General features: G+C 46.5%; 1 long non-coding RNA gene across 1 annotated transcript; it reads right to left on the bottom strand.

Annotated features, from left to right (window-relative positions):
• Nucleotides 1–33,447: 33,447 nt before the first annotated feature.
• On the bottom strand, nt 33,448–64,279 carry LOC125945387 (uncharacterized). Its single transcript, XR_007466868.1, has 3 exons — nt 64,232–64,279; nt 51,399–51,497; nt 33,448–33,629 (listed from the first exon to the last, which is right to left on the bottom strand). It is a non-coding gene; the product is annotated as an uncharacterized LOC125945387 (long non-coding RNA).
• Nucleotides 64,280–72,089: the final 7,810 nt, after the last annotated feature.

Raw genomic sequence — 72,089 nt, 5'->3', positions numbered from 1 at the left:
TAGGCAGAACCGTAGGCTGCTGTCTGTATTATTCTCGAATACAACAAATTACACCCACGTACTAGTGGAATGGTGTATGTGATTGTCTTCAAGTGATTCTTTGACTTGGCTACTAATGGCTTCTTGTTGATTTTAGGAAACAGTGTAAGCATGGTCCGGCATCTGTCTCACAGTCGCCATGCTTCATGTCATGCTGTCTTTTCGTGGTTTCGGACTTTATACCTAATGTTATACCAACAGGACCACACTACCAACATCCATGGGGGTACTTCATCTGAGCTATCAACTCGAACAGCAAGATTGAACAATGAGGCAGTTCGACGAAAGAGCCAATAAAAGCAGGATTCCAGGTTTTAAATCTCCCCGTACACCATTCTGTGAATGTGACACGGTGACTTCTAGCTGTGCACAGCAGTGGACCTTCTGAGGCAGCTTCCACAATGCAGCTGCGAGTGTGCCGCTTAAAAAAGGCTCATCCGCACCAGTATCAACGAGAGCCGGTAATTGATGACCATCTACGGGAACGGTGATGTCCGCGCAAACATTCGGAGAGCATGAGAAGTCGGCAATGACTCAGTTGCTGGTTCCCTGCTCATCCGTCACTTATCTTGTCGAGGGAGGAAATTGTGTGATAGAGTGACACAGCCTCACGTATTTCCTGAGTGAACTCGCAGGAGCGCGGACAACGCGATTCCGAGTGACTGCCCCTGGGACCCATTTGGTGGTACGTAGTCACGTATGTTAGCTACCCATCAATGACCCTACTGAACGGTAAACTTGAATACGTGAAAAAACTATTCTGTATTATAAACTCAATACGGTCACGCCATTGCTCCGGCGTGTTCTTTTTTCTCTTTCTTGGCTGTGACGTTGTCGTTGTTCATATTGGCCCCTAAAACATGCATTAGGCCAAACTATGTCAGCAGGGCACTTTTGTCAAATGACCTAGAATGTTAAGACTGCAGAAGTAAATTGCCTCAGCTGTAACTTTATGCTGTACACGCTCACATGGCGAATTTTTACAGCAACGTCTAAAGGTGTCCACGAAAATTTTCAATTTTGTCAGAGTGGGTGTTTACTGAAAGTTGGAAAGCAGGAAAATATTTCGACGTTGTGACATGGATGAGTCTAAACCCAAGTGCGCGGCTGTGGAATGCGCACTTGCTATTTGCACCACAAAGTAATTCCAGTGCAGTGGTGCAAACGGGAACGCAGTAACAAAAAGCTGCATATCCAGGAAAATCTCAGACCATCCACACCGACGACTTGGCGACCCGCGAAGCAGGATTCGTGAGAAACGATGACGCACGAACGTTTGTCCTCTAGTTAAGATGGAGTGCATTGACGATCTCAAGTACTTCGACGTTCAACCTCTGTAGGCAGTCGATGACGTTATCAATTGACGAGAAGCGGTTGAATCTGCTAAGCTCTTCCTTTGACCTTTATTCTGAACTTATCTGTTTGCACCGGAACTCTGCTGCAAACCACAGAATCTACAGTTCACCTAGTGCATGTTGTCATGCTTGCGGACTGGTATACCAGTCACAGTGCTATGACGCATTTTGTTTAATAAATGTACGATTTTCTTGCCTTTCACTCGAATTCTTATAGATCTTTGATGCGAGTGAAACCCCAGAAAGCGCCCAGGGTATGGCGAATGGGACCACGTGAAGCAGAGAATATAAATTTCAAGGTATGACTGTCACGAGAGGAAAGACGAGAAAGAGGCCACTGGCCACGCACGACCCGTTTGCTGAAGCGGCAAGAAAACCAATGTCACTGTCACCGTCTTCTATGTGCAGCCAGTCCGAAAATGGGCGGCGAATGTGATTTTTGGTGATTTTGTCTTTGTAATGTTTGCTCTTTGTTCCTTCGATTTATCTGGTTGGTTCATGATAAGAAGAGCCTCACTTTCCTTTTGTACATATGTCATTGTTTTCTATAATAAAGTTCAGGTGGAAGTCAGTACTCGTACGTGTATTATTTTCTTGTCTTTTTACGATTGTGCTGTACACCCTCGAAGATGCCTCACCAACTACACCTAATAAAACACTTAACCTTGTTGTACCTACACAAGAAGAACACCAATGCCAACGTTGCTCGCATCTGTGCGTATTTCTGTATAGCCCTTCGCGGTAAAGTGGCCCAGAATTTGAGACTGCAGACGAGTCTGGAGCTAGCGACAGGCGTCTTTCTAGTTTGCCCGCAAAACAAAGGAGTTATCTTCCTTCGTAATTGGTGTTAGTGGTTGAGTAAGGTGGGAAACATTATCAGTGAAGTTGCGGTAGTTAGGGTTGAACCTAACTATAACTATAGTCCACAACTTAGCCTCAACTGTAGCCACTGGCTACAGTTGAGGAAGAAAACCCAGAGCCCATGGAAGAAAAATGGCAGGAGTAGCGGATACGACCAAATGAGTAATTGTTGCGCGGCAACAGTTTCACATCTTTTTTATGGCATGGTTATGTTTTCTGTCATATACGCAGAACCGTTGGCTGCCGCCTCTCTTATTGTAGATTACAACAAATGACACCTACGGACTAGTGGAACGGTGTATATGGTTGTATTCGAGTGATTTTTTGACTTGGCTACTAATGGCTTCTTGTTCATTTTAGGAAACACTGTAGGCATGGTGCAGTATGTGTCTCACAGTCGCCATGTTTCATGTCATCCTGTCTTTTCGCGGTTTCGCACTTTATACCCAATGTTATACCAACCAGACCAAACTACCCACCTCCATGGTGGTACTTCACCTGAGCTATCAACTCGAACAACAAGATTGAACAATGAGTCAGTTCGACGAAAGAGCCAATAAAAGCAGGATTTCAGGTTTGAAATCTCCCCGTACACCATTCTGTGAATGTGACACGATGACTTTTGGCTGTGCACACCTTCCGAGGCAGCTTCCGCAATGCAGCTGCGAGTGTGCCGCCTAAAAATGGCTCATCCGCACCAGTATCGACGACAGCCGGTACTTTATGACCATCGACAGGAACGGTGATGTCCGCGAAAACATTCGCACAGCATGAGAAGTCGGGAATGACTCAGTTGCTGGTTGCGTGCTCATCCTTCACATATCTTGTCGAGGGAGGAAATTCTGGGATAGAGTGATAGAGCCTCAGGTATTTCCTGAGGTCACTCGCAGCAGCGCGGGCAACGCACTTGCGAGTGACAGCCCCTGGGACCCATTTGGCGGTACGTAGTAAAAAAAAAGTACAAATAAAAAAACGACTTCAAAATAAATTCTCGGGTTTGACGTGCCAAAACCACGATTCGATTATGAGGCACGGCGTAGTGAGTAACTTCGGATTAATGTTGACCCCCTGGAGTTCTTTAACGTGCACCCAATGCACGGTGGGGCGTTTTTGTATATCACCCCCAACCAAATGCGGCTGCCGCAGTCGGGATTCGATCCCCCCCCCCTCAGGCTTATAACGCCATAGCCACTACGCCACCCCGGTTTGTAAAGGAGAAGACTCACTGCAAAGTACACTATTGCCACTATCGCGCTCAGTATGAGCTACAACGCGAAAGCGCGTGGCAAAGCGGCCGCGCCTTGCACGGGAAACGCACTGCTAAAGGCGCGAGCCGCGGAGTTGTGAAACTGCGGGTAAGAGCCCCGGCTCAGCGGGTGACCGTGATTGGTCGCCCCCGGCTGACACGTGGCTCGCACGAATCCGGTGAAGTCCCCTTCCCCGCAAGCCTTGCCCGCGCCTCGTCGTTTCTCTCGTGGAAACGCAAAAAGAACTAACCGAGGGCGGCGCTTTTTGGTAGGCGGTGGTGCATTCCTGAGCCGCTGTGCTGGAACGCCGTCCGGCGGCGCCACGCGGCGGAACGCGGGCTCTTAGAAGCGGGGCTCCGGCCCCGAGTTGCACTAGGGACTAGCGATTGGGTTCGCTTTCTGTCTAAAGGTAATAACTCCTTGCAGTTCGAGAGTGCATTAGGGCAGGTATCGTTGTCTAGAGCAGATCTGCCTTTGTATACACGTTAACTGTTGCATGAAATAGACAATTCTTTCCTGTTGCCGAATGGCTCCCATTGCGACACCAATTTCATGGTCAAGCAGCAGCTGCTCGCTGCCCTCGACAATGACTCCCATGTGTGCAGCTATGTCTGCGCCAAAAAAAGAAATCATCATGCCAGCAAGAGGTGGTATAATGACTTCATCTTCAAGTACAATCAAGGCATGATGGCAGAAATACCTATCCCCGGCATCTTTTGGGCGGTGGACAGCGTTAACGACTTGGACATTGTCGATGACTGCACTGTGTTGGCACAAGAAGTTCTCTGAGTAAGCCTTGTTATGAACTGTAACTCATGCTCTGCAAAAACTGTTCGTGTAATCAGGTACCTAACTTCAAAATGTATGCATTTGCAAAGAGCTTTCTAGCGCATAGGAATAATTCTTTGTAGGTATGTGCCTCTCCTTCAGCCACCACACTTGGTGGTGCATTCCCTGGATAAAGCTTAGGTGGCAAATCCGGGTTACAATTGTACAGTAACACATTTCATGTCAGAATAAATTTGTGCAATGTGAGCAACACTTACATGTTATGGCAAGCCCACAGACATTTAGCGAAACAATACTGAAGATACGCAGCTTCATTTCTTTCGGCAGCCGAGGCTCGAGTGTCTTAGCTTTATCCCAATGAAGTCTGAGTGTGTTTCACACTATATTTATAGCAAATTCAATGTATCTTCGCGTATGTGATTCGCATTATAAAGAAAACATATTTCCACCTGGCTGTGAGTTGACACCCGGTTATTTACTATACTCGTGGACAACTTTCTGTGGCAATGAAGGGAAAGCTAACGGAGGCAAAGCGCGCACAAGTGACAGCGCTTCTGAAAAGAGTCTAGCGTTTTAATCCACATTGGTTTTAGGCTGGGGAAGAGAAAACATAAACAGCTTATTAGCAACAGTTACATAAGACAGAACACACCACTGAGTGTAAAAGTTTACTTATTTTGCGGTTTCTCCCTTCCGCGTCTGGGCAAACACGAATCCCTCGCACGTGAAAGCTGCGTCGATTCAGCGTCCGTTCTGAGCAACCTAAAGCACTGTCAAACGCTGCCGGAGTACTTGGCGCATGTGCAGCACCCACGCGCCCGTAGCTTTCCCTTCATTGCAACAGAAAGTTGTCCGCGAGTATAGGGTCGTTTGTGTTTTAGGGGCGAAGCTCCTTAGGGTGTGGGTCTGTCCCTCCTCTGTAGTATGTAGTAGTAGTAGTAGTAGTAGTAGTAGTAGTAGTAGTAGTAGTAGTAGTAGTAGTAGTAGAAGTCGTCGTCGTAGTAGGTAGCCACGTCTACTTTTATGAAAAAAAAACACCGCATATCCACGGGGTGAATGATGATGAGTGGGCGAAGCTCCGGAGGGAATCATCGGTAAACCGTGAATCTTCCGTGTAATTCGCCCAGTCTCGCCGCACTAAACCGAACGATTGACTTGCACCAGTGACACGCGCCATATGTGACGTCATTCCTATTTTATAACAGCGCCCTTCATTATAATTGCACCATCTCTCGCTTAAGGGGACGCTAGCACAAACGCGTTAGAAACGTGCAGTACTCTCTAGTAAGGGGGAGAGGCCACAGCGTCTTACGCAGCCGTTTACACATGCCGGAACGTGCACCGCGTTTGCCGACGCCATCACATGACTGCTGAGAGAGTATAACCCCCGTATTCATAAACGCTCCTCGACTTGAACTTGACTTGCCACCGCCTTCAACGCGTTTCGAACGCGCTGCCCAAGGCGGTGGCAAGTCAAGTTCAAGTCACGAAAAGTTTTTCATTTCGCTGCATAAAGAACTGCGATACCACAGGGAGGTTCAATGAATACGCGGTGCATTAAAGCAGTGCACATACCAAGCATGATAGGCGTTCCTCCATCGGCGACGCGGGGGGTGCGTGAGACAGAAGGTATGAGAACTTTATCCACTTTTCAAGGATATCTGCGTGCCAATGACAATGAGTGCTGGGACACCGACATCGTCGACTACAGCGCCAATCAAGTTCTGTTTGATCGGCAAAGGGATCAGAGGGCTTTGTGGTCGAGTCGTCAACGCAGCGTCCCATCTGGGAGCTGCATCTCTTAGTTTTCTGGAGACTGGCGTCGGAGCTGCATCCGGGATGGTGCCGGACGAGCCTGCGCTGATAGGGACGATGCTCAACGACCCGGTGGCGAACGGCACTGGTGACGTCGAAATGATGACGAGGGACTGTTCCAAGGGGCACGAGCGTCGTTGTTTGGCTGTTGCATTTCAAATGGAGGCTGGTAACGATGCTGGCTCTGTTCGAGGCGATAGTACCTGGTGGATGATTGTAACAGCGCGGCATATTTTCGAGAGTTTTCGAGTGGTTTTGACGCCAATTAACGGCCGCCAAAAACGCCGTGTCCTCACGGTGCGGCATATAGTCTCTCGAGACATCGACACGCCGATTAGCGGCCGCCAAAAACGTCGTGTCCTCACTTTATGGTATATAATTTCGAGAAGGCGACATGGCGATCAACGGGCGTCAAAAATGTCGTGGCCCCACGGGGTGGCATCTTGTTTCGAGAAAGCGCACGCCGATTAACGAACCCAGAGGTGTGCGTGTGCTTCCGTGTGGTGCAGTGCCGGGGCTAGACCTTGGAGAGAGGGAATCTACCATCCTTCCCTCCTGGTGAAAGGGGTGCGGCCAAGAATTCTGGAAGGAGTCATGAAATAATTAGGTGAACTCTGCACACCGGCAGTTCCCCTACATATGGAACTAGGGAAAGGAGAGGCTATTTAAGCGCAGGTTTTGGGCCCTGATAATTAGTCTAGAAGCTGAGCCTGTAATCTGCGGAGAAGCAGTCGAGGAGCTAGTAGTGCCGTCCAGAATCACCTGGGCTGCCTAGCCGCGTCGGAACTCCAAGTAACTAGTTGACGTACGAGACGTCAAACCAGCGTCTGCAACGAAGTTCGCGGTGATTCGCCTCAAGTTAGTTCAACCTGCTTGAGGGAAGTCGTCGGATCTAGATTCCCGGGAAACCCAGCCCAGCAATCGCATCCACCTCAACAAGATGGGCCCGCCAGCATTCTTCGGGAAAGCTCTGCGCGCCGACTTCATGGTTTATGGACTTGCTGCTGCTGCCAGGCCACGCGTATGACATCGTTTGTTTTTCTTTGGAACTATGTTTAGTGAATTACTGTTAAGTGTTTTATTCTTGTATATTTGATCTGCGCCCTGTTTCATGTTTATATCTATTGTTAATTGCTCATCCTTTCTATTTGTCATCATCATTGTGCTATATTAAGTTCAGGTGTGTTAGTTTGTCTAGTGTGTTTTTTATTTTATTTGCGTATATTTATCAGCCGATAAATATCTTGTTTTTTTTGTTTACTCCCGACTCTGACTCTTTCACTGTGTTCGATCGAGTACAGAACGACCAACCGGTGTCTACCCCGTCGATTGACTTCGCGCCCACGACAAACGGGTGACATCCGTGACAATGATGGTCGCAGAGGGGAGGGGATAGGTTGGTTGCTACAATGGCTAGCAACGTGACCGATACGCTTGCGGACAAAAGAAATTGACCGATCGTCTGCAGTTGGTGACTCGGCCGAATTTCGGCAGCGCGCAGGATACCGCGAACTTGTGGATAGACAAGGAGCATTGGACAGCTGTGAAGGGGCAACGGCACATACAGAATGAACTTTAAGATTATAGAGTTCTGCGCGGACTATTACCTGCACGTATGGCAACGTAAGCAAGTTGTTCCGCTCACTGGGGCGGGAAGAAAGGGCTGCAGGAGCCATGACTTAATAAATGTTCTCACCGCACTATTCCAGTCAGGTCGACTGATGATGATGGTCGCTACATACCTAGCCTGTCGTCACAAGGCAATGTCACAGCTGTGTTCGGCATACATGCAAACGGCGTTGCAATGCGTCGGCTCATAGCCTGTTCAAAGCGTTGACGCTGTTTTATGATATCCTGTACTGTCTCACAATTTTTGCACATGTGCCGGTGGAAACATCGTCAGCGTGCCCTTCAGTAGATGGCCAAACTTGGCAGACTCAGGCATATGGCGGTCGGCCTTACGGCACAGAGCCGGCATGTCCGGTATGTAAAGGACGTATAATTCTGTAAACGTTTGGACGCGCGTCGCAAGTCCTTGCTTAGCGGCGCTGTTCCTCCTGGCGGCATTGCCGAACAAGTCCATCAACTTCAGCTTCCACCTCTCTCAGTCGTTCAGCTCTCTCCCCCCTCCCGCCCTTGTGGCTATCATACCATACCTTCGCCGTGCCTTTTAGGCAGAGCACAAAGTTCGCCAGCATAATCATCAGATCCATTTTGTTGTGGGCGCTTACACACACATACATGGCTATCCAGTCTTCCACTTCGAGGTTGTCTGTGCCGCAGAACGTTCCTGGTTCCCGTGGTTGAGCCAGGACAACCGTCGTGGTTGTAGGCGTGTTTGCGGGCAGCAACATTTCCGGTCGTGTTTCGTCCATCATTTTTCCAGTGACTCGTTCTCAGCATACCTTTCCAAAGGTACGCCAAGATAAGTGCTAGGGTCCGTGAGCCCCTGCAGGTTTTCAAAAGCACTGGGCATGCTTTTCCAATGAAAGACACCGATTACCTTTTGCGTATAAATTTGACCACCGTTTTTCTTGCAACACCTTTTCGTAATGCTTCATAATGGGCTAACACTCTCCCTGTCTATAGCAAATAGCGCAGCGTCATCGGCATAAGCTTGAACACGGACTTCACATTGTTGTATCTAAAACCCCATGATATGTCTGTACTATTAGCTATTTTCTAAAGAGCGGATCCGAAAATAAAGAACAAAGTAAAGAAATTAATGGGCAACCCTGTCCAAAGAAAGAACGTACTTCTATGCGCCGTGATAGCTCATCTTTTACAATTAAATTAGTGCATGAGCTTTGATATGCCATTTTGATGCTTTTACATATGACGGAACAAAGTCATACATAATTAAGTAACAAAAATGTGGTACCATGTGAAAAGCCTTATCAAGATCCATTTACAGTATATCTACTTCGAGGATAGCGACATCGCAATATTCTAAAATGCGTCAAGCTACATGAATATTTGCAAATTTTATCCTACCTCTAATGCCACATGTCTGATGCTACCCAACTAACTTCCATATAACTCCCTGCAGCCTTGCTACAGGAAAATTCGTTACAACTATAATCAACGTTTGTCAACGTAATTAGCCTGTATCCCATCACTTTACGTAACATAATACTATCTTAGCCTTTTCAGATTAGTACTGTGTGCGAACGATTGAACTACGAAGCTAAGGTCACCCGCTTAGCCGCGTCTGAATATACCTTATGCAATGCTTTGTCATATCAGTCTTGAACGCATTTTTAAATGCCGCGGTAATACCATCCGGGTGACGAGTTTTGCTCCAGCTTAGTATGCCACAATGAAGACTAAATTGAACTTGCACTTGATTCTCCGTATTTTGGTAGAAACTGCTACTTTACCATCACATGCCTCCTGTCGAAATTATTGAGGAGTGCGACGAAAACATACTGGGCCCAGCCAGCCGCTTGTCACGTCCGCCTTAAAAGGCTGGATCCTGAAATGTAATTTCCTGTTCTGCGTGGAATTCCACGCCCTCATACATGCCTGATACACAGACTGCGATTAGGCGTCGCTTTCACGCGCAAATACTTGCACATCATTGGACGGACAAACTCCCCGGACTGTTCAGTGTGTGGTGTTATAGAGACTATAGACCATGTGCTCATGGTGTGCCCTGAGTATACACGCGCTAGACTGACACTGGCCGCTACCTTGAGGCATTTATACAATGGACCACTGTCGGAGGACCCCTTGCTGGACACATGGCCACAGAGTTGGCAGACGATAGAGACAATGCGTGCTATTTCATGTTTCTTAGGCGACACGCGCCAGGACTCACGATTGGGATAACATTTATGCAATGCGTCCTTTCACCTCGTTCCTCCCAGTGTCATCCCCCATTGTAACCCTCTTTCTTCGCCTCTTCCCCTTCCTTTACGTAGAGTAGCAGGCCAGATGTTCCAGTTTCCGGCCGACCTCTCCACATCTCAAATCATTAAACTACTTCTTCTTACTACTTTACTTTTGGGTTGGCAACTGAAAAAGAGCTTTTCTTCGGCAATAAAAATAATTTTAAAGTTAGCGCTCGTCTATCGTGTCCTCTTCTGCCGTCATCATGTTTGCCTTGCGAACAGAATCATGCATACGTAAACGATCTGCAAAAATTAAGTTTTTGTTAATAATCCTTGCTGTAGGTCATCAAGTACAGAGTCTAGCTGTCTAAGAGGTGTTTTCGCAACTGCTTATTTACCCCCTTTCGAATTCTTCTGTAATGTAGGTTATGAAGTAGTACCAATGGATCGCGAAAGTTGCCAATGTTGACGCACTTCAAGGAAGGATTATTCAAATTGCAGCACCCTATTGCGTAGTGCCTTGCTTCAAACGTTGCCTGTTTATTGTATAACAGTAAGTGCGACCAATATAGTTCAGTATCGCCTGAAAGAGAAGCACTTATTATTGCAATATATAGCGTGTTAACAATAACGCACTCTTTCCTGCAAATAAGTGCAATGGGTGGCATATATCTCTGACCCACTCATTCATGCAGAAAACACCGCGGCTTTGAGAGAAGTCATTTTGTAATGACGCATGAAAACTTACGATATTAAAATTTATCAGAATAACACTATGGTCAAATGGTCTAAGGCATCATATTTATCGCAGTAAATTGTCTCGGTTGCAACATTTATGCGGTTCCACGCTAATTTGCCAAAATCTTACAGGAATGCCCAAGGGCGAACACGGAAGTTGCTGATTTTGCGACTTTGAGTGTTTGTGAAAGCTGCCAAGCAGATTAGCTATTCCGACATTGTGACAAGAAACAACATAAAACTAAATGAACAGCCATGGTAGACGTAGCAATAATTCCATTACGAAGAACTAGCGGTGCAATGACCATGTTAACAGAAATCGCAGTGACAATGACCGGCTTGTGGAGCTACATATGCGACCTTCCACTCCAAGCACTTGAAGACTCGCGAGAGAAATTTTCCGTGAAACGCTGACGCACGACCCTCTTTCGTCGAGTAAAGATAGAACGTCCGATGACGTTCAGAACCATTTTGAAGTTCAAGGTCTGCTACGCCGTCGGTGAGAATATCAATCGACGAGCGGTGCTGGATGCCGCTAAGCTGCATATTTTATCTTTCTTCTTTAAATAATATTGGCCCTTAATTGTCGGTTGACAACACTGTTACCAACCGCAGAGTAAGCTCGACATGTAGGATGTTTTGTAATTTTTGTTGACTGATATGCCATGCGAACGCAATCACGCCATTTTATTACTATATCTCGTCTTTTTTCGTTTACGCGCATTTTAAAGCCATTTTGATTTGATGTTATGTAATTCCCGGAAACGCGCCCAGTACAGGAAATTGGGCCCCCTGAAACACAGGGTACAATGTTTATTTGTATTCTCACGAGAGGAAAGGCGAGAAAAGTCAACGGGCCTCGAATATCCCTTCTGCTGAGGCGACAACACCACAAAACAAAGATATGGATTCAACATGTAAATGTCGAACACAGTGATATTCTCATCTGCCTTTCAGGGAACTTTTTCCCCCTGTTAGGCGACATTCACAATTTTTTTAGTATTGTACTTCTGGAGAATGCAGGAAAACTCAGTGCTTAACAGCAGCCCATGGGAAGAAAACCCAGAGTCGCTTAGACAAGAGGACTTGCCTTCAACATTGAAGGCAAGTCCGCTTGTCTAAGCGACTCGGGGCTGTCTTCCCAGCTATGTTATAGGTGACTATAGCAAGGGACACGTTTTGTTTATTAAATCTTGTGCTCAAGGGAGATGCTACTCAAAATGTTTTTAAAATTTTTTGTACTAGAGTTTTGAAAATTAAGCCAATTAGAGAGTTCTTCAAGCCAATTTCACATATGTTATTTTTGTTTAGCTGCTACATTTCTTCAGTTATGTCTTAAACAATGGCGCAATATATAGTGATAATTCCGGGCACTTTCTTCTGTATTAAATTTTCATAAAAGCATTGTGCTGTAGCTAACTTAGCTCGTTGTAGGTGCAAAGTGCCGATATCTATCCAAATAACATGTAAACTTAGGGGGACTAGCGAAGTAAAGCTCAGTACACTTCAATAATTTTTTCACAGCCCCCATGAGAATAACCTCGTGCACTTACAATCGTCTGATACTAACGAAATTTCGCATGTATACTCGTCAAGATACGTAGAATGCTAATATCTCCTTGAAATTGCAATGGAATGTGTAGGATTGATCACCGGTGGACCATTAGAGTTACAGAATGGATACCAAGAGAAGGGAAGCACAGTCAAGGACTGCAAAAACTAGGTGGGGCGATGAAGTTAGGAAATTTGCAGGCGCAAGTTGGAATCAGCTAGCACAAGACAGGGGTAATAGGAGATCACAGGGAGAGGCCTTCGTCCTGCAGTGGATATAAATATAGGCTGATGACGATGAATTTTTTTGCACAGTTTCAGTAATTTTACATGCGGTCTGGGTAGACATCGGTACTTTGCGGTCTACAATGAGCTGTATAAGATACAGCACGATGATTCTTGTGAAACTGTTATATACAATAAAGTGCCCGCAGATATTTTGCCACTGTGTAGGACATAACTAAAAAAATATAGCAGCTACAAAAAAACCACTGACATACTTAAAATCTAGAAAACTCTATGCAGTAGTTTTTTTTCAAATCTCTTGCAGAAATAATTTTAAAAATTTGTTTCGAGGAGCCTTTCCCCTTAATAAGTGGCTGCCAATGTATTCTGCCGAAGCGTTAGACAATGCTTACAGGCCGACCGTAGAGAGCTTTAGAAATAGCACACCAAAGCGTCTGCCTACAAAGCCCCATGCCCTACTTGCATTCCTTTGTTCTTTCTCGCATTCTGTTCTAAGCATCCATTTGTATCCCTTAACATTGAGTGCGCAAAAACTTTAAACACCCCATTAATACATAGAATTTTTAGCCTGTAAAGGAATGGTGTGCAAATGGGTGCCATCAACTGTGTTGACAATAAACAAATATTTGTTCTCACATTAATGAAGCCAGTCATATAAAATATATCGCAAATTTGGAAATGAATGCAGAAAGAACCTTGCTGAGTGTCAAATTGGTGTCACGAACAAGATATTTTCGTGTTTATGATTTTAAGTTTAATTCACTTCCCTCCAGTGCAGGGACTCTCACCTAGAATCCTCAATGTAGTAGACTAACCCAGGCCTGGAAGGCAATATTTAAATCTGAAATAAAGACATACATCCTGCCACCACCTGTCGTTTCTATGTCATCAGAAGAAGCGTGTATCTATGGGCATATAGTCTGCAAAATAATTTTTACATGAGCTGTGCCATTACTCTTGCATTCATAAATTCTGAAAATTAGGAAATATATTTCTCATTCAAAGCACTGCTGTAAACCTTCATGTTCGAGAAATGCAATACTCATAAGGTTAACACAACCAATGTCTGCATGAAACCTACCATTGGCATTCTTAAGTGTGGCAAACCCATTTGCCACGCTGACGAATGCTAAGCCTATCATGGGTTTCAAGCTTGAAACGTTGTCCACCAGTGCCACTGGCATCATTGCAGTGAAAGGAAGTCACATCACTTATGATGGACAGCCAGGTTTCCATACTTTAATACAGTTTTTTTCACGCTCCTATGTTCTTTCCTTTTTTCAAAAATAATGGGTGCTTGAAATAAATGCCGTTTGTACCTTTTGAATTTATCTTGCCATAGAGCCCTAGTTAAGTTAATTTTTTTTAACATTTAATTGCGCTGACATTTAATAAATGAACAAAACATGACGTAAGTCAGCATTTTAGCCTTATGCATTACAAGAGTTAAGAACCTATCAATTACATACACATGGGTATAAATACTGATATAATAGAAGGAGATGATGCTGAGAGTTCTAAGTGACAGGAAATATTAAAATTGGGTACTAAAACACATAAATTATAAGAGGAGTATTTGCTAAGGGTCTGAAGGAGCAAATAGAATGTCAAGCCCATGGAACACTTCACGCCAATATTTGCTCATGGTTCGATAAGTGGTCACAGCTGGCGATGCTGTTTGGATAGATGGCAGCCGAGGTACAGCTGCGAAATAGGTGAAACATGTAGAGGGGTCACGAAGTGTTGAATGCAGGGGCACAGCACGTTGCCTTGATCCCTGGCATCATCTGAGATCAACGCATGGAGTCTGGTCGTGCGTCCTTTCCAAGAGACCTGGCTCAAGTGTGTGGCACAGCTTGGGTAGAATTTTGCGGCAACCTGAGAAACAGAAACCCACATATATAAGCACAATATTATTCTTCACCATAGGACAAATCTGAAGCTTACCACCTATGATGGTAAGCTAATAATGAAAGCAGACACAGGTAACCAGACTGAAGGTAAATAATTGTGCAAAAAGTATAAATAAATGTGAGGAACTACTTATAGGATGAAATGCTTGTCATTTTGCCTTGTGTGTATCAATAATTGCAGCTTAAAGTAATGTCACGGGTACGCTACTAGACCCTCCGTGTGCCAAATTACTCCAGATTACTTGGCCCTCCGTTATCCTTCCGAACTAGCGTACGTTCTATGTGACTATGTGAATTTTGTTCTGAAGCACCAAAAGGCATAGCCAAGATACCGGTTCCTTCAATATGAGAGCAGAACAAATTTTTCTCAGAAGAATGAAGAGGTCTTACACCTAAAATTGTATCCCTTGAGCATTGACCATTGTCCAGTTTATTATGGGCCATTAAAATGGGCAAAATGGTCCAATTTTTATTTTCAGAGAAATGGCTTCTAGCAAAAGCTGTCAACTAACTTGACCCAAGTGCTCAGGACATGTGCTGGGTGCACAAAATGGTTTCAGAATTACATATCTCTTGCAGAAGTGCACAAAGATGAGGATGAAATTGCAGAAAACTGAGTTTTGGCGTATCTTTATCCACAGGTATAACAATGCGGCGGTCCTAGGAAAAATATGCTAAATACCAGATCTGAGAACACATTGTATTGCTTTCAAATTGGTAAAGCTTTATCCATATAGCTTTTGTGTTAAGCAAGAAAAAAAATTGTATAAGTGGTCTCCACAAGTATCGAAATGTGCATCGTGGTTCGTCTAATCCACATAGCCTTTTGGTGGCTAAAACGAATTGCGTGGAGTCGAGCATCGCTGCACCAATAGTGGGGAATCTAAACTATTTGCAAGTTAATTCATTGCCGAGTGGCTACAAGCTGCTTCAGCCAAGAGGACGGTGCTGGATAACATGTATTTACCTGCATATTGCTGTCTGCCGTCGGCCTGCTCGGCATCATCACTGAGGCTGCCACCTCTCTAGTGGACGCAGTCGGGACAGGGGGTGGCGGAAAGCAGGAGCAGGAGCCGCCAAGTTGTACCTGCAACTAATTTGCACAAATGTTCCAAGTTCTACCATGTCGTAATTTACAAAAATGCAGCAGTTGTCTGTGTAACATGGTTACCAATACAAAGAAAAGTAAACAGTTAGGTCCTACAACACAACTAGAACCCCGACAAAAACGAAGCCGTAGTTATTTATATGAAAATGCCAGCAAATACAAAAAAGAGTGTGCAACCTGAACCTGTGCTCACGCCATGAAGTGATGTGCCTGTCAACTGCAAGCCTGCCATCTTAAAATGTCATTGTATATTTTTTAACCTGCAATAATGCAAGTTCCGCATCTCTTGACATAAGTGAATTATCAAGCTACTTCAATTAACGAATTTCTATGGTCAATAATGCAATAAAATGCAAGCTGCGAATGAAGCTGGCCAACCGGGTAGTGAAGAATAAAATTGTGCCTCTCTAAATCTTATTCTTGTTTTTCTGCTTGTGTCTTGGCTCTAGCATTAGAATACAGAAAATCTTTCACATTCTTGACATTTCACGCTGCTAATATTTATTCCATAATGCATATTACTTAAGCATGAGCAATAATGGTTCCTTTTAACGGTAAATAGTGGTAGAACAGGGGATGTCGCTCGAGCCAACGCGTCGACAAGAGGACTTGTCTCCTACTTCTTCTCGAAACATTGGCTCCAGCAATGCTTCTCCTTTCTATGTCTCTTCATCATTTGAAGTCTCCGTCTTCCTGTGTGTGTACATATGTCATTTCAATGTTCAGTTGATGAAATTGGAATAACAGAAAATTAGTAAACGTACCTGACAAAAAATTTCGGCTTGTTGGTAGATAACGACAGAGTAACTGCACAACATTCAGACGCGGACAAAGGAGTCTTGTGTGTCTTGTCTCCTCCAGCCATGTCTCGTCTTTGAGCGATTACTCTATCTCTGGGTAAACGTATTACCGTTTGCACAATAATACTAAAATGAATAAGGCAGGAATGAGGACAAAAAGATTACAACATATAGCATCATACTGCTAATGAGAAATTTCAAAGTGCCTGTGCGATTTCTCACCCATAACGTGCTGGATAAAACGGCTACTTCCTGTGACTGTGGCCACTTCTTCAATACCTCAAAATAAAATACATTTCAAAATTACAAAAATATGCAGGAAACAGCAGTAGAGTAGGACATATCACAGCATTGTTTCTACAAAGTAAACTAATCTCCGATACATGACAGACGAAATTTTTAAAAAATTAGTAAAATAATAAACCACACATCATTATATTTCATTCAACGCTGTCAGAGTAAAATAATATCAAGAATTCCACTTTTACAATAAAATATCCTAGAGCGATTAAGCCAACTACAGCTGTACTTGAAATTTTGACACGTACAGTCGCAATCTTTTTGAGGGTGAACACTGGAACGCGTGGCCTTCTCACAGCGCGGTTCAGCGGCGGCAATGAGAAGCATTGCTCATGCGCAGTGTGTTCGGCGTGCGCAAATTCTCCCGCCGCGCGCATTGCGTCACGCAAGCAAGTACGTGTCGTCTGCTGCGCGCGTACCACAATAAGGTAGCCGCACGGTTCGGGATTGGTGACGATGTTGAACTTCTCGTTACGCTCCCCACGATGAATCAATAAACCTGAAAATATATGTAATGTTTTGTGGGCGTTCTCAAGATCGCTGTTGATCTGTAGCCAGGCCACGCATGCTCATGACACTTGTGGGCGTATTTAAAAAGCGGCTTCCGCTTTGAGGAGCGTATTTATATATATATATATATATATATTTGCACATTACCGCATCTGTCAGAGAGCAGCAACTGAATTTCAGCATGGCCCGCGTTCCCGAAGAAGAGAGGTGACAAATCGTACAATATTCGCTCAAGGGATATTCACAGCGTTCCATCGGTGCTCTCGTGCACAGGCCTGCTAAAGACTGTCAACAGGATTACTCAAGCATTCAGCAAGGAAGGCCGACATTCAGCAAGGAAGGCCGACATTCAGCAAGGAAGGCCGAGTAAGGAAGGCGGCGACCAAAGGTAACGACGGAGGATGAAGACGCGCATATGGTAGCTGCTGTCGTTGAGAACCCGGTCCAGTGCGCGAGGCAAATGCGGGAGAAGCTAGATGTGGACGCTTCCCTTGCTACGGTCCGGCGACGCCTCCGAAGTGCTGGACCGCGAAATTGTGTAGCTGCACGAAAGCCAGTCGTCACTGCTTCGAACAAGAAGTCACGTCTCCAGTTTGCCGAAGCACACGCCTCATGGATGGCAGATGACTGGGGCCGAGTGATCTTCTCGGATGAGTCGACTTTTACAACTCGCCAAGACCAACGGATGCGAGTTTGGCGAACCAGAGGTACACGGTAAGAAACCTTTTTAATGCACGTTTGATTTTGGGAAGGATGGTCAAAAATACGATTTCCATGCAGTTACGAGCCAGATAATGTGCCGTGGCTGAAACTGCGTGAACGTGTGGGGCGCCGTGTCAAGGCATGGTCTCGGGCCTCTGCATCGCATAGAAGGTGCTCTTACATCGCAGCGATACTGCACAGAAATTTTGGACAATGTGTTGCTGCCCTAGGCCCACAGCGTCTTTCCCTATGCCGACTTTATGTTTCAACATGACCTGGCGCCGGTTCACAAAGCAAAAGTTGTCAAGGAACAAATAGAAAATCGCAGAATCGGCATGCTTTCCTGGCCGGCCAAAGGCGGTGACATGAACGTCTGCGAAAATATATGGGGGTACATCAAAGCAGCCATGGTGCGAAAACCTGTCCGTCCGACAACTGGGGACGACCTGTGGGCAGCCGTTCGACAAGAATGGGAGGACCTTCGAGCGCATCATGACTTTGTGCCAGCGCTGTACGCATCACTGCTCTCTAGGATAGCATCAGTCGTTTCCGCAAAGGGTTGTATGACAAAATACTAACATCATCAAAGAGAAAATTATTCCTGCTTACTAATACTACTTCTAAACGGATCAATCTTTTGTTGAACTTGCACCAAATAATAGTTCGAATGTTTGTGTTCCCTTGCCTGTTGGTTGTACGATAAGAACACAGCTGAAGGAAAACTAAACAAAGTGAAAAGTTGAAGTAATTACAATAACGCCAAGCATAAGAAGCACAACGTTCTGAATTAAAAGCATCCAAATCGTCGTTTCTGTCATAATTTGGTTTCTATTGAGGGGTAAAAACTGCTAGCAGACGACACACGCGCGCTACGATGACGTAATGCGCACGAAAGGAGCCTACCCTCCCCGAGCATGCGCGCAGATATTGTGGCTGCCGTCTGACGGTGCTAGTAATATAGAAAGTCACGTGCTTCCGTGTTCACCCTCAAAAAGATTGCGACTGTACATTACAATAGCCAAGACAGGTTTAACTTGGGTGGATTCATATGCAGCTCACTGGGAGGTACAACTTTGCAATGAACTCATTTCTGCTTGCCAAATATACAAATACAAATATACTAACATAAAAATACAAATGAAAGGACCCTTTTTTCCATAATTACAAGACACAAAATAGAAAATCCAGAAACAATATCACAATATCACCACAAAACACACCTCGCTTTTGAAACCCTAGTAGGTTTCACTATATAAAGGTTGCAGCAAATTCATGCTTTTAAATAGTGACAGTGAAAATAAAGATTACTTGAGAAATAATACATTATATATCGCTTTCGATTATTAGCTAATGTGTTTCTGACCTGCAGCCAAAAAGACATTAAATTTATTTTGTTTCAACGCTTATACAACACTGTAGTGATTTTATTATTATCGGTAATGTACGTGAAGCGCTAGCGAATCTTTAAGATACACAAGCTGTCTTCAACGTTTTCGACGTCTTGTCTTCGGCAGCGAATGTCACATTGGAGCTACTATTTTTTTCTACACTTCAAGCTATGCAGTACTTGTTATTCTGCGGATTTTTCAATGCGACAGACCGCTCATTACTAGGATCGATAAAAACGGTGTTTCTCCTAGCAGAAACATCTTTGTTATAATATCAGATGCTCGCCTGAAGCCTCCGTCTGCCAATAGTATTTTCGCATGCATCCGCGCGCATGTCTGTAACTGCCAAGAGATACGCCTCGCAAAATGTAGCCAAGCCGAAAGGGCCGAGCGCGCGCCGTTTGTAAATTCGAACAAAAGCTGATATACTCACCAGAGACGTTAAGAGAAAAATGGCACAATCAATCGATGCTGGCAGGCTTTCATATGCATCTGGCCATCTCTGTGCGTTACTATATCTCACATCACAATGAAAGACAACGGAGTGCAGACCACATCACTTCGGGTGCTTGCCACGGTCCGGCGAGCTGCACTTGTTCGCGCTGTGTGTCAATAGAAGAGCTCTGCCTTCGTCCCGGGCGTCGTCTCACAAGTGGTGGAGCGTGCATTGATATTAGAGCACTGCACGGGCCGATTATTGCGGCCCGGGCCCGGCCCGGGCCCGTTTTTACATTGGGCGGCCCGCCCGAGCCCGATCAAAACTTTTATGGCGAGACCCGGCCCGGGCCCGGAAATAATCTACGTTACCCGCCCGGCCCGGCCCGCCACCCCTTTACCTTAAGCCCGAGCCTGGCCCGAGCCCGAATCGAAACCGGCCCGAACCCGGCCCGAGACCGAAAAATACGTGTTTTTCAGAGTTGAGAAGCCCGAGAATAACTCGCAGAAAGCCGGAGCCCGGCCCGGGCCCGCGTCAAAAAAGCCGAGCCCGACCCGGGCCCGGGTCAAAAAGCCCACGCCGTGCCCGAGCCCGTGAAAAAACTCCTCTACCCGGCCCGGCCCGGCCCACGGGCCGGGCCGCGCCCGGGCTTTCGGGTAAGCCTGAGCCCGTGCAGTGCTCTAGTTGATATCTCCGTCCTCTTGCTCTACCGGTCACCCCTGGAGCTCCGCTCTGGTCGACGATTGTGCTCACCACCACCAGTCATGGCACAAACCACCGCATCCTCTGCTGCTACCACCTCAGCTGCGCCAGCTGGGCCTTTTTGGTCCGTCACCGCACCGCAACACGACCCTCAGGTTTTTTCTGGCCTTCCCGGCGAGGACGTGGAAGACTGGCTTGACCAGTACGACAGGGTGAGCGCTTGCAACCATTGGGACGAGTCAAACAAGCTCCGCAACGTTGCCTTCTACCTGAGGCAGGTCGCCCAAACTTGGTTTTTCAACCATGAGCGTGACTTCCCTGATTGGTCAGCATTTACTGCGCAGCTGCGACAGATGTTTGGCACATCTGCTGGGCGCTCCGAAGTAGCGAAACAGAAGCTCGCTACCCGCACCCAGGGAGCCGAGGAGTCCTATACCTCTCACATTGAAGACGTTCTGGCCCTCTGCCGTATCCGCCATATCCTGAAGGGCATCAACTCCGTTGCCTTCAACGCTCTTGTAGTCCAGAGCCCCACTTCGGTTACTGACATCATCACGACATGCCAACGCCTTGCCACGATCTGCACCTGCCACCGTTGTCTGCGACCACCTGGCCTCGATGGCAGCGAAGGCCCCTATGCAACCATACGACTCTACCTGGCGCCCTTCCTGCCCAGTATGTTTCTACTGTGGCATACGTGGTCATATCTCGCGTTTCTGCCGCCGGCGCCAGCAAGATGAACGACGGGGCTGTTCCGCCTATGAGAGAGACTATGTGCCCAGATCGGACGCCTACCTTCCAGGACCCTATATATCCTCGGCACGTCGCTCGCCCTGACCTCCGTTGTCCCAAGACATGTCCCGGCCTTCTCGCTCACCCCGTCGTCGTTCCCCGTCTCCATTCCGCCGTACTTCATCGCCCCTGCGTCCTGCCTCCACTTCTTTCGACAACCATCCGGAAAACTAGACGCTGCAGGTTTTGGAGAAACTGCTTGTTTGAGAACTGCCCCAATTCCTCCTGCTCGCCCGACTAATTTACTTGCTGTTTGTGTGGAAGGTGTTTCCGTCGATGCTCTTATTGACACTGGAATCGCCATTTCTGTTATTCATCGCGCATTATGCTACCGTCTACGAAAAGTGCAAACTCCGTATGTTGGCCCGGTCTTATGTGGCGCCAATGACAGTCCGATTTACTCTACCAGGCAGTGCACTGCTCGTGTCCTCATCGACGGAATTCGCCATCATATACAGTTTACTGTGCTTCTGTCGTGCACTCATCCGATCATCTTAGGCTGGGATTTCTTGTCAGCTGCATCTGCTGTCATTTCGTGCGGACAACCACTTATACATATCACGGACACCGAGCTCCGTGACGCTGCCTGAAGAAACTGCCAACATCAGCCTCATTCTCTTCGTCAACGGGCAACCCTGTACTGCTCCAAACTCGCTCGGCAACGGGCATCCCTATCGAAATAAAAGTTAGTTTTTTTGTTCACCTCACACGAAGCAGTTGGGTCTTTTGACCTGCCATAATTTCCTCATATATTTGGTGCCGAAAACCCGGGATAAACGATCGAACTTACCATTGAGGCAACGAGGTCAACAGACGTCAACCGCACAACGAGCTCGGGGAAAACCAGCAACGATCCTCGGGCAAAAACGGTCGACGAGGCGCACCTTCAACAACAAACGCCTAGGGACACCATACCCAACGGAAACCGACGCCACGACTCAAGCCCCTTCGCGGTAAGCGAACTGTTAACACTGATGCTGCGATGGAACGGCTCAAACTGAAGAGAAGCGCTTTGCGAACTCAAGTGACTAAACTGATTTCTGAAGCTGACTTATTATTGGAGAGTCATTCAGACGAAGGAGCTCTTAATGTCTTGTCTGCGAGGCTTAGCGCCCTCCAAATACAGCTAAACGAGGTGGACACAGCCATCGAACCTTTAGTGCAAGACCAAGACGCAGAGCAAAATTATGTACGGGCCATAGAATACAACGACCGCATCGTAGCGCACATGGAAAAACTCCGCCAGGAAGCAGAAAAAGACGCGCGAAAGAAACAAGCAGAAATGGCAGCGACGCGGGCGCAGACAGACGGTCCTCCGGCGGGGGCAAGGTCTAAAGTGAAACTGCCGAAGCTCGAGTTACAACGAGTTAGCGGCGCCGCCACCGAGTGGCAGTCCTTCTGGGAGCAGTTCGAGCAAGCGGTGCACGGAAACGACGCCCTCTCCAACGCTGAAAAGTTTCTGTACTTGCGATCGTCACTTTCGTGAAAAGCCGCAGCGGCCATTGCCGGCATTCAGGTGACTGGGGCAAATTACACTAATGTAATCGAACTTCTAAAGGAGCGCTTTGGTAGCCGAGATGTGCTCATACAAGAACACCTGACTCAGTTGCTCGACTTGCCACCGGTACGGAACGAAAAGGAGCATATCGGCCTACGTCGGCTCTATGACCACCTGCAACGCAACATCGCGGGTCTCACGGCGCTCGGAGTCAAATCAGACAGTTACGGCGCACTACGCTCCTCCGCACTCCTGCGAATGCTGCCAACCGATCTTGTTGTCGCATACCATAAAGGACTTTCTGCTGCAAGCAAAGATGACGGGCTCAGCATCAAGAGTTTGCAAACTTTTCTGAAAACAGTAGTAGAGAGCCGGGAAAAGGCACTGCAGACTGGTGATCGCGAAGCCAGAGAATCAAGCCCAAAACATCGAGACAAAGAAAAGAGCAAACCTCAGAAATGCTCAGCAGCTTCTCTTTTCTCTGCTGGTATTTCAAAACACTCCGATCCATGTGCATTCTGTACTACAAAGAATCATGCGACTCACGAGTGTCAGGCGCAGATCTCACTGGATGAAAAGAAGAAAAGACTCACTGCGGCTGGTCGGTGCTTCCGGTGTTGCATAAAAGGACACACTTCAAGGGATTGCCGCAACAAAAGAATAAAATGCGAGGAATGTGGCAGAAGACATCTGACTCAGATGTGTGACCCGACATGGAAGCCACCCAAGAACAAAGCCACAGAGTTGCACTCTTCGACAGAAAAGAAATTTGAAAAATTACCAACTGTGCTTCTCCAAACCGCTCAAGTATGGGCAGAAGGACGAAGAAGAGCCCTCACCCGTCTCCTCTTTGACGGAGGTAGCCAACGAAGCTTTGTCACTAAAAGCTTCTCACGCGAACTGCAGCTAGAGGTCGTAGGTGAAGAGGACATCACAATCTACCCATTCGGAGGAGCAGGAAACGTTATCAAAGAAAAGCGCAGAAGAGTAAGAATTTGGCTAAGAAGTCAATACGACCGTAAAGAGCACTCTATCGAAGCTCTAGAAATACCGGAGATCTGCTCTGATCGGCTCCATGTTCCTGAGGACATCCTAAAGAAGGTGCAAGCGGACATGGATGAACTGGCAGATGTCACTGTGCCACCAGCCCATTTGACGGGAAGCGGGGTTGACATTCTTATCGGTTCTGATTATTACTGGACTTTGGTGTGTGGTGAAGTGAAGAAGCTTCAAGGTGCACTGGTTGTGGTGAAGACCGAATTTGGCTGGGCTCTGCAAGGAGCGATTCCCAGCAGTAGCTCAGCTGCCTGCTGCTCAACCGTGGCAGTGCTTCGTGCCGGCGTGTTCGCTGACACAATCAGCTTGTCCAAGGAGCTTAAATCCTTTTGGGAACTTGAGAGCATTGGAATTGTCGACTCTTGTGCCCCAACAAAAGAAGAAATCAAAGAAGTCATGAGCACATTCTCGGCATCGGTAAAGAACAGGGACAAGCGCTATGAGGTAGCACTCCCCTGCAAACCCCTGAACATGCAACTCGCCGACAACAAAGCTGTTGCAAAGAATCGCTTGACTAGCCTCACGAAAAAGTTAATGAAAGATGAGGCGACACTCATCAAGTATGACGAGGCTATCCGTAAGTACCTGGAGCAGGGGTTCGCGGAACGACTTCCATCAGAAGAAATCAACAACGACGCAAGCAGAGTATACTACATGCCTCATCATGCGGTCTTTAGGCCTGACAGCCTTTCGACCAAGATTAGAGTAGTATTTGACGCATCGTCTGCCGATGCAGGTTGTATATCTCTGAACGAAGCCCTGGAACCAGGACCGAACTTGAATCCAGATTTGCTTAAAGTGTTGCTGAACTTCAGAATTCATCGCATAGGATTAACTGCCGACGTTGAAAAGGCATTTTTGCAAATTTCGGTGCAACCGGCAGATCGCGACGCCCTCCGATTCTTCTGGTATGGACATCTTCCAACGAAAGAAGACCCAGACCCTTCCTATTGAAGTCTGGAGAATGACATGGTTGCCTTTTGGCGTGACAAGTAGTCCGTTCCTCCTCGCAGCCGCCGTGCGCCACCATCTGTCTACGACAGGAGATTATCCGGAAATAAGGAAAACCATCAGCGAAAGCCTTTATGTAGACGACCTCATAACAGGAGCGAACACATAAGAGGAGGCTGCAGACTTCTACCGAGGGGCACTAGATGTCATGAATCGTGCAAGTATGACACTGCGCAAGTGGAACTCAAATTCCAAGAAACTGCAACAGCTGTTCAACGATGAGGGAACCGGATGCGCCCTTGGCTACGTGGAATGTCCAACAGCAAGTGTCTCACGGGTCCTCGGACTTGTATGGGATAAGGACAGCGATCATTTGGCATTTTCCATGGAGGCCATCTTAGATTTCCTCAACCGAAACAGCAACACGAAACGATTCATCCTTCAGGCATCGGCTCGTATATATGACCCGCTTGGTCTCATTTCTCCTGCCACAGTGACAACCAAGTTGATGTTTCAGACACTGTGGGAATTGGGTATTGAGTGGGACGCCCCTCTGCCTGAAGAAGTCAAAGCAGCTTGGATGTAATGGCACACCCAGCTACACCATTTAACGGACGTAACAGTGCCAAGACGATATGGTAGCTTACTCAACGATAGCTCAAAGGAAGTACACATCTTCACAGACGCAAGCCCCAAAGCTTACGGCGCAGTTGTATATCTGCGCATATCCGGGGTCGAAGAAGCAAGGGTGACTCTAGTCCTCTCAAAATCTCGAGTAGCACCGATTCAGAGAATTTCTCTCCCACGACTGGAATTGACGGGCATGGTGATAGGTGCTCGACTAAGGGAATATTTGGAGCGATCCCTGAACGTCCCAATAGCCAAATGGTATCTGTGGACAGATTCATCTATTGCTCTGCATTGGGTGCGAGGTCCCGCAAAACAATGGAAGCCCTTTGTCGCCAACAGAGTGGTGGAAATTCAGCAGCGAACGGATCCACACATCTGGAATCACTGTTCTGGAATCGAAAATCCCGCCGACCTTTTGACAAGGGGAGTCACACCTAGAGCACTCAAATCGAGCTCAATTTGGTGGAATGGACCTGCGTGGCTTTCACAGCCATCTACTTGCTGGCCAAGTCATGAAGGCATCACTGACATGACCATGGCTGAGGAAGAAAGAACACTTCGAGTTCACAACGTAACCGTAAAGGAATCTGTCTTGCCTCTGCAACAATACAGCTCCCTCTCTAAACTGGTTCGCGTGACAGCTTGGGTATTACGATTTTCCTACAACGCCAGGCACCCCAACCAGAGAGACGAGGGGCCTCTTACGACAGAGGAAATTCAAAAGGCACACACCTGTTCAAGCACAATTCTTCAAGCACAATTCGAGGCCTTCCAAAATGAACTCCAATGTCATCACCGCTCGACACGCATGCCAAGCGATTCCTCGATACGTGATCTCAGCGTCATCTGTGACGACGATGGAGTGCTGAGAGTGGGAGGAAGACTTAATGCAGCCGAGTCGTCGTACAAAGTCAAGCATCCTATTATCTTCCCGTCGAGACATCCCTTCACAGAGCTAACGATCAACGCAACCCACCAACGTCTCCTGCATGCTGGCGCACTGGAGACTCTTACCGAACTGAGGGAACAGTACTGGATCGTGCGGGGAAGACAAATGGTGAAAAAGGTGCTCAGGAAATGTATGACTTGCAACCGTTTTAACAGCCGTGCTCCTACCGAGCCTGTCGCCACTCTGCCTCGTGAGAGGGTGACACAAGCGCCACCCTTTGATGTTACTGGTGTAGACTTCGCTGGACCACTGAACACAAAGGATGAAGGAAATAACCGGAAGTCTTACATCGGTATTTTCACGTGCGCAGTGACTCGCGCAATACACCTTGAACTGGTGACCGACATGTCCACCTCAAACTTCCTGATGGCGTTCCGAAGATTTATCTCGAGAAGATGAGTCTGTCGAGTCATCTTTTCTGACAACGCCAAGACATTCCAGCGTGCTTATCTAAAGCGACTGTGGACAACAGTTCGAGGAGAAGACATTCAGAATTTCTTCACAAGCCACCAGATCCGCTGGAAATTTATAGCTGAGAAAGCCGCTTGGTGGGGCGGATTCTGGGAAAAGATGGTTCGGTCCGTGAAAACATCATTGAAGAAGGTCTTGGGAAACAGCTACTGCAACTTCGAGGAGCTCACGACAATACTAATTGAAATCGAAGCTGTCATCAACTCTCGACCTCTGACCTACGTCTACACGGAGGCAAACGAACCCGAACCTCTATCACCATCGCACTTTCTGATAGGAAAGCGACTGACCACTCTTGCTGACAGCGGTTCCGCTACAGAGACAGCTCAGACACATGGTCAACTCAATCGTCGCTGGCGCTACCGCCAAAGGTTGGTCGATCAATTTTGGCGTCGCTGGCAAAAGGAGTACCTGACAAGTCTCCGATCCGCACATTTCACTATGCCGAATTCGTCAAGCGCACTGAAAAAAGGAACTCTCGTTTTGGGTTCATGAACACTATCTACCTAGGCAGCTCTGGAAAATTGGACAAGTGGCAGCAGAAGTTCTCCTAGGACGAGATGGAAGAATTAGAGCCTGAATGGTACGCATGCCTAATGGAACCACATTATGAAGACCGATTCAACTGTTGTACCCCATGGAATACATTGACGAATGACCTGAAGCTCATTCCCGGGGAGTATGAAGAAACTGCCAACATCAGCCTCATTCTCTTCGTCAACGGGCAACCCTGTACTCCTCCGAACTCGCTCGGCAACGGGCATCCCTATCGAAATAAAAGTTAGTTTTTTTGTTCACCTCACACGAAGCAGTCGGTTCTTTTGACCTGCCATAATTTTCTCACTGCCGATTCCTCGCCGCCCCACCTTGTGACAGCGGCAGATTTTGTTCTTCCGCCCGGCCATGCCCGCATTCTCACCATTAGATCTAGCCACAATATCGACGGCGACGCAGTGGTTTCCCCTTCTCAGCGCTGCTTTTTTCTGGGAATCGACATCAATTCTTGTCTAGTGCGTTTCTCACGTGGCTGCGCCAGTCTTACCGCCTACAACACGACGTCAGAGCCACTTCTGCTGCCGGAGGGGTCCACTGTTGCCATGCTTATTGACGCAGCACCAGTATGTGTCGTCACTGCTTCGCCTGCTTCCTCCTTCGCCAGTGTACGCCCACGGACTGTTCACCCAGTGCTCTCAGGGCCACTGTGAGTTCAGATCTGAGCCCAACTCAGACTGCTGCCTTGCTGAGCATCTTAAGGAAACACCAACCTTGCTTTGACGTGTGTTCGGATGGCTTGGGTAAAACAACCGTGGCCGCTCATCACGTCGAAACCGACGGATCCCGCGTCATTTGTCGCCGCCCTTACCATGTATCGTCTGAACGGAAAGTTATAGAAGACCAAGTCAACGACATGCTCGCACGGAACGTTATAAGGTCTTCAGCAAGCCCTTGGTCGTCTCCAGTTGTCCTAGGTAAAAAAAGGACGGTTCGGTACGCTTTTGCGTTGATTAGAGGGCACTAAACAAAATTACCCGTAAGGACGTATATGCTATGCCCCATATTGACGATGCTTTGGATACCTTACAAGGTGCCGAATACTTTTCGAGCCTCGACTTGCGTTCTGGATACTGGCAGATCCCGATGCATGAGCCAGACAAAGAGAAGACGGCCTTTGCAACACCTGATGGTCTTTTCGAATTCAACGTAATGCATTTTGGTCTGTGCAATGCGCCTGCCACATTTGAACGAATGATCGACACCGTACTACGCGGCCTCAAATGGAAAACCTGCCTATGTTACCTGGATGACATTGTCATCTTTCGTCCAGCTTCTCCCAGTACCTAGAACGTTTAGACGACGTTCTCACGTGTCTAGCCAAGGCCGGTCTCCAGCTCAATACTAAGAAGTGTCGATTTGCGAGCCGCAGCATTAAAGTATTAGGTCACGTGGTCAGCAAGCACGGCATTGAGCCAGATCCCGACAAGGTCGCTGCTGTACAGCATTTCCCAACACCATCCACACCTAAAGACCTTCGCAGCTTTCTCGGACAAAGCGTCGTACTTCCACCGCTTTGTCCGTGGCTTCGCGACTATCGCAGCTCCTCTTCATAAACTCCTTACCACGACCATACCTTTTACCTGGACGGGTGAATGTGAAGCCGCCTTTCAGACCCTCAAGCAATGCCTTACATCAGGACCAGTGCTTCGTCACTTTGATCCCACAGCCTCTACTATCCTCCACACTGACGCAAGTGGGCATGGAATAGGCGGTGTCCTGCTGCAGCGGAACCGCTCGTCTGAAGAGCAAGTCGTGGCCCACGCGAGTCGTACTCATTCTCCTGCTGAGCGAAACTATACTATACCCGAACAAGAATGCCTCGCCATCGTATGGTCCATACAAAAGTTTCGTCCCTATTTATATGGCCGCCAATTCACAATTGTGACTGACCACCATGCTCTGTGTTGGTTGTCCTCCCTGAAGAATTTGTCCGGACGCCTCGGCCGTTGGGATCTGCGTTTGCAGGAGTACGACTACACTGTCACATATACGTCTGGCAGGCAACATCGAGATGCTGACGCTTTGTCTCGTTGCCCGCTGTCTCTAAATGCCCGTCTCACCTTCCCTTCGTTCGGCACCGCCCAGCCAACCGACCACAACCATAGCCCCGGTACGGTTCGTGACCTCGGTCAACATTCTGCCCTCAGAAGACCTCGCCTCTCTCCAACGTGCAGATACGTACTGCCGCACAATTATCGACCGGCTCACTGGCTTATCCCGTCCTCCCAACAGCCGCTTAAGACGACAACTGGCATGGTTTAAACTTCATGATGGCTCATTATTGCGGCAAGTTTACCACCCTACCGGTCACCGATGGGTCCCAGTCGTCCCTCGCTCACTTGGACTGCAAATTTTGCAAGCTTTTCACGACGACGCAACGGCTGGCCATTTAGGATTTCATAAAACCTACGACCGCATTAAGACTCGCTGTTTCTGGCCTCGCCTGTCTACTAGTGTTGCCAAGTACGTCAGTTCGTGTGCGTCATGCCAACATCGAAAACGTTCGACCTCTCTTCCGCCGGACCTTTACAACCATTGCCGGGCCCGTCCGTTCCCTTTGAATTCGTGGGCATCGACTTATACGGACCCCTTCCGCTTACACCCGCGGGTCACCGCTGGATTGTCACCGCCGTGGACCAGCTAACTCGCTACGCTGAGACAGCAGCTCTTGCTTCTGGTGCGGCCTCTGAGCTCGCCGAGTTTGTCCTGCAAGCCATTATCTTGCGCCACGGTGCGCCTCGTGTTTTTCTAAGTGACCGTGGCAAGACATTTCTTTCCCATGTTGTTGCTGAAGTCCTGCAAGCCTCAAACACCATTCATAAGACCACCTCTGCGTACCATCCCCAGACCAATGGTCTTACCGAGCGTTTCCATCGAACTCTGTCCGACATGATCTCCATGTATGTGAAACCCGACCACACAAACTGGGACACTATACTTCCTTTCGTCGCGTTTGCATATAATACCGCCGTTCAACGCACAACAAACTACAGCCCCTTTTTCCTCGTGTACGGCCGTGCACCGTCTTTTGTTTTGGACACCACCTTTCTTTCTACGCCTTCTGTTCCGTCCACATCTCTACCAGAGGAGTTCACCGCCCGCGTCGCCCGCTGCCGCGAAATTGCGCGCGCCCATACCGCGATCATTCAGGACAAGAGGAAAGTCCGTTGTGATGCAACCCGTCGTGTCATTTGGTTCCGCCCCGGCGACGAAGTGCTCCTGCGGACACCTGTTCGAGTGCCAGGGCTCTGTGAAACATTTCTTCACAAGTATCGCGGTCCATATACCGTGCTTGAAAGAACATCTGCCGTGAACTATCGCGTAGCTCCTGTTACCTCGGTTACTGACCGCCGTTGCCGTAGCACTGAAATTGTTCACGTCTCTCGCCTGAAGCCGTATCTTCGGCGTTCCGACCGTTTCTGACTCGCTGCCTTACCGGCCGCTTTCGTGATGGGGGGAAGTTAGTGTGAGCGCTAATTGTGCAGTTCATTATCGTCTTCATGTGTATATACCCATCCTCATAATCATCATCATTTTGTCGGGTTGGTGTTCGTGGGCCTGTCTCGCGCTGTGTGTCAATAGAACGACGCCTTCGTCCCGGGCGTCGTCTCACAGTATGTGTGTGTTTTCACAAAAATAGTGGTAGGACATTAGGCAAAATAATAACAAGAGCTTGGTGGCACAACCCAACTCCCCGTTTCAAAGGAGACGCTCATAGCGTCCATCCATCGCAGCGGAGGCTCCAGCGCACTATAGCCTGGCGCTGGCTATGTCCCCACATGGGCTGCCTTTCCTTTTGTATTAGCCTGTGGCGCCTCTTTGCATACAGGGTCCAACTTCAACATGCATCAGCAGTGCTTACACGCCGCCTACAGCTTCGCTTGCGATGGCCGGAACTAAGAAATGGCTGCGCTAAGTGGCGCAGAAACGCAACGGCGTCGACGGGCAAATCTCGCTTTGGTCTGACGAGAGAGACGCCAGCGTGAATCAGAACGCCTTCGCGCATTCGTGGCTCACGCAGCGAACTCTGCCACTCGCATTCCTGAAGCTAAACGCGTGGCAACTCAAGTGGCTGCCTCAGACACCGTCGCCGAAGCGCCGTTCGCCAGCAGGATGCCGCGCGCCAAGCAAACATGCACCATATGGTTGCCGGCCCGCAAGCTGTGCGCCTTTCGCTGCAGTGGGCCTGTGAGGTCACGAAGCAAACATGTACCAGCTTCTGCTGAAGACACGTTTCACTTTCACGTCCTACCGATTACTATGAAACAGGGATCAACCTTTAGTTGTTGTCTTTGTCTGGACACGCTGTGTCGCATAATGGCGCTGCCGACGAATTCGCGTGGGGCCTTTGGGAAAAGACACTTCGGCCAGGTTTACTGGCACAGAGCGCTCAGCCGTCCTAACATAGCGCACTCAAGGTGACAAGCCTAACGTCACAGTAGTGCACCCAGGATTTGCGCCAGGGAGGGGGGGGGGTCAATTTTTCTGTGGGGGGGGGGGGGGGAGCAAGCACTTTGCATAATATGGAATTTCCTTGCTTTAGCCAGAGGAATCCAACAGCAAATAAAATGGCTAATGATTATAATTATAATGACACCAAGGATGATGGCGATGTTTATTTCTTCAGCATTTTACTCAACGTAATTTAAAAGTGAATGAATAAATACAAGACAATGATAGAGTTTTTGGTAATCAACCTCCTAAATTGTAATGACAACGTGAACAGAACACTGAAGGTACACGTTGGACTTGTGGGTCTGGACGCGTGACGTGTGTGTGGGGGGGGGGGAGGGTGCTAACACGGCCTCAGGCTGGGGGGAGGGTTGCAACTCCCAAAGCCCCTCTCCCCCTCCCCGTCGGTGCACCACTGTAACGTCTCCATTCTGGCGGTCGCGGGCTCATCTCTATCCTCGTCCTCTTCGATGCACCGCGCGAGCGCGATTTACAACAGGGTCAACGAGGCGAGCAGCTTAGCGCGCCCGTGCTTGCGAATGCTCAGAATTCGGCTGCCGCATACCCAGTGGCACCTACACAGGGACGAAAGTTTGCGAGAGTTTCATTGCAAAGCGACACTACCAGTGTATTTGTGACGCAGCCTGCTAAAGGGTTGGGCTGCTGTCCTTGAGGAAACCTTAAGACGCGGGTTTATTTCTGCTTAGCATTGGATAATTTAAACTATCTACAGGTATTTGGTCATTGTAGAACGGCACACGACTACTGGCACATACCCGGGGATCCAAGTCGGCATCAAGGAGGTTCCTTGAAGAGCGGCAGATATGTAAACATTGCCACATATGCAGTGACTCATGTTAGCCTGGCGGTTGCTTGGTTGGTTAGTCTGACGGTTACACAGCAGCGTAAATACGGAGCTTACGATATGTCTGTCACATCTGTCGCAAAACTAGAGAGTACTCGCTCGGATGTACAATGTTAACTAAGTTGTTTGCCTTTGAGTTTCTAAGCAAGCTTCGCTAAGTTGGATACATATACCTTGTCCAAACGCAGAGAGGCTCTCCTTGGCAAAAGAAAGCCTTGCGTACTCATAGTAGACCCCCTACGTATGACTGTTTTTCTTGTTGAATGGGTGGTTTCTAGCTTTTCGATGAGTAATGTAGAGTTGGTGCTTGCAGCCGATGCTTTTGGCATGTTCGGAAAAATTATGTTTTCGGTATAATGTTACCCTTGCTTCATAGTGAAGACATGCAGCCGGAAATGCATTTTATTCATCTAGGCTCCACCAGCACTCGGTGTTTGTCGGTTGAACAATTCTGGAGAATGCGACAGTATTTTCTGCAGAAATTGCACCTGAAATAACTTAAGATTATTTAGTAGAAACGGCAATGCCTGCGTCAGTGGTGAAAATGAGGGAATATAGAAGTGCTGATAACGATGTTCATGGCTACGAAAATTCAGCGTGAACACAAGTGACACAGAATTAAATGCACCACACAACGCTCTTGCCGTGCATTTCCTTCTTTGACCGTTGTGTTTGCGCTGAAGTTTCGTTATCCTAAATCCAACCTTCCAATTAGGCCAATTAGCAGCCTTAAGAACGAAGTTTTTGCTCATGCCTGATAACTACTAAATCGAGTAAATACCACGGGCGCTGACAGCCGATAGAGCTTGTTTGTTTATGTGTAACACAGCTGCATATACCGCTGAATTTTTTGGAGAGTAATTTATTAGGTAAAATACAACACAAGAAAGCACTGAATATTTCAAACACAATTTTATTATTATTCTTTATATCAATCCACGCAGGTTTCAGGATATGGAATGAATTTGGGTCCTTTGCAGATATTCTCGAAAGTTACCATTGCCAGGGGAGGCAGTTCTTTAAGTTGTTTTGCTCTATAGTATCTGCTGGTCACCCAGAGTGAACATAATACTCTGTCTGCAAGTACAATCAATGACAGTGACGATAAGCACATAATCGCAGACGGTAATGCAGTATTCCGTATATTACTCGGGTATTAAGGCATTCATTCAAGGCTGTAGTACTCGTTATATGGGGAAGGCTATTTTCTTGCCTAAGTGGGAATAAAATTCATTGCGAGAACGATTGGACATACAGAAATGAAATTTAGGAGGTATTACTGGCACGTCAATCCGATGAATAAACAAGTTTGCATTTGCAGTGACTAAGTGGAATACTTGTGATTTGCTTTAGTTCAAGGAGCCCTTACCTAGGGCTCCTTGAGGCAGCGATAAAAGTACTAATTCAGCGAATGATGCTAGGTAGTAGTATTGTGCATGTTGGTTATGCAATAATTGTTTATTCACGAGAAATGTTAAAATTTTCAAGTAATGCAATTTTTGGCTCATGCGTTTTACCATCTTCACAGCTATGCAAAAATTCAAACACGAAATTAGGCACATGCACAATGTGAGACGACAAAACGAGGACGATGTAACGACTGTGACAGCATATCGACGCTGCAATAACAACGACCGTATTACCACTTCAGTAAAACAAAGACGAAATCATCATGATGACTTGTTAGTGTTAAAGCTAATATACACGCTTGCGTACACCTGCCGCCGCGGGACATCCGTATTTGCAATATATTTGGTGCCGATTTGGATTACGTGTATTACTGGCTAAACGTGCAGTATAGAAGGCTTCAAATCTAAATCTACAAATAAATACGCAGACGCACCAATCTACCGAACAAGCCACACACACACATCAATAGGTGGGCAAAATAGTGTCGCCTAAAAAAATTGCGATTCCAACGACCTGTGGCAATGACACGAAGGTGTCATGAAGGCTTCAGCAGAACGCTGTTTTTGTTAAGCAGCCAGACCGTAAAATCTGTATATTGGTGTTGAAAAAAATTCGCCGACGATTATGATACTTCGTAATGCAAATTTTGAGCGCATCTGTTTAGGTGTTTTGAATTCGCGATATATTGTAGCAAATAATACGATTTCAAACGATAGGGTCCTCTAGGCAGCGGCGCCAAGGTCTATCTTTATAAATAGCTCGCAAAGCTTGGAACGAAAAGCGTGCCCAACCCTATCGCCAGAGATATCAGTTAGTGGTTCACGACTGAAGCACGACAAGGGGAGGGGGGGGGGGGGGACAAATGCTAATACCTATGTGAAAAAAAAAACCTATGTGAAAATAAATGTTCGAACTTTTTGATCAGAATACTGTCCCACAAGTAAATATTCCGATTCAAAGATATTTCTGTACTACAACAACAAATGTCATTATTTTTCTATTTCACAATATATTAGTTCGTTCTTGGTGACCCCTACCAACCAGTGGTTCTTGCGCAAGACTAGGCAAGAAGGTGAAAACCAGCTAATATGTAGTGCGGAATGGCGTTGCTCACTTTAACGTGGCGGTTTCATCAGAGTTTTTTTTTTATTATTGTCTTGCGTGTTTGTTCAAAGTGTGGCGTGCACCTCACTTCAAATTTTGCGTGACCTAGCGCACGGCATTCATTAGCGAAAGGTCTGAATTCAGGTTTTTCGTTATCGTACAAGTTCACGCTGCGGCATCCGACGCGTTGTGTCTCGCCTTGACGATAAATGCGGAACGTTCCGCAAACAAACGTCGCACTATGTTCGTTGACTCTCAGTAACAGAGGCTCTGAGTGTGTGACGGGCAGAAGAATTGGTAAGTCGAATGTTTTCTAAATTTTAATGTGGGGCAATGTTGCCTTGTCGGGTTGGATATGAATACATGGTGTCGCACGGAATTGCGAAGGATTCCGTGAAAAAGTTTCGCATATGTCGCTGTACATTACAACTGTGTGCTGGTCATAGTACTTTTCATCCAATGAAACATGTTTTGTTTGGTCAATTATATTTCTTGCATTATTCTGGACGACAAAAATGAAGGCGCGTTTCAAACCTATGTGGCACTGTCATTTATTTCCATCCTGTTCACTCACCTTCCTAAGGAACCTACAGGAGCAATTGTCGTCAATAACAGCCTATTAGGTTCATATTAAGACATACGCCACTATTATAGTTTAATGACACGCTGGCGCTTCAGCCGAGGCGAGTCGCCAGCTCGCCTGGGCCTCAAAAGAAAACTTTGTTAGTTAGTTAGTGGTAGATTTTTATGGCGCAAGGGCAACTGTGGCCAAAGAGCGCCAAACACAAGGTTGATGGTCGACTCAGGTTAGTAAGCAGTAAAAGAGAAGGATAAGAAACAGTGGTGTATAGGGCCTAAAATAATTGTGTAATGATTACATTTAATGATTATGGGCAAAGCGTATGACATTTACAAGGTCACGCAGCCTCAGCAAGTCCTTGTCAGGGCAAGGAGTGCAGAGCGCCTGACATGTGAGATGAAAAATCTCAGCCATTTCCTCGGCAATGAGACAACGCTGAGTTCAATGGTAACATGAAATTTCCCGTAGGAAGCCATCTCAAAAGAAAACTAACTGCTGGCGTAGCGGTAGAAATACCAGACACTAGAAATTCAGATTCGTGCCAAGCAGCATCAGATCTTGAACTCACTGCCATTTCCAGTTTTGGCGTCACTTTCTAGTTGCTTTTTTTTTGCTTGCTGTTAGTTGTCCCACCGATATGTAGATGGCGGCGGTTGCAACAAGCCGCAATTTTCTTGACATGTGGGCTTCTGTGGATGCTCCGCTACCAGGTTAAATATATCTTGGCGGCGACAGTGAGCCTCTTCTCGGGCCGCTCGTTTAGAAGCAGTGGCAGACGAAACATTTTCGCCGGTTGCGTTGCTCATTGTTCAGAAACAAAACTCGTGGCTCGCGCGGAACGAATTCTCTAGCGTCGGCGGCACACGCGAAGTAGTGCAACGCAGTGGGTATGACGCCACGCCAGCGCTTTCTTTCCATATATGCCATCGGTGGCCGCACTCACCGCATGCCTGGTCGCCGCCGTGGAACGCATCTCATGCGGCACTCCGCTTATAATAGAATCGTGGTTTCGTAACGTAAAATCACAGAACTTTTTCAAGCGATCGGTGACAATGAAATGATCACGGTGGCATAAGGATGTCTGTGTGACACCGCAACGGCGACAATGGCATAAGGATGATGGAATGAGGAGGCTCAAATGGCCATGACTGCGGGACGATGCAGAAATAACAAGAACTGCATGGCGATGTTATGACCATGATGCCATGAATACAATGCCATGGCGAGGCTGAAATGACCAAAGAACGAAGATAGAACGACCAAGACGGCATCTTGACGACGCTATCGCTACAATGCATCACAGCGGCTGTATGATAACGACGAATTCATGACGAGCATGTGATGATGACTGCACAATCACGACTGCGTGATAATCACGGCATGATGACAAAAGGATTATGAGGGCGAAATGTTCTTAACGGAACGAATCGTGACGGCATGACGATGGTGGCGTTAGAACAATGCAGTAATAACTACAGAATTGACACGACAGAACAATGATGATGGCATGACCATAAATAAGGCACGATCCCAACGTAATGAAAGTGATGAAATGACAAGGCTTAGCAGCTGTTGTGTTGCGCTGCTAAGCACGAGGTTGTGGCATCAAATACCGGCCGCGGCGGCCGCATTTCCATGGGCGAAATGCAAAAGCGCCCGCGTCCCGTGAATTGGGCGCATGCTAAAGGTCCCCTGTGGGTCAAATTATTCGTAATTCCCCCACTACGGTGTGATTTATAATCAAATCTTGGTTTTGGCGCGTAAAAGCCCTGAATTCAGAGAATGACGAGCACGGCGTGTTTATGTCGGAGCTGACACCTGCTGCTTGTGATGAATGAAATGCGCTAAACCAAGTAGCACTGCTGGCTAAAAGAAACAAAATCCTGCAGAACTCATCTCGCGATGATTGTGGGCAGTATTACGTTATCGCTCAATCAATATAGCGACATAACGCATTAGCACCGTCGTAACGAGTAATGCATGAAAGGTGTACTCCAACAGGACGTCTCTCTCGCACTTCGCTAAGAACACTCAGCTCCAACTAGCGCCGCCACCGCGAAGCCTCTGCGTGGCTTCAGAAATGCATGGGGCGCCTGTGCGTGCGATAGCTCAGAAACGAGAGGAGTGGTTCTTTATGAAGGGAAAGGCTGGCGATATCTTCTGCAGCCCTCGAAGAAGCACGGAACTAGTCACGTAGCAACCGAGCTTCTCTCACGCCCTTCTATCTCAAGACACTGCACCACCTAGTGGCACTGCTGAGAAGTCCATGCGCAGTATCCGAGACTAAAAGCATGGGGCGCCGGCGATCCCTCGCTTCACTTACTTATCCTGATGCTGAACTGATCCCTAAGTTCACGCATATTTAGTGGCATATACTCTGTGACCAAACGTAGCGAGATGTTCATTGAAGAGCGAGACATACTCCGTGCACTGATGGCGCTGCTCGATGAAGCGTTGGCGTGAAAGGCGTTTTGAAAACCACACATACCCAGTACATCTGTGGCACAGCCTGCTAATGCATCGCGTTGCTGACCGTGAGGAACCCTTGTGATCGGTGTAACATTCCGCTCAGAATCGAATAGACTTAATGAATATTTTCGGCATTGTAGAGCGGCACATTCCCAGTGGCACATACGAAGTTACCCAAGTTGGCGTCAAATTCGTTCATTCCGCAGCGACACACACCTACTGGCACATACCCGGTGGCCCAAGTCGGCATCATAGAGGTTCATTGAAGACCAGCACAATCCGAGTGGTCCAATGCTCCAAATTGGCATGATAGATTTTCTGCGAACAGTAGTACCTGCCCAGTTCTGCATCTACAGTGACCCATGTCAGTGTGAAAGAGGTTCGTTGAAGAGAGGCACGCATCTACACACTGGTTATTCAGGGACTGAAGTTGGGCTGGTGGTTGTTTCGAGCACTGTTCCCTCAGCTCAGCAGCCTAATGCGCTAACCGTTCGATCACCGACTACCCAGTGGCACAGGAAGGCGGGAAGATGCTTAGATACAAACATAGATTGATAGCCCCGGAAAGTGCGTGAAATACCAAAGGAATGCTAACGCACTAACAGAACGTGACGATAAAGAGTTTGCGCGGATGTGAGCGCATCGCTGTGCAAGAAAGACTATGTCAAAAAGGCGAGCACAAGGGCCAGCGGCCTAAAATGCATATGTGAAGGCATCACGACGACTCTATGACCCAAATGCATAACGGTAACTGTATGACAGGGATCGTATCAAGCGACTGATTGATAATGACTGCACACTTACGATAACCTGATCATGGCACGATAACAATAGAATGATGACGCTGAAATGCTCACAATATAATGCATGATGATAAACGCATGACGACAGTGGAGTTATGACGATGAATTAACAACGCAATCACAAAAACGACAGAATTGAGACGGCAGAACGATGATGACGGCATGACACTAGATGAGGGACGATCACCACGCAATAAAGGTGATCACATCACGAAAAGAAAATGATGATGGCAAGGTGCTTGCGTTGAAGGTCAGCTTCTCGCTTACGTAAATCAGCTGCTGCTTGAGATGACTAACTTACAGGAAGCCAAGTGGCGTCATTGTGGAAAAAAAGTCGCAGTTTCACCCGAAAGGAGAAGCATCGATTGCGATAGCAAATTAGAGGACAGCTGTACGAAGTAAGGGTAGTTGTGTTTTCGGCCGTGGAATTTGTAAACATAGGCATACTAACTAAATATAAAAGCACGGTGTCACGCACACAAGCAGACATGAACACATGAACGCTGTCGAAACGTTGGAGTGAGGAAACGCAGCAGCAGCTGCGAACAGATTTACCGTCGAGCTTCTACTCGCATCAAAGCGAGTGAAACCGCGGAACAGAGTGCAGGGCAAACTTTGTCACCATCGCGGATGGCGTTGAAGAAACAGCGGCCGCCCGGGCCGCCCGCAGTAGAACCCCCCCCCCTCTCCTCCCGGAGCGTTGCACGCAACGGAAGACGGCGCGCTTCCTCTACGTTGCCTTCCCTCGCACGCTTTCACTCGCACATACAGCATACGGCGCACGGAGACGATTTTGTCGCCCTTGGGCTTTATACAGAACCTGGTGGTGACGGCGACGACGACGGCAGGATTGCGCCTGGTGTGTCCATAAATTGCTATCGCAAAAAAAAAAAAATGACAGCGAAGAGTGCGCGTAGACGTGAATACACAGGTGTCCAAATGAAGGAGACGCGGAAGTATTGCCTTGCCTTTAGCTATTTAATAAGTGTATAGAATCACCTATTTTCCGCTACTTGTGTGCCTAAATGTCTGGTTGGTCACGTATGCATACGGCTCTGTCCTTTTTCGGGTATTCTTAAGTTCTACCGCAGTGACCCGCTGCAAAAAAAAAAAAAAAAAAGCATTCACCACAAATTACCGCGCGCGGCACGAAATGGCCATTTTGTTGGGTGAATTTTAGACGCCTTGAAAGATGAACACGTGAGAGTCATTAACGTTAGCAGAACACATGATTTTTGAAGTAGCCGCGTTTAATGCATAGCACGAGGAAAAGTCTAAGGGTGTGGTTGGATGGTTGAGTTCCAGGAAGTCATGTAGGAAGCAGGTTGGTCGCTGGACAGGGAGTTCAAGACAGGGAGTTAGGTTCCGGACGCAAGCCACATGAGAGGCAGGGCGGTTAATCAGGCTGAGCCCGGTAGGCTATCCGGCACTGGGGAAGGCAGAAAGTGGATTGAAAGAGGAGAAGCAAGAAAGCCTCAAAAAACGCAGCAGTGTCTTGGTTGCCCTGCACATAGAGCTGGTGATTTGGTGAGAGTCGAAGAGCCATCTGTATAAATGTGAATTTGATTGGAGTACGAATCATGCAGTAGATGCAGAGCGACTTTACATGGGCGCAAGTAGGCAAGTCGGACTTCTTTGCAACTCCTGTAATGGAAAGCCGCAAATATGGCTGCCGGAGAGGCTACAGTGAACGAGCTGAACTTGCTGCAGGCGTGAACTCTGACGAAAGAGAGGATTGGTAAGGCGTTACAATTCCGGAAAAAGTTGCATCTATTCGACTTTCCCAGAGGAAGGGAAGGCAGGGCGTTGAATGTGTAGTCAGGAAAGGCGTCGAAGATGATTTTGAATGATGTCTGTGGCGATATACGTACTGTTCGGATGGTCCCTGACAATGTCAGTTGTTTCGGCTGTTGAAGCGCATCGCGGTAGGCTAAGACAAGTTCCAAGTGCTTGAGCTTGTATGTTGAAAGCATGCAAGCTGACTGGTTTGTCCTGTGGGCGCCTGACAGCACCGGAGTACTGTAACGCAAGGAACCCATGAAGAGCGCTTTGTACAACTGTAGGATAAAACACACCGACAGTCCCCATGCATTTCCGGCGATGGCTTTGAAAGGGTGACTGAGAGAGAGAAGTCTCTTACTCAGGTAGGATACATGGGGGCTCCAGGAGAGAAAGAGAACAAAGATCTGAGGAAAAGATGCACATTCTTGGAAACTCGAAATAAAGAACTTGAGAGGCGTGTTGTACAAATGGAGCAGTATTCCCGGAACCCTAAACTAAAAATAAAGCGCGTGTTGAAAGAAGATGGGGAGACATCAGGGACATTGTTTCCAAAATAGGAAACGCTGTTGGTGAGCCGATAAGTGAAACTCATATTGAGCGCTGTCATCGTGTCCTGACTCGTAACACTCAGGAAACGAACATAATTGTTCAATTCACGTGAAAAACGTGAAGCGATGCTAAAGAAGGCAAGGAAGGCTTGGATTACTAATTCTGATGTTGGGCTAGATGACACAGCATCGATATGCGGAACACCTCTGCCCGGCTGTAGAGAAGTTGCTTGGCAAGGCTGTGAAGCGGAAACATAACAGACACTGGAAGTCGGTTTGGACCTTTAATAGAAAAATATTCGCCAGGCAGTCTGAGACTTTTGATGCCATAAAGATTGTTTGTGAGGACGATCTTGAAAAGTTAATTTAAACAGTGTATTTTTTGGCTATTCTTTCGGCTGACTGTAATGGCTTTAAATTCCCAAGAGTTTTTCTCACCTAATCTGATTACCTTTTGCTCTAGGTCTTTACACTCTGTACTGCATTTCAATGTACTGCATGCTCAATGGAAACACGACACTATTACATACTTACTAAGTGAATTCTCTTTTAAATTCGACACAGTTATGATGACAGAGACATGGTATAACGAAGGGTCTGGTACTTTGTGTCTTGGAGGCTCCTAAAATTTCTTTATCAACCGTAGAAATCGGCGTGGAGGTGGTGTCGCTCTTTACACTGATATCTCTAAAAACTTCGAAATCCTACCAGAATACTCGGCAATTACCGATGACTACGAATTTTTATGTGTAAAAATAGCACTCAGCTAGCTACTGTGGTGTATCGCCCTCCAAACAGCAACCTAATGTTGTTTATGAATATTTTGAGGCAATGTGAGAATACGCTCGCTCTAATAACTTTACATTAATTTGCAGAGGTGATTTCAACATAAATGTTCTTGATGACACACCTATTGTACGCGACTTTACTACGAGGCTACTTTCATCAGGCTTTGTTAATATAATCAAAACGCCTACTCGAGTGACGGTGTCCACTCGTCTGCGCTCGCTAATTCCAAACCGCAAAACTACAATTCGTCCCGCTGGTACATTATCATGGGAAATTAGCGACCATTGTCTAATTTTTAAGCGTTATGATGCTCCAGGGAAAACCGGAAAACGTCCGTGCGACGGAGTTTAGTACTACTCAATATATCTCCGATGATGCCTTAGAGGCTTTCAAATCTAATATTGCTTCGCAAGATTGGTCTTGCGTATATGCATAAAGAAATGTGAATGACGCATATTTAGAATTTCTTGAGACATTTACGAACATTTATTTACATCACGCATTTTCCTTTCAAAACTTTTAGATCATCCAGAAAAACAAGAAAACCGTGGGTAACGCCTGCACACAAAAGAGAAATAAATGACAAAAACAAGCTTTTCCAGGCTTTCCTAAAGGTAAGACGTCCCACTGCACTCAAGAAGTTCAAATAAGTTAGAAATAAGCTAAATGCGGAACTACGGCAAGCTAAGGCTACTTATTACGAAAATAATTTGGTAACATTTCAAACAATTAAGGACTCCTTTGCAGCATTGAATTCAATAAATAAAGTTTTAGGCCATGAAAAGAAAAACGCGTCTCCGAAAGAAATAGCGCAAGGAAACAGAGTGTATACTGGTGATGCTCTCACAGAACTTTTTTGTAAGCATTTCATTTCCAATAACACTCCTGCTACAAATCGCCTACTCGGTGATGACTTGGCCAATATCTAAACAGAAAGTATGTTCCTTCATCCCACAGACAAAGATGAAATTTATACGGCTTTGATGTCTTTAAAGAATACGAGAGCACTCGACATAGATACTAGACAGCCTCCAAATTAGACCAATCAAAACAACGCTTGAATATATAGTGCCCGTACTTGCATACATATATAACTTGTCGATAGAATTAGGTGAATTCCCAGATGCATTGAAACGATCAAGAGTGTCTGTTGTATATAAAGGCGGACACAAGAACGGGCTTAACAATTACCGACCTATATACAGGGAGTCCCAGCCATCACGCAGCACGATTCAAAAAAGAGGAACGGCGTTACGCGAAGCAAACCTAGTGCGTATTCTTTCCAGTACGGTGTAGTATTCGACAGTATTTTTTCGTTACTGAGATTAAATTAGGTAATTGTAATTAATTATCTAACTCCAAAAGTACTGTCTTCATTATCAAAGTGTCAATGAGAAAGTTGTAGATTAACATGAAAAACTCCCGATACAGCTTTCTGGTGCTCAATACGTGCGACATAAAAGTGTTTTTCCGAGCGTGAAAGAAGCCCGCGAATATCTAGTGAATAAACTGTACTTCACCAGTACTATCTGGTGAATAAACTGAATAAATGAATGAATGAATGAGATCGCGGTTGACAGTGATCCCTAAAAGTAGATGGATTCTGTTGTGCAAATAGGATGATCATTAATAGACACAGGGTATTCAGTCATCGATTTTCATGTGAAGGCGACTAATGAGCATTTACCTGTTGACACGCAGAGGCCTTGTTTCTGAAGATAAATACACGCCATCGTTGCAGCCTTTTGTAAGCTTGCTTAACCTGCAGGCGAATTACTGTGGAAGCCTAGTGCAGATGTCATCTGCGTAAATAGACCAACAGAGAGACTGTGGCAGGAATTCCACCTGCCCAATCAAAGCCAGCTTGACAACTGGGCTTAAACGCCACCTTGTGGAACTGCACGGCTGGTGTAGCGGTCGGTTGTTTGACTATCCTCTGTGAATACAAAGAAGCTCTTTTGGGCCAGGTAGCTTCGAGTCCATTTAAAACTGCGGTCTCCGATTTCAGCAGCCACGAGCGTGTCAAGAATGGCTTCGTGAGAGACATTATCATAAGCGCCCTTCACGCCTAAAGAAAGCACTACAAAGAGGCGTTTGGGTAATTTCTGATGTTGAATCGATGGCGCAAGATCAATGGCGTCGTCGACCAACGAACAACCACTTCAAAAACCTGTCATCGCGTCTGAATAAGCATTGGAATGTTCAAAGAACTACTCGAGGCACGTGAGGATTATAATTTCTATGACCTTGCCAACGCAGCTGGCGAGATAAATAGACGATATGATTTCAGTCCAAGGGGAGACTTTCCTTGCTTTAAGATAGGTGCAAAACGGCTAGGCTTCCACTCCGAGGGAACAACACCGTCACTCCATGACGACGCAGGAGGATCTCGTGCTTCCTGGTCAAGGTGGCGGAGAGCAGTACACGTTAGGTTGTCGCGTGCGGGCGAAGAGGGACGCCTGAAAATGGCTGGTGCAGCCTTCAGTTCTTCCATGGTGAAAGGTTCGTCCGCAACCGAAATATGCATAAAGGGAACTTCGTACAATTCAATATGCTTTAGTAGCACTCTGTCACCCGCAATTGCTTCACAAAAGTCATCTCCAACATCCACTTCTCCAGAGCCTTGGTGGAAAGCCAGCGCCTTAAAGGGGTGGCGTTGCTGAGGAGAAGAGAGAACGCCCTAGAGAGTTCGACATACGCGAGACGGTGCTTTCCGGCGGTCCAACGGGTTACAGAATGCCATCGTTCGTTGTTTAATTATTCCAAGCGGCGTCGTATTTTCTTCTGCCTCCACCAGACATCCCTAAGGTGCGTTTATATCCGTTCTCGGCGCGCCGACGTAATGCACGAAGCCTTTCTAATTCAATGTGAAAGTGCGTGCGAGTACCTGACGATAAGAAGCAGCGCGTTGTACCATGCTTTGCGTCCGTAATCAGAAGCTCTATGCTACGTGCAAAGCCGTCCTTGCAATCGGCGTTCACTGAGACTTGAAATGCGGGCCAATCAATTGTCCCGGAGACCATAGGGGGAGACATACCGCTTAGACTTTTGATGACAATGTAAGTAGGAATATGGTCACTTCCACGATTTTCCAAGTCAGTAAACCCGTAGACGCTCGAAGTAAGGCATTGCAACACCAATGTGAGATCTAGGCAGCTGCTGTACGACAACCCTTCCAAGAATGTAGGACTGCCGTCCTTCAAAAGGCAGATGTCATAGTCTGAATAAAAAAATACAAGAGTCTGATCCTAAAATGGTTCGTGTACTTCCCCAAAGTCGGTGAGGAGCATTAAAATCTCTTATGACTATCTAAGAACTGGAGGTCGACACCAACACATTTCCAAGCCTTTTGCAGTTAAACGGCTTGAGAGGGAAATGCAGCCTGGTGAAGGACAGCCTCTTTTTTATGCAATGGCACACCTACTGGTTGTCATGGGGAGGCATGGCCTGGGCCACGTAGGTGAGCTGTTTGCGAACATAAACGAGGACCTTGATTCTTTTGTCACACTTAACGGAGATAAAATTTCGCATCCTGGTAATATGAGGATATTTGTCGCCTTTTCTTCACAGATGACTACCACCGGGAACCGATATACATATAAAATTGAAGAAAATCGAAAATACCTGATTTCAGGCCTCTCGCATTCTACTGAAGAATTGAGGTATTCTTGACTTCTTCGTGGAAGAGTTGCTTCTACAGAAATGGACGAGCCATGTTTATAAGGCAAGCTTTCAAGAACAAGGGCGAGAGAATCCAGAACTTGCCAAGCGCATAGAGCTGTTGATCTTTGTGTATTTCCCAAAAGTGTGCGAATCGAAGCCATTAGTGACTTCAGCAAGATAACCGCCTGCACAACCTGTTCGGACAACTTGTCGGAAGCAACAGGTACGTTCTATGAGGGCGATGTCCGCCACTCAAGCTCAGCAGGTGGGCATGAATCTGGCAGTGCAAGCCAGGCAACGTCATAATCACTTTTCTGGGCTTCTTGGTCATTCATTATGTTGCGTCTAGTCTCGCGAAAGGACTGCTACTTCACAATTGGAGCTGATGACGCCGGTGGACTAGGTTGGCGCTGTGGGGAGCCTTTCGCATTCTTTGGGGAACATCGGCGGTGGCGGCGGGAGCGTCATTTTTTCACAGACTCGGCTGTTTCCCGGTGCTTAAAGCCTTCCCTTACCATCTGCTTAAGCATTCTCCCCTCCTTCTTCATTCGGGGCAATTTCTCGACGTGGCTTCATGTGATGCTTTGCAGTTTCAGCACTTAAATGGAGCTTCTTCACAGCATTCTCTAGTGTGGGACTCAGCGCAGCGTGCACATACTGCATCGTTATTACCAATACCTCTGACGTGGCCCAACAGGGGCACTTATGGCACTGCAGAGGCTTCGGAATGAACGGCTTTACGGGGTGGCGAAACTGGCCTTTTTACATAAATGTTATGATGTCGCTTTTGAAGACTATCTTCACACACCGCGAATTGCCAATCCGAGATACCAGCATGATGGTAGCATCAGGAGGGGACGTCTTGACAAGGAGAGGCAAGTCTTCATTCGTTATTGCAATATCTACGTCATAGATGACGCCTGTTGCTGTATCCTTGTCTACAGGAATGTGCGAGCGCACTCTGATTCCGTTCAAATCGGTTGCTGCTCGCAAGATGGTAAAAGCGATTGAATGCACGACATCTACGGCGAGAATGTTCTTGCGAGTGTTAATTCTTATATCGGTGATTTCATTTGTTACGAATCTCTCAAGGAAGGTGGCGACAGCTTGCCTGTTCAGATGCCGCAGATTCCATTGGCGTGAAGAGTATGGCGGGCGCTCCAGGGCTGCTCGTGCTCTGCACTGTAGACGTAATTGAAGGCGAAGGTGCCCTGAGGCTCCACCACTTCGCCTTGCGGCTTCGCATGGATTCGAAGCCGTCTTCGGAGTCTTCTCCGCTGGCCGAGTAGAGCTCCGTGCTGTCACTGGCGGTATCGTCCAGTTCACGGTTACGGTTCCGCGATGACACCACGAAACGCGAGGTCAGGTCTGGATAAAACCGGGCAGTGTGCACTTCCACCACTAACGGCGGGGGACTGATGTCGCGCAGCTAAAGGCCGAAAGCACTGAAAATCAGTAGGAGACGAGAAAGCACCGGTAAACTAGAGAGACACATCGTCGTCTTCCTGCTTTCAAACAAACTTTCCTTTCTATGGTTCTTTTCTTTTTTTTCGAAAGTTCGCCCAACGGCATAAACCATTAAATATAACAATGCAGGCCGGTTTCGGTGATGAACAGCAATAGTGCTCGATGGTTGCGTCCATAGAGCCATGATTCATAGTCCGGTGGTCGCGTAGGATGAAGGCCCACTGTTTTCAGCTATGGTTCTAAAGTTGCTTGAATTACGCGGTAAGCACGTGCTGCAAAAACGCTTACAAGCTCAAAAATTGCGGTTTGAAACTATCCGAATATAAACCTTCAAGACTATGTGCCGTTCGTAAAAACATATGGGAGGTTTAGATTGAGCAACGCAATAATTGGTCGGTTGTTAAAGTGTCGTTTCATCACTTATTTATTGGTATCGGTCGTTATACTCGGGATGGTGCCTGAAATAGTTTCGTGAAGGCTTCCGGTTTCCATGCTAGTGCGAAGTTTCCAAACATATTTTCCGCTTAAGTTTGAAAATCCCATCAATTTACCGCATATATTTTGCTTGTGTGTGGTAATGCTACAAGCGTGGCATTAATTAAGAAATTACCGCAGTTTTTTTTTCCTAGTTTCTTCATGGTCCCCGCACTCTATATTGCACCACAGAAACATAGATTCACGAGGACATTCCCGACTCAAGATGCACGCCTCCTGGTTACATTGCTTTCCGGTAGGACCGTTAAAATAAAGATATCACCGACGACACTCCCTAGTGCCAAATTTGAGCGCAGCTCTATACGTGTTTTCATTTCAGGATATATTGGCTAGCGCAGACAATCTGTCTTGTGCGTCAGATTGCAAATGGAGGGAAGTGAGACGCGACTGTCTCGTTAATCTGGAGATCGCGCGAGGTGGCGCGATGGTGACACGTGGGTGCGAATCACAGCAGCTGTCGCAAACAGACCTCCAAGACGACACGCGCAATTCTGGCGCCATCTGGTAGCCATCGTCGCCGCACTACGCTTTTATTCTCACGCTTTCGCCGTGCCTTCCTCCTCCACTTACCGCCTCATGGTTCCGCCGCACCCTCCTCCTCCCATTTCTGCTCGCGTCTTTAATCCCCCGCTCTGCGTTCCGCGTTCGCTCTTTCAACCTTCCCTGTACTCGTTCGCTGTGCTTCATCGCCGTCTTACGCCGATGCCGATACCCGCCACAGGAACGCGCGCCAAGACCTGAGCTCTAAAAGGTGGGGTTTCGTTTCACTTTCACCATGATGTTTGACAACGCGAACTCAGACAAAGGACGGCGAAAGAGGCGAAAAATGTACAGAAGCGCTGATTTCCAACTGATTTTTATTACCGAAAAAGGCACCCCGCATTGGTTTCCTTTTTTGGAAAAAAATATCAGTTGGAGGTCAGCGATCATCTCCATTTGTCGCCGCTTTCGCCGCCTTTTGTATAATTGCACTGTCAAACATCAAGGATCAACACCACCTAGCCCGGTCGCATATGTCGCTTTTACTTGCAGATTTTCATGTAAAGTATTGCCAGGTCCTTCTAATCTGCATTTAGTTTGGTACAAGCTACTAGTACATTTGCAGAATTTAAAAGTTTGTGGTTGTTAGCGCCCCCTGACAGCCCTAGCGACTGGTTCGACAATATTTCGCTGTTCATACATGGCCATAGACTTGACAGTTCAACCTTATCTTTCTTGGGGACTTCAACGTTCCCGGCATGCACTGGGCTTCTCTTACGTTTTCCTCCAGTAATGCTTCCGTTTGTAGAGATTTAATTAGATTTTTCATATTGCATATTATGACACAGAGTGTTGATAAGAACAGGCGTCCAAACTCCATACTTGGCCTTGTGTTTATCAGTGATAGTTTAGTTCAGTATGTTTCAAGCATGATATTTTGAATATCCCATCACAATACATTTCTGGTCTACTTTAACTCTGCCATCTGATAGGAACGCTTTATGTATTTCCTATTTCGTGACTTAATTAAGACAAGTTATCTGCCACACCCTGGCAGATAACTTTGATCATTTCGTGTCACTCACTGCAGAATGTCATGGTGATGGTCTTCTTGACTATTTTGAGTCGCTATTGAAGTCGTGCATCGATCAACACGTTCCGTTGAAAATAAATACGGTAGATAGTCAATTTCCTTGGATTAGGTGCCATATCTTGCACCTGTCACGCCGTTGTCAAAAGACAACGAAAATCAAAAAAGTTAAACCGGAGGTTCGCGCTACCTCCGACCAGGTGCAAGAAGAACTTCGTACTCGGAGTAAGAATGCTGAAGATTTCTTTATTATTTCGATGCAACTTCCTACACCACTTACGTCTAATCATCGCAGGTTCTTCACTTCAGTTTACCTAGTTTAACAGTTTAACACGAAGCACCTCTTTCAAGATTAACTATACTATTACTTATGAGCCAGTTGTAGTTTCGAATGCTTTTACCACGTATTTCCTGCCTGTTTTCGTCCTTGGCAACCTTGAAGTTCCAGAGTTTAATTATGATACACCATACCATTACCTAGGTAATAGTGTAATCCTTTCTAATTGTATCGTGAACTTAATCTGTACTGTTGACATGAAAAAATCTACTGGTTCTAATGTCTCTCCGAATGATTTTATTTCTCGATACTCAATATCGAAAGCACTGTACCTTACTGTAGTCAATCAGAAATCGTTAGCCTCTAGCAAAGTACCAACATCACAGAAAACAGCTAAAGTCCTACCTTTGTACAAATCATGAGATAAGCAACTGCTCTCTAATTACAGATATATCTCTTACCCCACACTCGAGTAAAATGTTCTAGCACACTATTCACAAACATATCGTAGAATATTGCGTAACAATATCTTGACACCCATGACGTTCCAACATCTAATCAGTTTGGTTTGCGTCGTGGTACATTATTATAACGCAATTAGACGATTTCGTTCATGATGTCGCTAGTAATCTAGATTTAGGTCACCCAGTGGATGCCATCTTCACTGATTTTTTTTTCAGTTTTTTTTTTTACTCTATGCTTCATTCTGTACTGGTAAAATTGAGCGCCATACTTATAAACCCCCGTCTTGTTTCCCGGAATGGCTTGTTTTCGTCATTATCACTCACAATTTGTTCCCGTCAATTCCGTGTAATCATCTCCTGTTGCCATCACATCTGGTGTTCCTCAGGGATCCCTATTTGGCCCTTTATTATATTTAATATAGATTAACAACCTACATTGTAGCAAATCATTTAAAGTGAGGCTTAATATATAGCACTGTGTACTGTAGGAAACCAATAATTGAATTGATGACAATTGCCGTCATGTTTAATCCCTCGTGCCTTTTTGCGTTTAATGCAAAACATTGCAAATGAACATACCTGCAGTAAAATAGTCGTGATGTCATTTACCAAACGACGGAGCCCTTTTTCTTTTTACTACACTTTCAATGGCGTTGGGCTTAAAATAGTGCGAATATAAATATTAGGCGTTATACTAATATGAAATCTTTCTTGGTAGAACGACATAAAATATGTAAACGGAAAAACACTAAAAAACTTGGCTATTTGCTCCGTATGTTAACTAAAAGTGCTCCATATGGCTTTTAACCATATGGCATTTGAAAAAGAAAGCTCTACCCGTGTCTTCTACATTTTGAACATAATACCTTTTTTGTGCGTAATAAATCATTTAAATACATTTTTACCACGCCCAATAAGGCTTTGGAATTCGTTGCCCGGTCGCACCCGTTCCTTGCCATTAAGCGACCTTTTAGTTGCCACTGGCAAACACCTTGCCAACTTGTAAATTGCTTCATCTGTATTATTGTTCTTTTTTTGTGTATGACTTCGCTTTCCAATGACATTCGGTTAAATGATTTTCTAATAATTGCTTTGTTGTCTTTTACTGATAGTGTACAACATTCCCACTCTTGCTATATCCCTAAATTAGGAATGTATTATATGAAATAAATAAATACGAGATGTAGAGATAACAAAATGCCATTATCAAACACTAAATTAAACTAAAGGGAGATGTTTATCTCTCATTAATAAAGTCAGTTTTAGAGAGAACAAAATTTTCGCATTAATAAAAGAAAGGAAAACACTAATCCTGCCAGAATTCAAGTGCTACCCACGCCATGGTACTGCCAAAGCAAGTGCCTGCTGCCATGGTGCAAAATATTGTTTTTATAATAGTTAAATTAGCATATAAAATTCACTCACCCCATAAGCCTGGATTTTTATTACCCAGTATCATGGTGTCGTTATCGTAGTGCAATACTCGGTACGTAGGCAGTGCGCCGGTCAGATTCGCCAATTTGCCTGCACATGTATAATACAATATTTATTTCATTTCCGATTATATTGTGCACACTTTGTGGTTTACATCCAGTGACAAATAATAAATGGTGTATGGGGTTCCTCATAAAGCAGGAAGATTAAATAGGAAGCATCTCGCAGGATGAATATATTATAGTCGTGGTTTACCTTTTTGTCTTTTCCTAGTCCTTTGAAGAGTGAAACCTACTCAGGTAAATCATTCTTAAGACTTTATTGTGTGTTATCATTTACAATCCTATAAACAGCAGATTCTCCTTGCCGCATGATTAAGATTCCATCTAAATTAACAAGAAAACTTGAATGCACATGCCCCCATTGTACTGTTTCAATTCTTATCAAGAGTTCGTTTAATATGTTCAAACCAGCATTAGGCCCTATTCTTTCATTTTTCATGTCATAAAGCACGTATTTGACGTTCCTTTCTTTGGTTTAGTTTAGTATTGCGCACAAAATCGCAATACTATAGGAAAAATCTTTTTATTTTGTTATCTTTTTGTTTGTGTCCTAGAGGCCCCAAAATGCACGCAATAGCAACACAGCCCACACGTAGCCACCTGCTGCAGAGATGAGCCCATTCTACTGCTGCTATGTGCATTTAAGTCCAAAATCAGTGCTTCCTCAAGTGATGATGATGCACTTGCTTTATTTTTCCCGCCGAAGCCTTAAAACAGAAAACCTCCCACCTCCCATCTAAACAGAACACCTCACATCTAAAAAGGGTATCTTGAAATGCGATTTCAAGTCATTGGTGTAGACATTGGTATTATTTACTTCGATTTTTGGTGTTTTGATCATTGGTTCCTGCTCTGCCGAGCACAAGCTTCCCAACACCTACCACCCGCAGACAAACGGACTCACGGAGCGGCTCAATTGAACGTTGATAGAAAGCCTGTCAATGTACGTTTTAGGGGCGAAGCTCCTTAGGGTGTGGGTCGTTCCCTCCTCTGTAGTAGTAGTAGTATGTAGCCACCTGTAGTTTTATGAAGTGTTAACTAGATGGCGTTCCGGTTCCACTTCCTGTTCCACTTCCGGTTCCGGTTCCACTTTGCGCGCGTTCGGTGCGCACGCGGGCAAAACGCCGACGGCGTCGACAACAGTTCTGCGCGTTTCTGGTGCTGCTGCATGTCCGAGTTTATACAGCTGATACTACCTTGAGAGAGAGAGAGATAAAACTTTATTTTGTCCATGATGGGGTCTGGGGGCGGCGGGGGTTGGGAGACTAACCCCCAGGCCTACCCTTCCTCAGACGGCGGCCAGCCCTTGTTTTCTGGCGGCGTCTTCGGCCATCCGGACGGCCCAGAGCTGCTCTTCTGGGTCCAAGCTGAGCAGCAAAGTCTCCCACTGCTCGGCCGTAGTTATGATGTGTGTAGTGTTAGTGCTACCTTGAGTCGACCCCATGGCTGCTTCGCATACTACTCAGGGTTCCCCTACGGGAATATGGCGTAATTTTAGGGGCGAAGCTCCTTAGCGTGTGGGTCGTTCCCTCCTCTGTTGTAGTAGTAGTAGTAGTAGTAGTAGTATGTAGCCACCTCTAGTTTATGAATTGCTCAATAGATGGCGTTGTGTGTCCGTACGTGAAAGAGACGCCGCATGTAATTTTATGAAGTATTCACTAGAAGTCCGTAGCTCTGGTTGGCATGGACACCGCTATGTATGTATGTATACGCATATATACATATATATGTATATGTATAGTATAACCGGAAGCCGACTTCCGCTTCCGTTCCCACTTCCGGTTCCGCTTCCGTTTCAACTTCCGGCTTCCGGAGAACGCTTCCGGCGTTTTTCTCTCTCGTCCATAGCGAGGGGCGCTACATTGCACAAGGACGTTCGTTCCCGACGCGCGCTCTCTTTCTCTCTCGTTCCCGACGCGCGCTCTTTCTTTCTCTCTCGTCCATAGCGAGGGGCGCTACATTGCACAAGGACGTTCGTTCCCGACGCGCGCTCTCTTTCTCTCTCGTTCCCGCCGCGCGCTCTCTTTCTCTCTCGTCCGTAGCTAGGGGCGCTGCGGTGCACAAGGGCGTTCGTTCCCGACGCGCGCTCTCTTTCTCTCTCGTTCCCGCCGCGCGCTCTCTTTCTCTCTCGTCCGTAGCGAGGGGCGCTACATTGCACAAGGACGTTCGTTCCCGACGCGCGCTCTCTTTCTCTCTCGTTCCCGCCGCGCGCTCTCTTTCTCTCTCGTCCGTAGCTAGGGGCGCTGCGGTGCACAAGGGCGTTCGTTCCCGACGCGCGCTCTCTTTCTCTCTCGTTCCCGACCCGCGCTCATTCTGTCTTTCTCGTCCGTAGCTAGGGGCGCTAAGGGCGTTCGTTCCCGACGCGCACTCTCTTTCTCGTCCGTAGCTAGGGGCGCTGCATTGCACAAAGGCGTAGGGTGCCTCGATGCCCAGCGCCGCCGTCCAGGGTGGAGATAACCCCGCTGGCGCCGCCATATTGAGTCACACGAGCTGAGACTCAGCTACGTTTGCGTTCATAAATAGTGTTACTCGCGGCGCACTTCCAAGTGCTTTGCCTTGATGAAGATTTTTTTTATCGGTATCGCATCTGCACATCTTTATAACCAATAGCCGTGCCGTTAATTCGTCGAAGGTCCAAGACGTAAATGTATGGCGCCGGGAACATGCCCCAAGTTGCCTAATTCAATTTACATTTAATATGCCGGGTGTATGTTTGAAATACGCACTATTTTTTGCGCTTCGATGCTTGGTATATATAAGGTTTGCGACCCCCTGTGTGTGGAAGTTTTCTTTTTCGCTGTTGTATTTACACGTCACGCCTCCTTTACCGTAGCCAGTCACTCGCGCACGGCGGTTAGTTTCCCTTGCGTCGCGCGTGCTCTTCGCATTCGTTGCAATTATTTGACGATATCTACGCGCAATTTTGCTGTTTTTTTGCCCACAAAACTGTGTGCTTGACAGGATTAAGCTGGTGTAAAAATAACTGCGATGTGAAAATAAGGTTTAGTTAGTGCTGTAGAGAAATATGTAACGTAACTTGTCTGTGTCAATCTTGCGTAGCACACACAAGAAACCAAACGATGCACAAAATACGTTTACTTATAATGTCTAGTACAATCAATCATGAAAGAGATATGTACATGAAAAATTATATGTACTGTGTGGCGCCTGAAGGTTATGTTGAAAGACGAGATAAAAAAAATTCGCAAGGTAGGCTCCACACACAATTCGGGATAGTGAGAGTTTTTTTTTTATTTATTCATTACATGGGGGGGGGTTCAAGTGAGTACATCAACCTTATTACACACAATATAAATCGAAAACAAGAATGCAAACAAGAAAACGCAACCGCGGGTAATATTAATCAAGATATCCAGCCAGAATACATCAGCTACCATCGAATACGTCGCATCAGCCAAACACATCGATGGCGAGCACAGAACATTTTATAAATAACCATTAGAACACTGATAACTACATTGAAAAAAATAAACAACACTGCATACATATCGCGTACAAAACCGTAAATGAAACTAAGAAAGTCAAATACAGATTACCAATGTTTTTCACTTCGAAAATGTAGTCCATGATGATGTACGGCTGTTGACTTTAACAGACGGCTCCCATCGTGTCGATTTCCCTCGTACTGGTCCTCTTCAAAGTGTTTCTAAGTACAACTAAAACAACAAAAGTGATTATTGATATGAAAAGTTGCCTTGTAAATACAGAGAACCCATTACAGTGCTTAAAAATAAATTTTCGCAGAAGTAATGCTGTATTACCTCGCTTCACACGTTTCGAAGAATTGCACAGGCTACAACAAACACCATGCCAGAAAGCGCCGAAACATTTTGGTCCCATTATGCCCCTTAACTCTACTACACCTGGGCATACCGCGCACAGGCATTTAAAGACCGTCACAGTACCCACTACGATCGGGAATGAGCACGAATGACCATCGGCTTACGAGCACCACGCTACAAATATATTCGTCGAAAAAATCAGCTATATAACGTAACAACCTGAGATCCACAAGATATCTGCTGAGAATAGAGAAAATCACAATGCTTCGCTTGCCACGTACACAACAGCCGCTCTCGCCAGAATAAGCACTGCGTTCTTTAGTCCCAAATAACCAGTAGCGAAAAAAGAAATTGAGGGGAAAAAAAAAGAAACAAGAGACACACGATGTGTGCTTCCCGTGAAAACGTAAAATAGGTGGTTTACATGACGATTTATAGCTAATGTAAGGCTATTTCGCGGCGAAGCATTTTCGTCAGTCCTTAAAATAAGGGTACTACTCGCATAGACTGCGCCGATCAAAACGGCAAAAGCCTATGCGACGCGCGCTCGCAAACCATAGGCTACTCAGCATCGGTGCAGTGCTTAGTTCGTGAGCGAACGTAGGTACGTGAGCGAGGATCAGAGAATACTTTCTTATTTAAATGAAAAACACGATGCGATAGTCTAAACTTTCTTGACACTTACCTCGCAAATGTAGGAGCTATCCGTTGCCTTCCAGTGATACCGCTTTACTTGGGCTTCCCATCTCTTCCTTCGCTCTCGGTCCCGGGGGAAGCGTAAACAACGAAGCCCTTTACGCGTCGATCCGGTGCACTTGGGAACACAACAGCCCGTCATGTCGACTCGATGCACTCGACAAGCTTGTTATTCATGCGGCTGAACACTGTCCAGCAAGTAGAAGCGTCAGCGAAGCATCCGCGCGCACTGTGTCTCGAACTAAGCACCGGCACCAAGCACTCGCAACCACTCGCTGTGACTCAAGATGGCGTCGCAGCGAGAAAGCGGCGGCGCGGGGGCGGTCAAAGGATGGCACCACCCTGAACGGCGGCGCTGACATCGAGGCACCCTACAAAGGCGTTCGTTCCCGACGCGCGCTCTCTTTCTCACTCGTTCCCGACGTGCGCTCTCTTTATCTCTCGTCCGTAGCTGTGGTTTACCCGAATGATCCCCCGGTGCTTCGCCCGCTCATCATCATTCACTTCGTGGATATGCTGTGATTGTTTCTCTCTCGTTCCCGACGCGCGCTCTCTTTATCTCTCGTCCGTAGCTGTGGTTTACCCAAATGATCCCCCAGTGCTTAGCCCACTCATCATCATTCACTTCGTGGATATGCTGTGATTTTTTTTTGCCAACAACAGTGATTGCGACAACGCGCTACCCTTCATGACTTTCGCTTAGAATTCGTCCTCATCGCTGGCGTTTCATCCTTTTACCTTCTGTTCGGCCACCACGCTACTTTCCCCTTTGACACCCTACTTCGTTCCTCGACGAACACTCCCACTGCATATGGTCAAGACGTCCTCGCGCGGGCTCACACGGCGCACCACATTGCCCACCGACTCTCACGATGCGCAGAAGAGCCGGTAAGACAGCTGACCTCGGGACGTTCACAAACCCCTCGCTCCGCTGTCCTACTATGGACGCCATGTCGCCGCATCGGCTTGCCTGAAAAGCTGCTGCCGCGCTACACAGGGCCCTATAAAATATTGCGGCAGCTTGGCAATGTTAACTACGAGATCGCTGGGCTGGACTCGCCTGACCCACTGACATTGTGCATGTGTCTCGGCTGAAGCCTTACTTTGCCGCGAGTTCACCTCCATTATAGCTGGAGCCGAGATGCCGCCTTTACAGGTCACGCTTATGTTATGGCGCAACCAAGCGTGGTGTCAAAGTCACAAGACGATTTCACGTCTCGATATGTTCTCGGTCTCGACAGTCATCTTGTTTGTATATCGTTACCTTCCTTCTAAATAGGGACGTATTCAACGGGACAATATATCACCTGGTATTTGTTACACAAACATCTGCCATGCAACTTCAGGAGAGCCGTGATCTTCGTTAGTTTACCAATATACCAAAATAGGAATCAGCAAATTGCCGTATATATGTCTAAATGCCTTTAAAGGAGCACTGTTAAGAGAACTGGAGACGTCCGCCCTATTGATAATCTTGAATCCTACACTAGCCGTGTGGCTATGTTATAAATAGAGAAAAAGAAACAATGACAAACAAACAAAAAAAAAACCCGTGGACTTCTTCTTTCGTAAAGGAAACAAAACACACCGTTGTTTATTTCAGCGTGAAACTAGATGACCGTAGGCGATGGTTCTGGTGAGAACTGCAGGGAGAACTCAAATAATCATCGAACAGTTGTACAAGTAGCCCAATGCTGGTAGATTGTCCAAATCTGCGAGACTAATGCAGGTACATCTATATTTGGCTCATTTAGAAGGGCCTCTACTTGACGCCTTCTCTGCGTAATTACATATCTTGGTCCAAATTACTTTATTGATGCAGCCCTTTTGCACGACTCGTGGAATCATTTCGTACAATACGGTTACATCAGTTGCCTCACGGCAGCACAGAAATCAAATTGAAGCTAAAACAGTTCGACCTATTTAGGCTCAAGAAATCATGGCCTATAACCAATGGTCTATTTAGTATTTGAGAAAGATTCGTAAAAGCCTTCTGAGAGATTCGATCATTTGGGAACACATCTAAAAGTAACAATTTACTCTAGAGGCCAACATTGGCCACCAGTTGTATGCCTGCGTCGTTAAGTGTTTCGTAGTGGCGCTGATGCCTTGGCTAGTCAGTACGTAATGTATGAATTGGTGCGAAAATATTTTGCACAATGGAAAGCAATAAACTAGACAATATTCAATTGTGTACGTCAATCAATATTTAAATTGTTACAACGCATGAGGTAACACGAGAGACCATCCTATTCTACTGAAACCACGCCCTTCGAAACCACTAAATTGTCTAGACGCCCATTTGTTACTTACGCACGGTCTATGTGCCACGATGTAAAGAACGATTATCTAGAAGTGTACCGCCAATTTTTTAAACGTTCCTGTAAAAGTATATGATGAAGAGTAGCTAAAATATATAACAATATTCACTTTCTTTAAAACAGTTCGGACGGAGGCGGGCAGGCCTCTTGCTGCCATGATCTAGAAGACTACTGAAAAACATTCCAAACGTTCCTGCCAAAGTATAGGATGAAGAGTAGCAAAAATCTAAAAAAACTATTCACTTTCTTTAAAACAGTTCGGACGGAGGCGGGCAGGCCTCTTGCTGCCATGATCTAGAAGACTACCGAAAAACATTCCAAACGTTCCTGCCGAAGTATAGGATGAAGAGTAGCAAAAATCTATAATACTATTCACTTTCTTAAAAGAGTTCGGCCTGAGGCGGGCAGGCCTGTTGCCACCATGACAGGGGGTGATGTATTTTCGCGGAACGGAAAGGTGCAAGATCCCTAATGGAAAAACCGCTTGTGAGGTAAAATACATCGAAAAAGTACCATAGCATAGGCATATCCGCTTGAAATTAAAATGTAGATGGCCCAACTGAAGCACGTGCTCAAAATGTTAGTGTTGCCTTCTTGACACCAAAGCAAATGCTGCCTTCCAACCCAAGGTAAGAAAATGGTGCGCAGGTACTGCCTGCATCGCTGCGGTTGTTCAAAAAGGTTTCCGTGACTCATTTCCTCAAACAGTACGGCTAAGGTAGAGGACAACATGCAGTACATCAATATGCATACAAAAAATACAAACCGAAGTCGACGAGCGCCTGTGCAAAAATAGCTGCAATCATGCAACGTTCCACACCTCAGGCGATTCAGCTTACTGCATGGGCATTGCCAATCGCTCTACCCACTATTGGTTCTACATCTAGTACACATTTTTCATCTGGTCGAGGTGCTTGGCTTCCTTTTATTCCTCACCTTTGTCGCTTCGATATTCGAACACACCTTGCACATTGACAAACGCCATCCAGCAAACACTAACGTGTATACGCGACTTCTGCACTGATACTTTGCGTCAGCGCCAATCTGTCAACTTGCGTTGCATATACCAAAGCGACGTCGAAGATAGACTCGCGTCATGCATATGGGTAGACGCTTAGAAATACAACAATGGTCCAATCACGTTTGAACAGCCTCACGTTCTTTTTTCCACGTGTGGCCAATACACTTCAAAAACAATAAAAAATTATACGACAGCTTGCTAATGAAGCAGTCTGATGTGATTCGCTAGTTCCGCATTAGCTCCATAATGAAACGGCGCCATAAGACACTGGAGAGCAAACTTGGAATCAGAGACACTGAACGTTGACTGACACTTCTTGAATTATCAGATCCAGGGCAGCACATAGAGCGGCCAAATTCACAACCGTTGATGACGCCATATCAACTGCTTTGAATTCCTAGTGAATAGTCCCACAGAAATGCCTCACCTCATGGGTTTGTTGAGGAAACCGACTTCAGTGGCACAGTAACCACGACAACCTTATCGAAGCGTTCAACTCTTTATATGGTGTGAAGAATGACAACTTACGCCTAATACAAATAAATATGCTGTAACAATCATAACTACAAAAACGACAAAGCTCATCTCACAATGACTGTCGACGGCAATGCGTTAGCATTGTATCACTATAGCCTAAGAAAGTATTGCCAGTATTCAAACGTTTTATATAGGAGGTGCGTACTGTAGCGGGGTTTGCAAAGAACAGTCGGCGCCATCTGGCGCCGCGGCAGCAAAGCATGGGCTGGTATCCGAAATACATCACGTGCCGGTGCACGCTAATGCTGAGAGGAGGAGGGAGGTTAACCAGAATAACGTCCGGTTGGCTATCAGACACAGGGGGAATCGGAAAGGGGAACAGACAGAGGAGGGAAGGCAAGAAGGAAATTAATTGTGAATTTGGTGACGCGTGTAGCATTGCACTATTAGTAAAAGACGTTCACACAAGCCCGTCGTCCTCAAGAAGCACAAAAGTGCCTTTACCGCTTTGTGGGCCGACGAGCGATGGGTGCGGTGTTCCAGCAGAACCTGCACGGAAAGCAGCCGATTGTCCAGTTTTTTTTTTTTTTTAGCGCGTTAGCAAGCTCTTGTCTTTCTGGGGCATATCGTGGACCGTGGCACAGCAGGTGGTCGATAGTTTCGTCGGTGCCGTAGACCTCGCATGCTGCACTGTCGGTCACTTAAATTAATGTAGAGTATGCCTTTGTGAAAGCAACTCCTAACCCAAGGCGACAGAGAATCGAAGCTTCACGTCGAGGAAGTCCGAATGGAGGTCCAAGTTGCAGTGAGGGGTTTCATCGATGCAGTAGTGCATCACTTAAGTTTGGCGAGTTCCACTCGGTCGGTGCGAGACTGCCTTGTGACGTCTGTCCTCGAAAGCGGGATTGGAACGTTGTGTTCTTCTTGATGTGATGTGCGAGCAGCGTTACCTGCGGAATCGTTGCCACTGATTCCACATTGACCAGGTACCTATTGAAAGACAACCTCGTGGCCCGTTTGTTGGACGGCGGTGAAGTTTCACGATTCCGTATGTCAGCTGTTCATGACATCCGCGTCAGAGAACTTACTGCGTGCACTGTAATACCCGTTTTGAGTCAGAAAACACAGCCCATTTTCAAAGTCTTTCAGAATCATTGAATTCTAGTGCAGGATGCATAGCCGTTAGTTCTGCCGCCGTAGATGTTGTGACATGCGATGCCTTGAGTCGCAGTGTTATTCCTATCGATGGTATAAGCACCGCACCACCTGAACTGGACGACGTCGTCGATCCATCGGTATTGATGTGCACTTGCTTGCTGTACTTTTCAAGCAAGAGGAGTAAGCTCAGTTGTTTTAGAGCATAGGCCGGTAGATCTGACTTTTTCGGTAGTCTCCGAATCGATATCTGTACTTGCGGATGGCTCAAACACCACGGAGGAAAGACTGGCTTGGCCGCAGGTGCGTACTCTGAAGTAAACGACGCACGATGTGTACTTGTGGTAGCGCTAAATGTCGTGCAGAGCCTTTCAGCAGTGAGGCTCGCCAGGTGGTGTGAAGGGGTCCTAGCATAGTGTCTGAGATGCGTACGCATTGTCTCAACGGTAATATGCGTCGTAATTGGATAATCCTGTGCAATGGTAATGGTTTCAGCCGTTGACGCACTGCGTGGTAAGCGAAAAATTATCTTAAGGGCTTGGGCTTTAATATTCGGAATCGTACGCAGGAGGTGTCTTGGAGATGTTCCATATTGCAGGCAGGCTGTACCGAAGGAATCAAACGAACAACGTCATGTACAGCTGTAGCATAACGTGCATAGATACTCCCCAACCTTCTCCTGCAAGCAACCTGAACAGGTCACCGATAGCAGTCAGCGGCTTTCTTACGCTGAGAGGCGCTTGATGCGGCAACCGGGTACTCCCGCGCTCCTTTTTGGATGCACTGCGCCATCAAGTGCCACTGCCGAGACGAGAAGACTGGGGCGCCGTTTCCTGCGAACTAGCGTGTACTAGACAACGGTAGAGTGGGCTGAACGGCGCTCTCCCGCTGAGGCGCCGCGTGTCGAAAAATTGGGCGACGGCGCTGCGAGCGAACTGGATTGGGGCGGGGACGCGCTCCGCGGCATATTCAACGTACTTCAGCTGCAGGCGCCGAGGCCGATGGCGCATAAGACGCTCTTAAAATAGTGCTTTATTTCAACTGCAAATTTATGTTTACACCTTTTTGCCAGACATATATTTGAGGCATGGAATAAAGCGCACGACGTCTTGAATTTTGCTGCCGTTGTCAAGCGCGTTGTCTGGTGGCGAGCGTGTGTTCGCTGCGCGGACGCTGGCGGACGCCCATTTTTTCTACGTTTTTTCTGTTTTAGTTGATTTTGTGCGCTCATGACTCATGACGACCGGTAGCAAATCTATTTTCGCCAGGTGAACTGCTGTTTTTAACACATGTCTTCTAAAGCTGGCTAGTAATGCGCCTCATATGTGCAATGTGAAGCTGTGTAAGAAAATTTTATTGATATCGTGTCATTTTACGCGCGCTTCTTGTTGGTGGGTATGAAACAGGGACAATGATCGCCGAAAATTATATTAGAGTGAAATAAACCCGGTTTACTAACTCTGTGGCGCGAAGAATGACTAATACATTTTTAGGTAATTCTAAACTTCTAAATGCACTAACTGAAAAAGGGACAACTCCCGACCGGAACAAGTGCACGCGATTTGCAGTAACAAACACACTTATTAGTGAATACTGCACATAAAACTTTCATTCGCAGAAATAATATTTTAGCAGGCACAACCACCTCATCATCATCAACAACAACAACGTTTTGAGACTTGCTTGCCATGAAAAAATTGCTACCACTGTGATAATGACCATCTTCAATACAATTACCCTGGTTCATTATCTATGTCGGCTTACTTCTGTACGCCTACCTTATCAGAGCAACATTGATTTCCTGCACAGTATCTCAGAAAATGAGAGGCTCGCAACAGATAGAAAGTTGAAATTATAGATATTAGATATTTTGTGAAGCACTAACTAAATTTACAAAATGAAGTAAATTCCTATACCGCAACGCAAATTATAGTATTAAAATGCAGTTGTTTTATTGCTCGAATGTAATATACCTGAAACTGGGAGCTTAACATGTCATAGATAATATAAAAAAACGACAAAAGAAATTTTCTTGACGGCGAAAAATTCTCATCCACCCGAATGTAGCACGAAGCTACAAACGAAACTCTATAAGGTCATTACAAACCCCATAACATTATATATCAATAGATAGGTAATTACGTGAGCAATGTATATGTTGATAATTGATCATGATAGTCATTAAAATAATCATAATAATCAGTGTGACAAAGCGGAAAAATGGATAGAAAACGCCGAAAAGTATCCAAGAAATTAAAATTATTTATATTAATGAGTAAAGATCGTAATGATAATTACAAGAATCGGTATACAGAGAGGGAAATGGGGTGAAATAAGAGTGAATTGATGGTGAATTTACGATGATTATGAATTATTATGGTGAATTATGAACGATGGTGATGGGGGAAGTAGGAAATTTGCAGGCACAAATTGGAATCAGCTAGCGCAAGACAGGGGTAATAGGCTGATGATGATGACGGTGAATTAAAAAGTTTTAGTTGGATGATAGGAGTCAAACGAAACGTCATGACGAGAAAGAGTGAGCTAATATAATCAAGAGTAAATGACACTGAATGAAGGTGAATCAAGGGGTGATAGGATGATAAAAATTGGAAATTTGGAGTAACAGAGCAAGCCAAGTGTGATGGAAGTAAAACAGAGATGGATAGAGTAAATGAACGTGAACCGAGCAGTGATAGGTTGAATCAAGAGTGACTCAAGTGTGGATTACGCGTGACTCAAGGCGTTGTGGAGGGGGGGGGGGGAGTGACTTGGCACAAAAATGATATGTGAGATTTGAGGGTGCAAGTAAGAGTGACTCGGCAAGTGCTGAGTCACGGTTTGAGTTTGGTGAATCCTATGAAGGGTTGACTAGCAAAGAAACACGACGACTTGCAAAAATGACTGTAAATTGGGTTTTAGCGTGATGACTCAACAAAAAAGCGCTAAGTCACGGTCTGAGTTTGGTGAAATAAGGATGACTTGCAAAGCTGACTTTGCAACATATGGGTTCGGAGTGAAGATGACTCAGATAAAGGTCGTCATCGTGTCATTGAGTTAGCGCGCTCGGGCTTTCACCTTCAAGTCGTTTTAGTTGTAGCATAGAGGATCCCTTGTAATTTTTTTCTTGTTTTACTTGTCTCAGATTAAGTCTGAATCTTGCCGTTCCAGTAAATATTTGCTGACAAAATAATTAAATATTTTGTTGAACAGTATGCTCATGTACGATGCTACGTCGATGCATTGTTTGAATAATGTTCCCCATTAAATATATACCATAAAATCTTACCAGTGTGCTCAGTGACATTAATGCTGAATATTAAAGGACTGTTTCGAAAATATATGAATGTGATGAAGCCCCTGAAAATAAAGAACAAAAAATATTCAGTAGTTTTCAAAATGAACCATACGTTTCAAGTACTCGACAATGTCCAAGATACTACAATATTATTTTTAAAGAAAGGAAACGTCCGCCAAACAATATTGTTTCAGCAACATCGCTCTGCATGAGCATGGGGTTGCAGCACTCTGCTGATAAGGGTTAAGGTTTGACTTATAGTATGCAAACGTATTTCTATTTATTTAGCCTAATTCATAATATATGTAAGCATTGGTAGCAGTGGTCAGTAGTCGCCGGTGCCTATTCGTTAGATTTATTTTGCGAGAATTACTTTGAAGACATCATGCTCTGTGTACAGCCGCGGTCGTACATTTAGGCGAAAGCCTCATATGTTTCGTTTTAAGGTGGCCTTGAAAAAGTGAAGTCAAAATTCAGACACAAAATCCGTAAAAAATATGTACAATAAACTGATAACTCAATGAGATCATTACAAACCCCATAACATTATATACAAATCGATAGGTAATTACACTAGGAATATACATAACGAGAAATGATCAATATAGTAATAAAACCAAATATGATAATTAGCATGACCAAGCGGAAAGATGGTTAAAATCACCACCTAAGTGGCAAAGAATTGAGAATTAGAGGTATGGTTATGATAGTAACTATAGTAATAGCAGATAACACTAATGACTCAATAATGACCATGACTCATTAAGAAATGACAGTGACTCAGCGAAATAAGATTAACACTCACAAACCACTAGAATGGGTTCGGACGTGGGTACTAAGCGAAGGAAACACTGAATGATTATGGTAGAAGTCATAGTCATGGCCATGACACAGAAAAATAGGCAATGACTCAGCGAAAAAAGATTAACACACAAAAAACACTGAAATGGGTTCGGCCGTGGGCACTAAGTGAAGTAAACTCTGAAGGACAGTGGTAGAAGTCATACTCATGACCATGACTCAGCAAAATTGACAATGACTCAGCAAAAAAAGATTATTATTCAAACGCCTATGGAATGGGTTCGGATGTGGGTACTAATTGAAGCAAAATGCTAAAGGTTGATGGTCGAAGTCATTGTCAGGAATAAGGTCTCCTAGGTGTAGCTAATGGGATGCCTGAGTTTTTGCTACATTGGCTTAATACAACTATTGTTAAACCATACCAACTATGAGACGTGTTCATTTATACACTGAACAATGGCCAGCAACGTCATGACTAAGGTGATTTGCGGTATCTAATATATCTGAACCAGAATAATTAGTTACTACTGTGGTCCACAGAGATGGGACAACCGACACTTGCAAACTAAGTAGTTACCACACACGCCGCTCCGCATGACTAGACACGCTTCACAAATTTATTTACAATACTCAAGGAATCCTTATATACTAAAGTTAATTACTAAACACAGAATGATTTCAGAGACAACACCAATCGCGTACTCGAGATAAAATTTAGTTACTATGCTGACCACAAGCAAAAATCGGAAAGAAAGCGCGAGCAGTTATGGCACAGTGTTCAGAGGCAGTGAATAATAAATTAGTATTCTAGTCCATGACTGCAATCATGAACCTTGCCACATGGGCATTCCTCTTGTGGTGTTTCATGCTATAGAACCTGACCCTAAGAGAAGCACCCGGTATTTCTAAACGCCATGTATCAATGAGGCTACCTGTATTACATACACAGCATCAGTAAAATGACGCGCTCCATGTTACAGAGGAAATAGTTTGAACAGGAATTCTGGCATAAGACCTTCTTAAGAATATGGCCCTTGAATTCGATGTGGTTTCCGCGAAAGACCTCGGTTTTGGCCTTTTTGTTTCAATTGGTGATCTCACAGTGACGGTCAGCCTGTAGAGAGTTGAGAAGCCTTGCTTTGGTGGTCGTTACCGCTTCTGCAGAATGCGGCGGCTGCTGTCACCTAGAAGGGAGCTTTTTTTAAGCATGAATGATTTTACTCTCGCTGTCGGTGACCTTCCAGAGACCTTGAACAAAAAGCCAGATCCATTATCCCGGTACTGAAGCCGAGAACGGAGCGAGGACATCAGTGCAACCAGTCATAACTCAAGAAAATGCGGTCTTTGGCCCACAACCCTTTGTACAGGACCGCAATACATACGCTAACTACTTCCCAAACAAGTTCTAAAATATATTGCTTCCGATTTCGTCCTATTGTTCGTTCAGAATATCACTCAAGCTGTAACTCCTTGTAGGCTGAAGTTTAATTTGTCATTTCCAATAGCAACGCTCAAAAGGCAGGTACAGTGCACCATGCACTTCATTGTCATCTTTTGGCACTGATGTTTCCTGTGCTCAGTTTCAACGCCAGCAGTCTGGGAGTTCCGTGTCGCGGCTTTTGAGCCGCCTTCTTCGGGAGATGGCGCCATGCTGCGTTACTAGACTGGCAGCATCCGGTGTGCCACTGATGGTGTTTGGGTATAAGACGAGACTTGCAACGAGATTCAGTTCAAAACAGGCTCATTTCGGCTCAGTAAGCTTTCAGGCCTTTGTCGCAGCACCAATCTCTTTTGCCGGTAGCCATCTCATGCATACATCTGCTCTCCATTACAGGAGAGCCAGTGTATATTTTGTCTTACCCGTCAGCAGTCGGTGCCATGTTTCGTCGTCGTCTAGGCAGGCGCTGGTCAAGTGGTCGCTTCGTAGGAGGCGTCCGAGGAATGTCAATTGCCATTTTAAAAAATGACATCGCTGAGGTAAGTTACGATAGTATGCCCTCCATAGACTCCCTTCTAAATAGGCTCACCAATAAATTTGGGTGCTGACGCGGTGAGTCATACAATATATAGTAAGTTGGTGAAAAGCTTATAGTAGGAAACTTCTAATAACAGATATTCCAAATCGCATGAGTCATAGCTTACCTTTACAATGTTTCGTCATCGCCAACTAGGCGCACTCTTCAACTTTTAATTTTAATGCAAAGCTTTCTTGCCCAGCTCAACGTAGCATTCTAAACAGGTATCAATCTCCTTTGAGAAGCGCGAACACAATCGACACCAATGCCAACTTTCCTGATGTCTAAGCGCTGACACTTTAATTTTTAATAAGGGACTCGCACACACAAATCGCTTCTGTGGGTCTGCTGAAATAAGAATATTGTTACGGGTAACTCTCCTTGAAGCGAGGGTTTATTAATGTCTGTATACATAGTGATGGATTTACGCTGAAAATGCAGCTAAACTTCCCATACATGCAAGAGTCCACTCTAGTGCTCTCCTGCTTTGCTGTGGGTGCTCACAGAATGCTCCAGAGGCACATATTGTGCTCGCTCTGCCCTAGCCACTTAGTAATAACTAGAGACAAACACAGATAGTGCCACTGTGCTTTTACCAGTGTGTACCAGCATATTCTCCGAAAAGCCCTTGTGCAATATGTGAAAAAAAATCATGGCAATGTTCAATACATTGCACATAACATTGATCATTTTTTTAAATTCACTCGACCGAGATTAACTCCAAATATACGCTCTTTAAATGAAGTCCGGTGCATATGGAACTTACAGAAGGGGTTTACTTATATTCTTGCCATTTCTTGCCAGAAATTCAACACTAAGTTAATCTAGACCTCTGTATTGTCTCAAATGGCGGAAAGCACCCTTGAGGTGTGTTTCGAATTCTTTGGTATTGCATGAGTTTCAAGAATACTGCAGTACTATGGCGATGTATGACACGTCGTTCAATCTTCATCTCTGCGTTTAGGCAATGAAATGCAGTTTTTACTATGGCACACAAGAAGGAGATGGTTATTCCTTCCATGCATATGGAGATGCCGTTCTTGTCATCTATCCATGGTATTCAAACTCAAATAAACATCAGAGCCATTTCACTCAGTGAAGGTGCATCACCAGTGAGGCCTATACGCGACCGATGACATGTCGTGGGCACACTGATGTTTGTGTAACGTTGAATGCCGAAACATTCCAAGAGAAACGCCACGAACCATTTACCGTCTGGCCGAGACACGACTATGTATAAATCACCCACAATTACGATGGAAGTGCAGTCGGTAGGGGTAATCTAACCAAAGGTGCATACGCTTTGTGTTTGCCGGTACGATCTTATAGTCCGTATTACCCGCCGCCTGCCGTTGCCGCGCACATTCCCTCTTTTGTTCACGACGGTGCTGATCATGGGCGTGCTGTTCTTCGCAGTCCTCACCGCATGCGGCCTATCCGTTGCACGGGTCACGCGTGAAATTGAACTGCGATAAGCTTAAGCGGTTTGCCTATTGAGCCCATGACGTCAAACTGCAACCCATACTAAACAGTGTCTATTCCGGTTTTACTTTTTTATTACGATATTTTTTATCACCATACGTTTTGCACTTCTCGCGATTAAACGCAGCTTGGCAAATGAGATTTTATCACTGTTTTTATCTCCGGGATCGCCCAGTCGTGAGCTCTGGGGTGGCCGCCATATTTCTTGCCTACGCACACAAACCGCCAGAACCTAGCGTATAACAGCTCCGCTGTAAAAATGTTTTGCATGTTCGTAACATACCAGTAGACAATAAAAACCAGCTTGGAGAGCAATTATGTCCCATAGCTGGGTTCGGGTTTTAGGATATATTGTAACCGTAACGAAGAGCACCGCAAGTTAAAGAGGAAGAGAAGGGCAAGCAAGAGGACAGAGCAGCAGTGAATTGCAAACCAACTATTCCCTTGATCAAGGGAATAGTTGGTTCTGGGACGGCTGAGATTTCGGTGTGTCGTGTAACGCTTGGAACCCGTTCAGGGCGACGGAGTCCAGTTACCATGTATGTTGTGATGCAGATTCAGTAAATTTGTGATGCTACGTGAGTTCCTTGGTTTGATGTCTCGGACGGTTCGACGAGGCTCCGAAAACCCAATTCAGAACAAAGTCGTTGGTTGTCAAAAACGCACACAAAACTTTTAATGTAACCAGACCGAAAAGGAAACCATAACACGAACACTCAGCAAAATATCACAGCCAAAAAAACGCACACAAAGTTAAGACAGTATCAACAGTACGCGAGTCCGGGCTGATCACGAGTGTGAGGGCGCATAATCGATCGAAGAGGATGGGAGGTGGCGAAGCGACGAAAGACGTGGCGTTTGTCTCACCAAGATGTCGATGGGTTCGGCGGATCAACAGGCGACCAGAGCGTGGCAGCTCCGGTTTGAAGAGGGGACGCAGCCGGCTTGGCGGTACAGACAGATGGCGACGGCGTTCTGGCCAGGCAGCTGGGCGTAGAACTCGGGCCCCTATCCAGCTCATGCTCTGCCCACGGACGCAATAGTTCGCCGGTCTCGGGCAGCAGTCCGTGATCGGGTAGAATGGCGAAGCCCGGGAACGAGTTGGCAGCAGGCCCCGGTCGGGTGAAGTCCTGAAAGCTAGAGTCCGGAACCCGACGGCCCATCTTCAGCTGCTAGTCCGGTGGTCGACCTTCTCGTGGCGTAGCTTCCTGGTACACTCCCTCTCTCTGCCAGTGGGCCTTGCTTTGCTGCCGCGTTCTGGTCGCTTCGCCTTTGTCTGATTGGCCCCTGAGAAGCCGTGGTTCCTTCCGATTGGATTCCTTTCCTATTATAATTTTTTGCTTGCGCCGCGTGGTCTCGTGCCGCAGACTCGTCGACGTCATCGTCTGCTAATCAGCACGGAATTCACCTCCGTTCATGCACTCTTTATCGTCATCTTCTTTGTCATAACCAACCACGTCACAGTCTCGCGCACACACCTCGCGCACAGCACACATCCTATATATATATATATATATATATATATATATATATATATATATATATATATATATTGACACGTATACATGTTTATCTTTCACCGGTGACCGCTTTTTCGCCGGCTAACAAATGTTAAACGTTATCGCTCGGCGCAGGACGCGCCTGTATCGGAAGTTTCTAGAACGTTATCGATGCTTCTTTCCGTTGCATGTTTTCACCGACGCTTATGTTATCTGATTGTATGACCGACCCGCATTCTCTAGAACTTTCTGGAAGACCCGCGGGCATCAGGGATTAATCTGGAACCTTCGATGACTCAGGTATAAAAGCCGACGCGTTTCGCCGCTGATCAGATTTTCGACGATCGCCGACTGTGTTCGTCGCTTTCGTTGTGCTTCGAGTGTAGCTTGCTTTTGTGGGCACAGGTTCGCCCAATAAAGAATCAGTTTCGTCATACACAGTTTTACGACTGTTTACTTCAGCGTCACTATTACGTGACATCTGGTGGAGGTGCTAGTTCGTTCATGCACCGAATGCCCCCGCAAAGCCGCGACCCAAGCCCGAAACCGGAGGACGAGACCAACGTCGCCAAGGACCAGCGAGCTAGCCGTAGGCAGCAAGGACTTTTGCCGGAGTACGGACTTCTTCCCGAAAAGACCACTGCAATCAAGGCCACGTCAACGACCAGAATGGCAGCACCAGCGTCCCCCATCCTGCTGCAGCAACCTCGGGAGCCACCGACCTTTCGTGGATCATCGGCTGAAGACACTGAAACCTGGCTGGAGACATATGAGAGGACCGCGACGTTCAACAAATGGAGCGACGACGCCAAGCTGCGCCATGTTTATTTTTCATTGGGTGATGCTGCTCGGACCTGGTTTGAGAACAGAGAGAGAGGTCAGAGAGGTCCCCTGGTGACGTGGTACCTATTTCGTGAGAACTTCGTGAGGACCTTCACGAATGTCGTGCGAAAGAAAAGGGCCGAAGTTTTATTAGAAACCAGAGTGCAATTGCCGAACGAGAGCATCGCGATCTTCACGGAGGAGATGACTCGCCTCTTCCGCCATGCCGACCCCGATATGTCTGAGGAAAAGAAAGTTCGGTTCTTGATGCGGGACATCAAAGAGCATCTATTTACCGGATTGATGCGCAACCCGCCCAAGACTGGCAGAATTTGATTCGGAGGCCACAACGATCGATAAGACGCTTGAAATGCGAGCCAGGCAATACAACCGCCGTGCACTGACAAACTACGCCGAAGCTCAAGCGCTAAGCGCCGACGACCTGCGCGAGACGATCATAGCGGTTGTACGGGAAGAGCTGCAGAAATTATTCCCAAGGTCACAGCCTCCGGTGACTTCGATCGCGGACATAGTTAAAGAAGAGATTCAGCGGTCACTGGAAGTGCCAGAAGTTCCGGCATCGCCTCAACCACAGCCGCAAGTGATGACCTACGCCGCCGTCGCCCGTCGTCAAGGCCCCCCTCTGCGCTTGCGCCAGGGCGCCGTAGCGCCGCGGTACCGTCGTCCACCGTCGCCGCCGCCAGCACGCCCGCCCGTCGCCCAGCGTAGCTACCCAAGAAAGACGGACATTTGGCGCGCCCCCGACCACCGCCCGCTCTGCTATCACTGCGGAGAAGCTGGTCATGTCTACCGCCGATGCCCATACCGCGAGATGGGCCTAGAAGGGTTCGCCGTCAACGTGCCACGTCCACAGCTTGGCGAGCAGCCACGTGACATCGCCAACTACATCACCGGAACGCAGTGGAGACCCCGACGTCCTTCGCGTTCGCCATCGCCAGGACGCTACCTATCGCCGCAGCACCAACCATGCACTGGCCCAGCCCGGGGCCGGTCCGTGAGCCCCTATCCGGGAAACTAAAGGCAGCAACCGATGGAGGTGCGGTTGCTGTACGACGCAATTCCGAAGATCCTCCGCCGCCGACGAAGAAGATTCGCGAATCACGACGAATTATCTGCACGCCGCCTGGCAAGAGCCTTGATGACAACACATCGCCGCCGAAAGAAGACCTGCCGACGCGACGTAGCAGCAGCGGAGCAAGCCGACGCAGC

The sequence above is a fragment of the Dermacentor silvarum genome, chromosome 5 (assembly GCF_013339745.2).
Source record: "Dermacentor silvarum isolate Dsil-2018 chromosome 5, BIME_Dsil_1.4, whole genome shotgun sequence".
Lineage (NCBI taxonomy): Eukaryota > Metazoa > Arthropoda > Arachnida > Ixodida > Ixodidae > Dermacentor > Dermacentor silvarum.
The sequence above is the reverse complement of the archived record's forward strand: the minus strand, read 5'-3'. Positions and strand labels throughout refer to the sequence as shown.